Source organism: Aedes aegypti, chromosome 3, assembly GCF_002204515.2.
Source record: "Aedes aegypti strain LVP_AGWG chromosome 3, AaegL5.0 Primary Assembly, whole genome shotgun sequence".
NCBI lineage: Eukaryota > Metazoa > Arthropoda > Insecta > Diptera > Culicidae > Aedes > Aedes aegypti.
Genome location: NC_035109.1, coordinates 133,942,421 through 134,014,509, shown reverse-complemented (window position 1 = coordinate 134,014,509; position 72,089 = coordinate 133,942,421). Strand labels below are relative to the sequence as shown.

The following is a 72,089-nucleotide window of genomic DNA, read 5'->3' as shown; positions in this document are numbered from 1 at the left end:
TGTATCCACAGGAACCACGAGCGCAAAGCAACAACAACCCGTTGATACGAGTTGGAAATAAGAAAAAACAGGGGAAACTGAAAACGGAGCCCAAGGAGAGCGCTAAACCGAAAACAGCGAATCGTAGGAATTTAGGCGAAGCCCTCGTTATCGAAACGGAGGAAGCGAAATACGCCGAGGTTCTGAAGGCGATGCGAAGCACAAAGAAGTTATCGCAATTGGGCGCAGACGTGCGGAGCATAAGGCGAACTAGGATTGGCGAAAAGAAGGACGCTAAGAAAAAGGGTGCAGTCTATAAGCAACTGGCACAAGAAGTGCTTGGCGACGAGGTTGATGTAAGATACCTTACTGCTATAGGGACGACAGGACGATACCCAATCCTAGAAGTAGTCTCTAGCTCAAATGAAGGTTTTGCTCAAATGACGGTGTGATAGTTGGCGACTTTAATGCATGGGCAGTGGAGTGGGGTAGCCGCTGCTCCAATCAAGGCCAGCTATTGTTGGAATCCCTGGTCGCATTAAATGTAGAACTGGCAAATGTGGGTACAGTGAGTACCTTCCGCAGAAATGGAGCGGAATCGATTATCGACGTGACGTTTTGTAGTCCAAACCTTTTAGGTACCATGAACTGGCGCGTTGATGACGGTTATAATCATAGCGATCATCAATCGATTCACTATAGTATAATACCAGGCGAGCGGGAGGCAGCGCGATGTAACTCGACCCAAGCCCGGGGATGGAAAACAGCGCGCTTCGACGGCGAAGTATTCACTGAAGCCCTGAGGCGCGAACGGAAAACTCTGGATAGGTCGGTGAAGAGCTAGTTGCTGTGATATCACGAGCGTGAGATGCTTCCATGCCGAGAAATGCCCCTCCTAGAGAGAACAGGCCACCGGTGTACTGGTGGTGCGAATCAATTGCAAATCTTCGAGCAATCTGCATTCGGGCTAGACGAAGAATGCAACGCGCACGCACAGAAGCACAAAGAGAAGAACGCGGTACAGCATTCCGAGAGGCAAAGTTGGCTATCAAAAAGGAAATCAAGAGTCGAAAACAGGCATGTTTTGATAGTCTTTGCGAGAGTGCCAATTCTAGTCCATGGGGTGATGCCTACAGAGTGGTAATGGCTATGACCAAAGGTGCCATAGCGCCCCAAGATAAGTCGCCCGAGTTGCTGCGATCGATAATCGATGTACTCTTCCCGCAAAACCCATAAGCCCATGACCCCCAGCGCCGTATGCGGTAGATGAAGGAGAAGAAGTGGCGAGAGTGACGAATGAAGAGCTGGCAGAAGTCGTGAAATCATTCGCGTCAAACAAGGCACCGGGACCCGATGGTATCCCGAATGTTGCCTTAAAAGCGGCAGTGAACGCGGATCCAGACATGTTCAGAACCACGATGCAACGCTGCATTGATCGGATGTATGGAAGCGACAGAAATTGGTGCTACTATCAGAGGCGGGGAAACCACCAGGTGACTCGTCGGCGTATAGACCTGTCTGTCTACTAGATACGACGGGCAAGTTATTGGAGAGGTTGATTCTCAACAGGTTAGTATCGTATACGGAGAGTGCGGACGGCCTGTCCAACAACCATTTTGGATTCAGAAAAGGTAAATCTACTCTGGACGCCATCCAGTCGGTCGTTCAGACAGCTGAGGTGGCAATCGAGCATAAAAGGAGCGGCATCCGTTACTGCGCGGTTGTCACTCTGGATGTGAATAATGCGTTCAACAGCGCAAGCTGGGAAGCAAAAGCACACGCACTTCACCGCCTCAAGGTACCGGTGCAGTTGTGTAAGCTTCTAGAAAGCTATTTTGATGGTAGGATTCTACTGTATGACACAGAGGAGGGGTAGAAAAGCGTTAGAATTACCGCGGGAGTACCTCAAGGTTCAATCCTGGGCCCACTGTTATGGAATGCGATGTACGATGACGTACTGAGGCTGCCCCTTCCGACGGGTGTTAAGATTGTTGGCTTCGCCGACGATATCACCCTAGTGGTCTATGGTGAATCGATGGAGAAAGTAGAGTTGACAGCAGCGCACTTTATTTCCATAGTTGAGGAATGGATGAAGTCTAGGAAACTAGGACTGGCCCGTCACAAGACTGAGGTGGTGGTGGTCAACAATCGCAAGTACGAGCAACGGGCGCTTATCTCGGTAGGTGATTGCACCATAGAGTCCAAGCGATCCCTTAGGCATCTTGGGGTAATGATCGATGACAAGCTCAGCTTCGCTAGCCACGTTGAATATGCCTGCAAAAGGGCATCTACGGCTATAGCGGCGCTTTCGAGGATGATGTCTAACAGCTCTGCTGTAATTGTCAGCAAACGTAAGCTACTGGCAAGCGTGGCGCTATCCATACAAAGGTATGGAGGACCTATCTGGTCAAAAGCGCTTAGAACGAGCGGAAACCTAAAGCGGTTGGAAAGCACGTACAGGATAATGTGCTTAAGAGTAGCAAGTGCATACCGGACGGTATCTAAAGAGGCCATGTGCATCCGGCTATGATGCATCGGGCGCATCATCAAGGAAGATGTTCAATGCTTCAACCAAAGGGGTACCAGAGGAGTCCGCGACACTGGCAGCAGGAATGGGATAACTCCACTAAGGGTAGATGGACCCATCGGCTAATACCAAATGTGTCAGATTGGTATAGTAGAAACCATGGGGAAGTGAACTTCCACCTGACGCAGTTTCTGTCAGGACATGGTTGCTATAGACACTACCTGCATAGGTTCGGGCAGTCAGAATCTCCTGCGTGCCTCAATTGTGCTGGGGTGGAGGAAACAGCGGAGCATGTCGTGTTCGATTGTCCTCGTTTCATTGTTGTGAGAGGTCGCATGCTCACTACATGCGGAGGGGACACGTCCTCCGACAATATAATAGAGAAAATGTGTGCGGATGCCGAGTGCTGGAATGCAGTAACTACGGCTGTCACTCACATTATGTTAGAATTGCAGCGCCTATGGCGCGCCGACCAAGAGTTGGCTGCAGAGCATTAGCCCTGCGAGGCTGATCCCTTGTAACATTGTTTAAGTCGGCTAGGAGAAGCAGTTTGCCTAGGTTACTTCTGCTACACGTGATGTGCTATATGCACAAGCCCCTCCCCGAAGAAATACCGTAAGGTGGTTCCGGGGAGATAAGGGTCTGAGGCCAAGGGCAATGTCGATGCACCACTTGAGCAATTCTAAAAGAATTGCTCAAGCACAGTGCATAGGCTGGTTTTGGCGGGTCGTCGTTGGTGCGTCATCCCCGCATTCCCTGACTTACCTTCTCAGGGGATCTGTTTGCAGATTTCCCCCTTGTAAAAAAACAAAAAAAAAATGTTTCTTTGCCAAAGTTCGTATATCGTATGACAGGTACGATGATACTCTATGCCCAGGGAAGTCAAGGAAATTTCCATTACAAGAAGATTTTGGACCGACCGGGAATAGAACCAAGACACCTCAAGCATGGCTTTGCTTCGTAGCCGCGGACTCTAACCACTTGGCTACAGAAGGCCCAAGGAGTTCCTCCAGATATTATATCAGGAGTTCCCCGAAGAATTCCATAAGGATTTCTTTTAAAGATATCAAAAGGAGTTCCTCTAGGGATTTCATCTGGAGTTCCTTAAAGAATATCTTTAGGAATGCCGACAAAGGACTTCTCAAAGGTTCTTCCGGATTACATTAGGACTTTCTCCTGGGATTCCAGGAATCATACAGACGTATTAAAATTATATATATAAATGTTAGGATTTCAAATAGAGATTAGAATGAGATTGAGAATATTCAAATCAGATTATCCCATGAAGAACAAAAACTACATTCGTTTATTTGAAGAAGTTTTCGAGACTCCTGCGGCTCCTACCGCCTGAATTGTTGCTCCTTCTTTCGAAATTACTCATGCTTCACCAAAGCCTAGAATCTTCAAACGAGTATCTGTTTCAATTAAGCAGATAAAAATATATCCCACAATTAACCTACCAATAATCTGTCACTATGACACTGTTTCTAATCTAATGTACGCCATCTCAAAAGTAGCACTGATTGATCGAATTAGCTACAAAATAAACACAAATCCACTAAATTGTTGCTTTCAGCCATTCCCATCATAAACAACGCGCAGAGAAGGGTGCAGTCTCAGTAAGTAGCGCCATCAGCGAAACAGTATACTAAAATTCCACTGCCATTATTGGTCATGGCGCTTTCGCACTCCTCCTCCTCGCACGATGCCGGCTTATTGGTGCGCGGCAGAATCTGACCTAAATTTGCTACATTTAACTATCCATAAACATGTCTATCATTGAACCACCATCATCTGTATACTCCGTCTTCAATGTGAAATCCACTTGGCGCCACTGGCCGAAGGCGCCTTTTGCTGGTCCACACTCGCGCCCTTCTGCCTGCGCTGCAAATCTCCGAGGATCCGAGGGCTGGTAGCAGGGTAATGTGAATCTCTATTTTTAAAGGAACGTCTCTTAAGCCTCTTTATAAACCAATGTGGTCACTAAAGACACTATTTTTCTTCATCCTGCAACTAATATTTCTAGGTAAATTGGTTGTTTTTAAAATTATATATATCGAAATGAAAAAAATCCGAAAAAAAAACATTGTAAGTGGAATTCAGATTATTTCTCAACTCCGGTGAAAATTTCAAGTCAATCAGACCAATAGCAATTAGCATTTCAACCTCTAAGACTTCCTCAGAAGTGAGGGAGTTTTTTTTTCAGAGATCCTCGCAAGAGTTCATCAGTAATTTCTATAGAGGTTTCTCTGAGATTACTTTTTTTTAGTGAAATTTCTCAATTTTTTCAAGGATTTCTCCGAAAATGTCCTTGACAACTCATTATTAGATATATCTGGAAAAATTCCTAGATAAATGCTTCGAAAACTTCCTTGGAAAAGTTTAAAAAGGATTTTAGCAGGGCTTTCTGAAAAAAAAGAATGAATCTTTGGAGTAATTTCTAAAGGTATCCTTCAAAATATACAATATTTAAAATATTAGAAAAAACTAAACGACCATTCTGGAGGAAATTCTAAGAAATCAAAGACTAAAAAACTTCCTAAATGGAAATATTTGATGAAATCCTAGCCATATCGATTGAAGAATCACTTGATGATCCCCAGGATTTTGTTGAGAAATTTGTGGAAACATATCTTGAATAGTTCCTGAAGCAATCCATCGTGTAGTCTCTGGAGTAATTTCTGGGAAAATCCCTAAAAAAATCCAGGTTGAGTTCTTGAAATTATATTGAACTGTTTCAATGAGGAAATTTATTAGGAACCTTGTTAAAGAATCAATAAGTGTATTTTTTGGGCAAATGCCTGAATTAGTTTTTAATGAAATTTCTGAAGAAAATGCATGCAGTAATACAAGTGGTATCATTTATAATTTATGGGGGCCCAGATAGCCGTAGCGGTAAACGCGCAGCTATTCAGCAAGACCAAGCTGAGGGTCGTGGGCTCGAAGCCCACCGGTCGAGGATCTTTTCGGGTTGGAAATTTTCTCGACTTCCCAGGGCATAGAGTATCTTCGTACCTGCCACACGATATACGCATGCAAAAATGGTCATTGGCATAGTAAGCTCTCAGTTAATAACTGTGGAAGTGCTCATAAGAACACTAAGCTGGGAAGCAGGCTCTGTCCCAGTGGGGACGTAATGTCAGAAAGAAGAAGATCATTTATAATTGCAAAATATTGAAAATATTCATAGTAAAATGTTTGGCCATATTTTCTGAAAAAAAAATTATAAAACTGAAAACTCCTTATTCCTTGTTTGAATTATTTTTGTTTATTTTTTACTTCCTGTATGATGTTGATTACCGTTCGATCTCTTTTTTTTTCAAGCATAAAGTCTCTCAGGTTCCTATTGTAAAAGTCACTCAGTCGCCACCAGCCCTGGCAGGATCGACGACGCAGCGGCGGCGGTGAGTTACCTGATTACATATTGCATCCATATAGCTTTTCATGCCTTCTCATAAATGTGATTCAACCCTATAAACAATGTTTTCCGCACTCGTCTTAAGGAGGCACCTACTGACTGCTGATGCTGCCGGCACGACGAAGACGCGAACAGGGCTTCACGGGGCAATCGAATTGTTTAAAAGCTTTTGTATGTGCATAATTTATGATTTAATGCATCAAAAACGGCAAACAACGTAGACCAGGGGTGAGCAAGCTTTTCGAACCGCGGGCCAAATCACAGAGACAATATTGTGCGATGGGTCATTTTTTGTGTACAAGCAATTTCAAATTTTACTTTGAGTGAGTCGGAAGTTCATCAGCGAAAAATGGTGTATTTTGAAATATTGGAAAACTATAGGGTAGAAGCACCGATTTTGGCCATACGCCAGTTGTAGCCATAGTGGATTATACACCGTTTTACATAGCCAATCAGCATGAAACCTTTTGTGTGCAGTAGATCACATTCATATGATAGAGCTACATTCATTTACTTTTCCTAAATTGATTCAAAACATAAGAAAAACAATTAATTTTCCTTATAATTTCAACTCCCATACACCTAATTTGGCCAGGGCACTCCTAATTTGGCCACTCTCATGAGAAATCAATGCAATTGGCCAATTTAGGAACCGAAGTTAAATCTCTGGCCGAAACTGGTTCCATTGGCCTATATTGACCAACGGGATTTTCAATGCGAAAATATGGTTTTGGCTCAGTTTTGATATTTTACACATATAATATGGATTGAAAGCTTACATTTGACATATTTGTTGTATAAATATGGCTTCCCATTCAATTTTTTTTTGACATTTTCTCTAAGGCTGGCCAAAACCGGTGCTTTTACCCTAATTGCTGCTATGTGTCCAGCTTAGTATTCTGTAATAATTCCCTTCCAACCAATTTAAAATCAATTTATTCAGGATTTTGAAAGCATTCTCAGTCAAGAGGACGTCTTCGACAATTCTTGGAGGATTGTTCTAGAAGAAGTGAGAACTATTATCATGGAATTTAAAAATATGAAGGCCCCTGGCGATTATGGAAGTTTTTATATACTCTACAAGAAACATCTAGAACGTAGCTTATCCTTCTTGGTTGATAAATTTAACAAATATTCATTGTTGGCATAATTTCCTGACAAATGGAAAAATACCAAGTTCGTATCAATTTTAAAACCGGACAAAAATCCTACAGAAGCTTCCAGCTATTGCCCAGTCAGCTTGCTTTCCTCCCTCAGTAAACTTTTTGAACAAGTTACATATGTTAAACAGAATTATTCGTTCCAACAAATCAAAAGGCTATTCTACTGGTCTTGCTCTTCTAGACATAGAAAAAGCATTCTACAGTGTTTGGCATGAAGGCCTGAATGTAAAATTGTAAAACTTTAATTTTCCAACATACGTTGTTAGAATAATTCAAAGTTAACTGTCAAATCGTAGACTTCAGGTTAATTATCAGAACTCCAAGTCTGAATGACTTCCAGTAAGAGCTGGTGTTCCTGAATACAGCATTCTGGAATCAATATTATACAATATTTTCACATCTGACTTACCTGAGTTACCTCAGGGATGTCGAAAATCTTTGTTTCCGGATGACAATGGCCTCTCCACCAAAAGACGAAACCTGTATGCCATCTCTTCAAACTTATCGCTGGCCGCACAAAATGGAGCCACGGGCCGGATGTGGCCCGCGAGCTATACATGGAGAACTCCTGACGATTCCGCGGGATGGTTGCTTTATTGTATGGGCTGCATATCGGACCTCCTTCTAATGCTACCACCGTCTATAGTGCCGTCAATAGCTAAGCAAAGAAGGTCCTTCGATTTGCCACCCTTAGCAGCAGCGGCAGCGTCATCTAGGTAGGTGTTTTGTGGCCTGCTGACAAGCAAAGTTGCTACCGTCGGTTTTGAGGTCTGAAAAATTGCTTCTGATGCTCGTGATTTACCAATTATAAGGGGTGTATATTTTTCAAAGTTTGCGGTGGCTAGGTTGCACGGAGGGAAAAGATGGATTCAATGATGGTCAAGAGTGCCAGAGAATGACAGATGGTAAGAATTACGCCAGAAGCCGTATGCTTGTACAGTCGACTCTCCACATCACGATATCAAAGGGACCATCGGGAAGGGAATTTGCGGACCGATAAAACGGCGGTGGATGCATGGTGAAACGAGCACTTTCAGCAGTTGTTGAACGGTGAAAATGGAAGTATAGCGAGAAACATGATGAACATTTATTATGACGATCAAGCTGTGGATCCACCAACCATATGAGAGATCAAAGTGACTGTCAGCGAGTCGAAAAACTGTATACCTGCTGGGAAGGACGAGAACCCGGTCGAGCTTCTCAAGCACGGAAGTGAGTATCTTTACCAATTGATCCACATGGGAGGACGAAGAAATGCCCACCGGCTGGTTGGATGGCCTCATACATCCACTCTACAAAAAAGGGCCAAGACTGGAGTGTGCCAATTACAGAGGAATTACCTTGCTGAATTCGGCGTACAAAATATGATACTTATTTAAAGCATGGTGGGAGCTCCTGTTATGGAAAACCAATAGGACAGGAGTTGTCAACATATTTTTTCTTAGGGTCTTCTTGGTGGTTTTCCCGGACAAACTTCCCGTGGATACTTGAAGGTAAGGCGAACAAATACAATTAAAAATGGCGGAAAAGAAGTTTTTCTTTGCATAATAATTTTAGAAGTTCAGTTCATGTAAAAAAGACCATACCGTTCTGACTCTAAAGCCGGACACTTAAGCACTTGACTAACTTCAAACATCATTTTTATAATTGATGGTATCTATTTTCATAAGTGACTGTGACCTATTATCAACTTAAAAGTTTATTATTTGCCATAGTGTTGTAAAAATAGCGATTTTTTAATGCAAATATGAGTAAAATTTGCCTAAATAAGAGCTGTTTCTTGCTATGGATTCCGGACATTTACTTTTGTCGAAATATTTGCATATTTTGTACAAAAATCCACTCACCAATTTCAAATATCACGATTTTGAATAGTTTTCTATACGATTTCACTAAAGTCTCTTGTCGTGAAAATCGATGAAGCTGCCAAAGAGCTAAAGAAAGTTTTTAGAAAATTGCTTCACTCGCGCCTGGATTCACAATACAATTCACTACCTCTATCTTCATTCATGGTATCACCCTTGATTTAACTCTCTAGAAATAAAAATGTATCATATTCTCTTCTATTCAATGTTCCAAAATAGCTGTTCATTGATTTTTTGGGTACGACAGCTCCCAATCATCTGGATTAAGCTCTGTTTTCATTTAATATTTGCGTGCTTCCGGCTTTCGAAGCGGTCAAACAATTTGTTTCTTAATCCGGACACAAATAATTCATCACAAATAATCATTAATTAGAACATTTTTTAGTTATTTTCACTTCACAATAATAAAACAAAACAGTTGACTATTCTTTTAAAACGTATACTGGCACAATAACACTGTTTTCAATTGAAATTTATCGAATCTTTCTCAAACGGCAACTGCAAGATTCAATTCGACAATTTTATTTTTGGCAATTCCGGCAATTCGAAGCAAAACGGTACATGGATGTTTTACTTAAGGTGAAACTCCTTCAAGTCCACAAATTCCAATACACACAAAGTGTATCAACACATATTTACGAGTTTAATACAGGTTTTGTAGAAGTATAGAGCATTCGAACATGGTTGCCAATATGTTTTGTATATGGAAATATTAACGAATATTAGTAAAAATGTCTTGAAAAAGAAAATTTTATATCTTTGCACAATAAATCGTTCATTACTCACGTAAACACTATTAGCAAACATGATTAATGAATAAAAATTTTACCAAAAAGCCAAATAAATGTAGTGCACTCCACACTCCTTCAAACGAACATTTGTATTTCAAGGGTTTTCGATCGCCTGCGCTTAAATATCTATATGATTGTTCTCATTTGTTAAAGCCAGCTTGCATAAAATAGCTGCTCTTGCAACCTAGTGTTTTTGTAAATAACGTTATTCTCACTTTGACTTCAAATATTTCGTAGAGAAAAACAAACAGCGCTGGCAGCACTTATAACGAAAAAAGAATCACCGCGCACCAGAGAAATAGAAAAATACAAAAAGACAAATTTTGTGACTAGGTAATGGTTTTTGGCACTAATCTGCCTAGTTTTATGTATTTTTTCGAGGAAATCATCCTGTGCGAGTTGCTACGAATATGATGATTGCAAGTAAATTGTACTAGAAGAGCTATGGTGAGTGAATATACAAGTATTTTAGTGAAATTGTTCCTAGTTGCTGTGCCTCGAAGTGTAAACAACCGTGTGAAATCTTACCCTGCAAGTTAGAAATGACCACGGATTGGGAGATTAGGAGTGGAAATGATTTATTGAATACCAGTAATAGTTAAATAAATGTGTTCCGGCATTGGGTTAGTGATTTGGCAATAATTTATGGCAGGTAAGTCAAATAAATTAAGAAAAAATCAAAATCTGTGGCAATTGTGTTTGTATGTGTAAGGAGGCCATATCCACTGCCATGACAGGGATTCATTCCTATATGTCCTTAAAGTATAATAAGAAAATATAGTGAAACTAACTGGGCAACAAAGTAGCTTAGGTTTCTTCTCTTGTTCTATTCTATCTTCTTCTCCTCCTGGGGCTTCACTACTCTTCACTAGGGTTCGTGACACATCAGTGTCGATGAGACCTTTTGAAAGAGGTCCTGGGAGCTTAACAAAGCGACCGGAAAACCACAGAATTATCGATTCAACGGCACTTCCTGCTAGCACTGTTGTGCTACGACGGGGGAACTACCACGGTCAGTAGGGGAAGGGATGGTAATATGAACACCTTGAAGATATCATATGTATAGTTCTATCGCACAAGATCAAAAATAGGGATGTTATCTAAAACAGCAACACGAATTCCGAATAAAATTACTAAATTTTCACGTATTTCTATCACTAGCAAAAAACGCTGGAGATGTTCATTTTACCTGCACTATGTGGGTAAAATGAACAGCTGTTGGTGGTAAAATGAACATCATGCAAAAAAAGTGAGCAAAACTAATATTTTATAAAATTTTATTGCATTCCCGAAAATATATCTATGAATGCTTGTAATCCATTCCAAAATAAATCTAAAAGTTTCATATTTGACATCATATCACAACGATATGTACATTTACGTCAGCTCTAAATTTTAAACGTTGTTTTCTAAAATCCTAGTTTTAGTTGATTTTTTCACTTCAATTGACCTCCGGATCAACCCGAACACTCTGATTTATGGTCCAACTCGTCCGTGCGTGTTAAATTCATTGAAATTTATTTTTTCTCGAATAAAGGCACGGTGTTCATTTTACCTCCCCTGTTCATTTTACCACTTCACCTATGGTGTCGGAATAACTCGCGGTCGACACTATCTCGTCACTCCTCAGGACATTTCAAATTACAAGACAGCTTCACCTTAATCGGCGGTTTCTATTTATAGTTCCCAATGAGTAGTTTGTGGGCTTCGTGGCCATGCGGTTAGCGTTACCAATCATTTAGCCGCATCGAATCAAGGGGAGTGGGTTCGATTCCCGCTTCTGTCCGGAAAACTTTTCGTCAGGAAGGTTTTTCGACTGTGCCATTAGGCGTTGCATGCTAGTCCGTTGTCTAGTGTGGTGCTTCCTTCCAAGGACAAATCGTCCACTGGAAGCATTAACGTGTCGGTGTCTTTTTTAAAATGAATCAGCACATAAACCCGAACATCCCCATCATAATTAGTTGTCGACATTCATACATCCAAGATGATGATAATCAGGCACGATGAAAGACGAAGCTTGACGATTCAAATTTCCTGATCACTTGTTTTACGCATATAATAATTTTATATGAATATATATGAAAAATATATGTATAAAAAATAAATGACTGAATGGATGAATAAATAAATTTGAAAATATATGAATAAAAAAATAATAAATAAATAATTGAATAATCTACCATCGGAGTAAACAGAAACAAATATATAAAAGAGAGATATCAACCATTAGGCTATTAAATTCGAAATATACGTCACTCATACGGGGCCCAGATAGCCGTAGCGGTAAACGCGCAGCTGTTCAGCATGACCAAGCTGAGGGTCGTGGGTTCGAATCCCACCGGTCGAGGATCTTTTCGGGTTGGAAATTTTCTCGACTTCCCAGGGCATAGAGTATCTTCGTACCTGCCACACGATATACACATGCAAAAATGGTCATTGGCATAGTAAGCTCTCAGTTAATAACTGTGGAAGTGCTCATAAGAACACTAAGCTGAGAAGCAGGCTCTGTCCCAGTGGGGACGTAACGCCAGAAAGAAGAACGTCACTCAAATACTAATAAACGTGGAGACAGACATTTATTTTTACAGCTAGACTTTGGAAATATTCACAAAAAATATATGACATAAGTAACAATAATTCAGTGGTCTTAACCTTCAACTGGCCTTCCCTACAAATATTTCATTGTGACCTCAAAATGAGCGGTCACAAATACTGTCTTCATGTTTAATAGGCTGAGATCGCTCAAGCAGTCCTTCGTCGGCAAATACCAAGCTGATTTTCACGAGGGCCGCTCGACAACAGACTAGATGTTCACCTTGCGAATGATCTTAGATAAATTCCGGGAGTATAACTTGCAGAGTCACCATCATTTCAAGGCGGCGTACGATGCAGTGAAAAACAGCTGTTACAGAAACTATCTTAACATGGCTTTCCGGCGAACCTAATTAGGCTGATACGTGCTACACTGGGTGGTTCGAAATCGAGTACCGTAATCCGGGGTAACATTGATCGTTATGATCCTTCTCGTAAAAAGTTCGAATCATCATTTATGGATGAAATATTTTCTAAGCATAAATGGTGCTTCTTTTTCTTTCATTCATAAGCTAATGAAAATTGAGGTTTTTGTGTAAATTGCGTTTCGTTCATGCGTACATTTCTCAACTTTTTGAATCAATGATTTTTATCATTATGGATGACACTACCGAAGATTCATGTCTCACACGAGTTCTGCAAATGGTATGAGCAAGGAAAAAGCGATTGGTACTAAAAATGGCATCGCCGAAAACGATTCCATTGTCAAATCTTTCATAAGTTTCTTCAATTAAACAACATTGACGAGCTACTATTGAGAATGCAGAATGTCCATAGGTAATTGCCTACTTTTAGGAGTTTTGCGCGATTTGAAGTGATTTTATTTTTGAAATAGGTAACTCAAAACGTAATTTACTTTTGAGAGTTTGGTCTTCGATCAATGTAACCCCATATCAGCTAAATCAAAAAATCAATTAAGACATTTATTACATACTTAAATCTTTGAAACCCATAATACAGTACACAGTCACGAGCGGTGGGTGCCAGTACTCGTTTTAAAAATATAAAACTTGCGACATTTGCATTTTCAAATGAAAAATTAAAGATATATCCCAAAAACTGATCAATGTTACCCCGGATTACGGTATTCGGATTAGCTTCCCTAGGTTTCCATTTACGGTTGTTTCGGTTGGCCTATCTTCTTCTTATACTACTATCCCCATTCTAGCTAACATTTGCGGTTCTAATCTTCTTTATTAGGGGGACTGGGGATAATTTGTCCTTGTTAGGGAAACAGCGATTTTATGCTCTATTTTAATTATGGTCGAATAAACAAACATGTTTTCTATCAAATAATAGAAACAGTTGTCCATTTTAGCTTTTTAAATCAATTTAAAAATAAGCTCACTAGAGGTGATTATAGAACGAAGCCACATCTCAAATTTTCAAAAGCACAAGACTTGAGAACCAAACAGCGCTCCGCGTTGAAAATTTATCCCATTGGTCACAACCAGCAAGCAAGCAATTTATTTGATTTTCAACGCAAACTGCTGTCAGATTCTCCAGTCTTGTGCACTTGAAAAATCAAAGTTTGGCTTCGTTTTATAACCACCTTAATATGTATTGTTTTGCGGGGTAAAACGCCCCGCTTGAGTTCGTAGCTACTCGCGCTGTAAACGTACGCACATAAGCATGCTTGCGCATGTATTGCATACATCCAGGCGTTTATTCAGATGTTATTGTTCAATAATAGTATACATGCTGCTGCGAAAAATGGACATTTCTTCTTCTTCTTGACATTGACGTCCTCACTGGGACAGAGTCTGCTTCTCAGCTTTTCTTATGAGCACTTCAACAGTTATTAACAGAGAGCTTTCTTTGCCAAAGTGGCCATGTTCGCATTCGTATCTCGTGTGGTAGGTACGATGATACTCTATGCCCAGGGAAGTCAAGGAAATTTCCATTACGAAAAGATCCTGGACCAACCGAGAATTGAACCCAGATACCTTCAGCATGGCTTTGCTTTGTAGCCGCGGACTCTAACCACTCGGCTAAGGAAGGCCCCTGAACATTTGGTTCAAATTTGTGCATAACTTCAACGTGGCATTACGTTTTGTAGAACTTGAATTCAAACGGCTGTTTTGTTGTTATGGAATAGAGGTGGGCGTGTTGCCCAACGAGTTGATTAAAGTTTAAGTCCTTCAATAAGCTTTTTAAGGACAAATTCAACATATTTTTTTGCATTTCTACAAACCATGACAGTGCAAAAGTTGGCTCTCAGCGATATTTCAGAAATTTGATTATTTATCGACCTAAAAAATGACCTTGAAAATCGCACAAAATTAAAACGATAACAGCTAAAAACGTTTTTATAATTTTGTTTACGATTTTCCTGAAAAAATCACATAAAAATATATTAAGAGAAGCACAATGCGAAATCCGTCTTGAGAAAGAATTGTTTGGCATCGGTTTGTATCAGCATCATTCACTGCAATACTGGGAAATTCCAGGTTTTACCTGATCAAAGCTTAATACGATGGATACTAGCACATCACCCTAGTGGATACAGTATGCCAAACGTCCAGGCAGCTATCGATCATCAAACCATTGTGGAATTCTGAGAATGAAGCAGAAAATATTATGCTACAAATTAAAAATTTGTTGCCGACAAAATTGTCTTTACAAGGAATATCTGTAAATGCCTATTCGGGTTGGTTCTGAGTATGGTCGATGGAAAAGTACCTCAACAATATCTGCGAAACTAGTTCACAAGCGTGTAACCTTTGCGGTGCATCGGGAAAGGCATTCAGTGATCGCATCACTGTTCCGAATAGAGACGATCCGTAAAAGATTGAAATCACACCAATTCTACATGCCTATAAAGAAGCATGGAGATACTACTTAATGTTGCCTGTAGAATTCCACTTAGAAACTGGCGTTTTAACAAGGGAAACTAAATCTTTTCAGAAAGATTTGCCATCTGGAGGTAATGGCATCTTCTCTCTTTTATTAGCTTAAAAAAATCATACTTAACTTACCAGTGAGGCTAAGGCCTAGGTGAACTCTGCTGTACGTAGGAGACGTCCCCATTCGACTAGGTCCATGGCTGCCCGTCGCCAGCCACGCATTCTGCGAAGGGTCCACAGATCGTCCTCAACTTGATCGACCCATCTTGCTCGCTGCGCACCACGTCGTCTTGTGCCGGTGGATTGTTTTCGAGAACCATTTTCACCGGGTTGTTATCCGACATTCTGGTGACATGCCCGGTCCACCGCAGCCACCCAATGTTTGCGAGGTGAACAATGGTTGGTTCTCCCAGCAGCTGGTGCAATTCATGGTTCATTCGCCTTCTCCACGTTCCGTCTTCCATCTGCACTCCGCTGTAGATGGTCCGCAACACCTTCCGTTCGAAAACACCAAGGGCGCGTACTGGTCTAATCAGCGTCTTGTAGATAGTTGATTTCTTGCGATGGCGAACTTTGCTCGATCGGAGCGTTCTACGGAGTCCAAAGTAGGCACAATTTCCAGCAACGATGCGTTTCTGGATTTCTCTGCTGGTGTCGTTGTCGGCGGTCACCAGTGAGCCCAAGTACGCGGATTCTTCGACAAACTCGATTTCATCACTGTCAATATTAACTCGAGGTGGGGGGCGTGCCGTGTCTTCTCTTGAGCCCCTCGCTATCATGTACTTCGTCTTGGACACATTGATGTTCAGTCCGATTCGCCTAGCTTCGGCCCTAAGTCGAATGTACGTATCCGTCATCGTCTCAAAGTTGCGTGCAACAATATCAATGTCGTCGGACTTTCTGAAAATCGTGCCACTCGTGTCTATCCCTGCTCTTCTTATCACACCCTCTAACGCGATGTTGAACAGTACACATGAAAGGCCATCACCTTGCCGTAACCCTCTGCGAAATTTGAAGGGACTCGAGAGTGTGTCTGATACTCGGACTACACACATCACTCGCTTCATTGTCGCCTAGATCAATCTTATCAGTTTGTCCGGGAAACCGTATTCTTGCATAATCTGCCATAGCTGTTCTCGATCGATTGTATCATAGGCCGATTTAAAATCGATGAATAAATGATGTGTGGGTACATTGTATTCGCAGCATTTCTGCAACAACTGGCGGATGGCGAATATTTGGTCCGTTGTTGCTCGTTCGCCCATAAATCCTGCCTGATATTGCCCAACGAATTCTCTAGCAATTGGTGATAGACGGCGGCATAGAATTTGGGAGAGTACCTTGTAGGCGGCGTTTAAAATTGTGTTCGCACGATAATTGGCGCAATTCAACTTGACACACGACACCTTCCATCCATTCCTCCGGCAATACTTCCTCCTTCCAAATCTTGGAAATAACCCAGTGCAGCGCTCTTGCCAGTGAATCACCACCGTATTTTAGCAGCTCGCTCGGTAGTTGGTCCACTCCAGCGGCTTTGCTGTTTCAACCGTTCAGTCTCCGTTTTTACCTCTTGGAGATCTGGAGGCGGAAGTCTTTCGTCGTCCGCGCGTGCTCCCAAAGTTATTTCCGTGCCAACTTCGCTACTTGCCACATCACCATTAAGGTGCTCATCGTAGTGCTGCCGCCACTTTTCGACCACCTCATGTTTGTTTTGTTCGTGAGAATATTTCTTTCACAGTCTCTGCACATATCGGCTTGTGGCACAAAGCCTTTGCGCGAACGGTTAAGATTTTCCGAAAACTTCCGTGTGTCTTTAGCGCGGGACAGCTCTTCCATCGCTTCGCGATCTCGTTCTTCTTGATGGCGCGGAAGATCGAGTTTTGTCTGTTCCGTGCCTATTTGTACCGTGCCTCGTTCGCTCTCGTCCGATGTTGCAGCATTCTCGCCCATGCTGCTGCATTCTTCTCATTCTTCAACTTCTCGCATTCGCCGTCGTACCAGTCGTTTCTCTGATTCGGGGCCGCTGGACCTAGTGCTACTGTTGCGGTGCTACCTATGGCGGATCTTATGTGACACCTGCCATCTTCAAGAGTGGCGGCGCCAAGCTGCTCTTTCGTTGGTACAGTCACCCCACAGTTATGGATCACCTAAGGGTCATTTTTCAGAATAAAATACGATTAAACAACATGGTGAAGCTGTACAGAGCAAAATTACCTCCCTGGCACTGCGGAATATAGTTGTTTTTGAGAATACACCTCAAAATACCTGGTTATTTACGAAAAAATGTCTATTACGATAGAAATTGCAAACGATGTCCACCCCACAGATGTGGATCAGTGGGAGAGGAGGATCGTTATTGTGGATCAAATCGACTCATATTATGGATCAAAACACTATAACAGCAATTTATCTGCGAGGTAAACGAATGGTGTGCTAGTGAAAGCATACGTTTTGGCGTTTATTTCGGAATCATCTTATCTTTGATTCATAACTGTGGTATGGTTTTCAATGCCCCACAGTTATGAATCAACGCTTCTGGGAATACGATTGATATTTTATTTCGTACGGACGGGAAAAATATGCTTAAGCATGTTATAATTGATTGCGATGCTGTACAGATTATAACTCCCCAGAGATTGCCTTGGGAACCCCTGAAGAGCTAGTGGCTACCAACCACTCCCGGGTAACTAGCTCAGTAACATGAAACCCCTGAACTGTGTCGCAGGGTCGGCATGTTACTGGGTAATCGGAGGGGCTTCGCGAACAAAATATGAAAACTACGAATATTCACATTTTTAAACATTTATTTGTCCCTTGTGTGGCGTGTAGGTGTGGGTTTGAACATTTGTGTGGCGTGTAAGCGAGACTATTTTGGGATTTCTGGTACTCACTGCTGCAGCTTGGTACATCTCCTTCATCGCGTTGGCCCACACGGCTGCTCCTGCACTACCGTGTGGCCAGAAACTCGCAGCGAGGCTGCTCGGGGTTGGTGAGATGGCGGATCTTGCTTCCAGCAGGCGGAGCTGGTGATATTGCTGTGGGCAGGCGTCTTCCTTCTTTGACGTGATCGGCACGGCCCAGGACGAGACCGGATTGACCGTGCCGAGAAGGGAACCTCCTTTGTGATTAGGGCCGAAGGCCCGAGGTATTCGTCCGGGATCGGACGAAGGCAAGTCCTTTGCTGTTAGGCCCGGAAGCCATTTTGACTTCCGAGCCGCCGTGTGTTGACCGTTCTTAAAAACGGGTACGAGGTCCTGTTAAAGGAAAGGTTCACCGTCAGGGTGGCCAAAAGGTAAATCCTAGACCTATTTACCTGAACGGAGGCAGGCTAGCATCCCAAATCCATCCCCTACTAAAGAGGGGGGGGGGGGTCGAATTGCACTGCACTAAACCACTTCACGATCTGAACACACGGACGCCTGATATTACTCTGACCAATCTTCCAATTTTAGAAGATGGCAGCGCCCAGCAATTTGATCTCATTGCGGGTTTTCTTTATGCATCCTTTTTTTGCGAGATCTGCAAAACCCCTTCAACAATGTCTGTGGATTTGCTTACAGCGGTACGGAGATTTCTCGCTTCTGTGTAACCTACTGTATTTACATCTAAAAACGTGAATTTTCACAACAATACAAACTCATACGCACATGAAAATCTAAAAACTGGAACCAACCGGTTACAAGATTTTTGGTTCACGTAGGTAAAATGTATTCTGCGTAATTGCAACTCTATTTGATGTGATGTTCCCGTTTTAATCCAACTCAGATCCATATCTGGGTGTGTTAATTGTAAAAGTTTCGTAAATAGTGAACTACAAACTAGCATTATACCACTTACCTCTAAACACATACCTCATTGTATTCCACACAAACACTCGTTAGCGAACTCAGTTAATATGTACCCTCAACCTTCAACAATACAGCACTCTATAGTAGTCGAATAAAGCATTTCAAATATAACGCACGTGTTCTTTCTAGCGTCGTGTCGGTCGGTCATTCCGAATTTGCCCAAGTGCCAAATAGTGTCCCATTCGTTCGTTTCTTTCACCGTCGTTTTTCCCTCCCTAAAGCCCTCCCTAAGCTCCCTAAGCTGCATCATATCACAAGCCGTGATCCGAGCCATTTCGTCGCGAGTGATCATTAAAATCGCAAACAGTGTGCTATCCATAACTGTGGGGTGACTGTAAGGCCACTTCCAACTGCTGCGCGTATTCTTGGGCTACTTCCGAATCCCGTAGCCGCTCGATGTTAAGCCGCAGCGTTTGGCTTCGACGCGAGTTGGTCACAGTCGAAAGTTTTGAGCGCATACATACAGCAACTAAGTAGTGATCCGAATCTATATTCGCACTGCGGTGATTGGTGATGTCACATTGGTGATGTCAGAGAACAATTTTCCGTCGATTGAAACGTGGTCGATTTGGTTCTCGGTTAGGTTATCGGGTGATCTCCAGGTGGTCTTATGGATATCTTTGCGGGGAAGAAGATGCTTCGGACTACCATACCATGAGAGGCTGCAAAGTTGACGCATCGTTGGCCGTTGTCGTTAGACACGGCGTGCAGACTGTTCCGCCATAGTTCGTCATAGATTATCCTGTCGCAACCTGCCAAACCAAGTGACTTGCAGTTCCATGTTCCAAGTTTCCAATCGTAATCCTTATTGCGTCGCGTGGGTCTTTGTCGATTGTTCCGGGTCGTATTATCTTCTATGTTATTCGCAATAAGGTTTTTTACGGGTGGCTCATTGGGCCTACGTAAACACTCATGTCTCGCCGGAGTGCCATCGTGCCAGCTCTGTTTAACGTCCCAACTAACACTTGGACGATTGCGCTGATGGGGCTACCACCTTGGATTTAGCTGTGCGTGATTCAGCATTTCTTGCTCAGCCGCTGGATACCAGAACAGACGCTGTTTGAGCCGCACCCCCTGGTGAACAGACGCTCGAGACGTACCTCCTCAATCTAGCTGATGTCAGAAGCACAACAGTGCCCAGGCTGCACTACCAGTTAAGTACCGTAAAACGGGGTATCTTTGATAATGCGGGTAACTTTGATAGTGCGTAGCCCACCACATACTAAACGAAATATCATAATTTTTGTTAATCGGTTAAGCAAAACGAATGCAAAACTGAAGAATATTAGTATGACACTCCATATAAAAGCTGTTTTCATTTGAATCGAGACCATTTGAGGCTTTTTACACGAATATTAAAAATTGACACAATTTTAGCATTTTTGAAACGCTTACAAACAATCTGTTCTACGATCATTATTTGATGTACTTTTGAATAGTTGGCCACTTATATTTGGCAGCCTAGTTATCATAGAACTTGAATACGGTCTCAAATCTCTTAGCGAAAAGCATTTTCACAAACTGGGACCATTTTTGTAATCTAAGTCAGAAATTTCCATATAACGTTAAACGCCTATAGGTATGCAATGCCCTACAAATGTTCGTAATTCATTCAATTTTGTTCGATGCATACTCCATTATCAAAGTTACCCCAAAACAGAAAACCGACTTTCGATTATATGAAAAATTATATATCCATTCAAAATAAACCTTTTGGCAATCTATCAACAGCAATCGATAGGTAGGATGCCAGTACTTGTTTTAAAAATATAAATTATAATTCTTTGAAACGGCATGCATAAATATTCAAGTTTTCTTCGAAAAAACTATCAAAGTTACCCCGTTTTACGGTACGCAACCCTTAGCAGACGGTCTTTGTCATTGTTTGACCTGTGGAAGCGTGAGGTAGGAACTTATGAGGACCAGAGCTGTATTAAACGCTCCTTCCTAGTTGTCGACTCACCGTTTTGTAGCCCATTGCAGCGGGTGGTTCTGTACGTCCATGAATTTTAGACGCTGGAACAGATCAACCAGTCAACCAGAGTCGACAATACTCGACGGTAAACTGGACAATGGTATCTGGCGGCATTGCATGAATCACGAGTTATACCAAGACTTTTGAGAACAATAAATATTGTTGAACATAACACGGCAGGCTGCGATAGGCTGGGAATGTAGCTCACATGTCGAAGGAAATTCAAGCCTAATTAATAATCAGTAGAGTATCAGAGAGAGAACCTCACCTCCATGACAGAGGGCTTTTCTACAGTTGAAGAGGATTGAAGGTCACTTCACTTAACATTCAGAGCGACTGGAAAAAAGACTGGCACCGATCCGGGTCCAGTGGAGACAGAAGGCTTCTTCATTCGGTGTAGACTCGACACAATAGCAACATATTGTTACCCATCAAGTGCACAAGTATGAATAAATAATACACAGCTCACACTATTAGAGGTCATCTAGCCACAATTATTGGTCACACTATTCCACAAGCAATTTAAATGAAAATGACCCGTAATAGTGTGAACCATGTAAGTATAGTAACCTATTAAAATTCATTGGGCACATTTTCAAATGCCATAAAAAAATCTTACGAGTTTTCTCAGTGTATTGATGTTAATGACTGGCCACAACCTGGGAGGGAGGCACCGATACTACACACGAAATATGACACAAAGTTATTTCGAACTGCAAGAAAACTCCAGCTTTCCAACGACAATCAAGGCAGACTTGATGAAAATCGCTAGTTTTCTTTTGTTGTGTTCCTTCGATCGTTCATGGAAAAAGGGCCAAAGTTTTCTCTGCATTTCATTTTCGTTTTTATTGGAAGATGTAAAATGATACGTATTTGAATACTTTATATTCAATCAGAATAAAAGGTGCTATTGTGACATTACTTTTGAATAAGCATAAATAGCTTTTCAATCGATTTTTTGTCACATTTGATAAAATGCAGAAATGTGTTTTAATCGATTACGCGCTTTTATCATGTTTGTCCATTGTTTTAGATCTGGGCTCACAGTGACAGTTCGTGACAGCAGAATCTCGGCTCACCTTAACGTACATAAATTTCGTATCGGGTTCTCCCTCCCAGGCCACAACTAATCAAAATCTAAGACTAATATGCGCTCAACGAGTATCCCGCTACCTAACTCCCAGCTGTGTCCTATCCACAAAGGGCAGCATAAAGAACCATCGATTTGCGTGCCCATTTCCACGCAACAAACTGACTCTCAATCCATTTTACCATCTGAGGGATTCCACGGAGTCATGCAAGTCGATTCTGATCGACCATTTCAAAAATATCTGAAACTTTGCACAGTTTTTCAGTTCCATCTAAATCGTCATTTTCCGATATCAAATCTTCAAGTTGAGTCACGACTAACTTTTCAAAAGGGTGTATGTGAAAATGGTTCGAAAATATTCAAAAAGCTGCACAGCAAAAATGGTTCGTTCGATTGTTAGACAACTAAAGAAACAAAGTTAGACAACTAAATAAAGATTCCAAAAAAAATACACACAGTAAAAAAAAATTTTTTTTGCATTAAAAAACATCATTTTTGTCACAAAAACTCAAATATCTCAAAACCCTATCGGAATACCAACGTAATTTTTTGAGGGAAAACGGTCCATTATATTAGCTATCTACCATAAAAATTTGGTGATGGTAAGCCAATAAACAAAAAAGTTATGACATTTCAAATATTTCACAAATTTGACACTTAGTGAAGTTTTTTTTTTTCATTGTTAATTTTTTTTAGGACCGCAGTTTGTTGCTGAATTTTTTGTTAAGGGTACCACATGAGGTTAACAAGTTGTTTTCATGATATTTTATTTAATTATTCATAACTATTATAGCATCTATTAGAAAGTTAGACGCGATCCAGTGTTGTGATCTAAAGTCTTGATAGTGTCATATTTTTTATTGTACGTAACTGAAGAAAATTCTCTCAATAGTGTTGAAACCTTTTGATAAAAGAAACCTATAAGAAATCTAATATTGAAGACAAAAGCTACAAAAAAAGTTTTCTATACAGGTATACGACTAGTTTACCTGCAAAAAGTTTACAAAAACCGTAAGAATTTTTCGAGCCTATGTCAATTTAAATCAAAGTACGGAATTGATGCAGAATGGCATTTCTTTGCTACGTCACATGGCAAAGGTCCTTGTGATGCTATTGGAGGAACCATAAAGCGCATGGCCACAAGAGCAAGTTTAGCCAAAGAACGTGAGCATCCAATTAAAACTGCAAAAGAACTATTTGATTGGGCGAATCGCAGAAAAGAAGAAGATTTAACAAAATTATCATTTTGTTTTACTACTACTGAAGAGTACGAATTAACGGCATCAGAGCTCAGCGAGCAATATAATAACGCGAAAACGATCCAAGGAACCCAAAAATTTCAATGTTTCATTCCATTGTCAGAAAATAAAATTAAAGCAAAACTATACTCGAACTGTACTGATAATGATGCAAAAGTGTTCGATATTGTAAAAAAATTGAATAACAATAAATAAATAAATAAGTATTAATAAAATGATTTCATGATCTCATAACGCATACCCAAATCCAAAACTTTCAAAGTTTATATATAACATTTAGAAACTCATCGATCATACTCTAAAAAAAAATATCCTGGTAAAAAAAAAAATATTTTCGTGTAATCTGTTAATTCATTTTAATTTATACATATATACATATACATATAATATTTATACATATACATAATATTTAAACATATAATATACATAATACTAATGAATACATGAAAACGACTTGTTTAATTCACGCAAGGCCCTTAACAATAAAATCAGCAACAAACTGCGGTTCCCGTAATAATTTACACCGAAAAAAAAATTTTTTTTTCTACTAAATGTGAAAATTGTGACATGTTTGAAATGTCATTACTTTTTTGTTTATTGGTTTACCATCACCAAATTTTTATGGTAGATAGCTAATATAATGGACCGTTTTCCCTCAAAAAATTACGTTGGTATTCCGATAGGGTTTTGAGATATTTGAGTTTTTGTGTCAAAAATTATGTTTTTTAATGCAAAAAAAAATTTTTTTTACTGTGTGTATTTTTTTTTGGAATCTTTATTTAGTTGTCTAACTTTGTGTCTTTAGTTGTCTAACAATCGAACGAACCGTTTTTGCTGTGCAGCTTTTTGAATATTTTTGAACCATTTTCACATACACCCTTTTGAAAAGTTAGTCGTGACTCAACTTGAAGATTTGATATCGGAAAATGACGATTTAGATGGAACTGGAAAACTGTGCAAAGTTTCAGCTCAATAGAAAAAAATGAATTAAAAAATTTACCAAATTTTGGTGCTGTTGCTTGGAATCACTCATCTTGGAACGCCGCAGTAGCACAGTGGCAATCAATTGCGTGGTTGAGCTTTATTAAACGCGAATTAAATTAAATGCACAGCTAAAAGCTTTTAATTTGAGGGATTCAATGAAATCTTACGCGCCGCGGACGTTTTGATTGTTCTGACGTTTGATTGCGTTGCGAAGACTGTTGGCAGTGGTTCATAACGCTTGTAGGGAGACGAAGCGAGGCGCCTCATCATCTTCTGCATCACAGTGTACCAAACAGAGTTGTGCGGAATTGTGTGGAAGCACATTGCCCAGGAGGCCCTGTCAAGTCATGCTGCATCTGCTCGGGGGCCGTCCGGGCCCAACACAGAGCCGGCATTTGTTTGGATTGAGTTATTATGTGGTTAAATGAGTTTGAGGCGAGGAAATTTGATTTGTTGCTTTTGAACAAACGCAGCAGAGCGACGGACGTTGTCTTGCCATTTGAATGCCACGAATGTGACAGACAGGCCGAGGAAGGATGTCCAATTGATTAAATTATAAATTTATTTTCTCCGCCGACGGGGCTGACAAAGTCCTGATGACGAGCGTACGATATGACAAGTTGATGAACTTCCCTCTGCCACAATGTGGATGGCCAGTCAGTGATCAGTCGTCGATCAGTTTCGGGAAGATTGATTTAACGCGTTACAACACACGCATAACGATGTCGTTCGTCGTCAGATTTTAATCGACCTAATTGGCCCAACCGCAGGTCGTGTGAAAATGCCACCGCGGGTCCCGATGAGGGGAAAATATCGATCATCGGGGGCCCTTCTTGGGCCTTGGCGGATGACGATCAACGATCAACGGATGTTCCTCTCGTGCAGGTGTTTTTCGACCGAAATCGTGATACTCGGTCACTGTTTTGACGAGTTGACACACTGCACGTCTTGCACGGATGCTGTAGTTGGTTATAAAAGCATAAAAAAGTTCAATTAAACGGGATAATCAATTTAATGGTTATAATTACTGAGAAAAATTCCAGTCACATCCCCTCGTAATCAAACTGATCGATATATTATGCATTGTTTCGTAACTACCAGCTCAATCTCACAACATCCGTCAAAGATTTTTGAAAAAAACTGGTCATTTTGGTAACTACACTCGAAGCTCGTTATAACGACAACTTTTTTAACGACAAAAGATCTATATAGCGACATTTTTCGGTCCCTTGAAAAATAGTCCAACGTTATATCTATTCTCTATTACGACTTTTCTCGATTGTGACGGTCCCTTGCGATGTCGTTATAACGCGCTTCGACTGTTTTGGTTTTATTTTTAAGGGGGGGGGGGGGTTGGTCTGTAGCCGTTTGATTTCACTTATTTTTGTCTACTTGATCTGTTTATGTACATATAAGGTTTTCATGAAATAAAATAACATTGAATATAGTTCAATTTTTTAATTTTCATCACGAAATTTGAATGAATTTATTATGTTACAAACCAATATTTGATTTTCTTTGCTTAACGACATCCAGAACTTCGTCCGCATAGATATTGAAGTCCTCGTGTATGTACAGCATAGCGATCCCATTCAGTCGTTCCCCAAAGGTGCACGGGTAAAAATGTGGCACTCAAAACAAGGAAAAAGGTCATTTTGGGAGGAATGTGTATTTTCATGTTATGAAAATACACCTTGACCAAAAGTCATGAAATCATGATTCTTTTTACCGTAACGCCAGCTATACGTTACGTTTCCAAAGCGTAAATTCACAAATTCACGCTTTTTCAAAGCGTATGCTGGAACCATGAACAAAATTCATGAAAACATAAACACTATTCATGGATTTAGATACCTGTCATTTATGATTCCAGTTTTGGCGATGAAAAGTGGAAATTTGAGTCATGAAATCATGAACTAACTTCAGGAAAACATATAAACGTCAATTATGATCCCAGTATATTTGTCACAGGTAAGCAAATAACATGAAGATGGATTTTGTTCCGGTAGTTTCGGAATAAACTGTGAGAAGAGTCAACTTAACGAGTGCATCTTGGGCAGGAACGCGAACATCCGGTGGTTAGGTTTGCACGCAAAATGACATTTCAAATCAATAGAATTGGCACATCGTCCCTGGGCTGCAAAATGCTGGTGGATTGTATTGGCGATGGAAAAATCCCAAACGACTCTGCGGGCATGGAAAGTGGTAAAGATCATCCGGCTGCCGAAGGTTTGTGTGAGCTGCTCTATTGTAAGATGTGGAGAATGCATCACATCCGAACATTTAAAACCGCCGACAAATTTGTCAAGCAAAACCTTCGTCAATCATTGCCCGGTACGGAATAATCCGTGTGAAAGCTGGCAAGTATATTTTCGCACATCTAATACCACCAGCAGTTTAATTGGGTCATCGGGAATGTCATCGATATGATGACAAATCTCCGACGAGCATGGTATTCAAATTAACCTCTTCCACAAACAAAACTTATTTATAATTTCACTTAAAAAACACTACCGATCGCAAAAGACGTGTTGACTTAAATAAAAAAAGGGATAGTTGGATTTATGTAATGTCCTGAGCACACAAATTCTTGATTAATAGCCATGGTTTCATGACTTGTAGTCATGATATTAGAAACATAAAATTTTATGATTTCATGACTTTTTGTTCATGATTCCGGCAACGGATTTTTTCCGTGAACCTTCTGTTTTACCTATTCCATTAATGTTCGCTAGCTCTTCTACAGATTTATTAAATTCTGTTATATTTCCCAGTTTTAGCAGTGATTTTCAAGGTAGTCATCGGCGATGCAAATGCGCTGATAGGGAAAGTATACTTCGACCCGTTATTGGAACGGACAGCCACCATCATTGGTAACGGATAATGGTCTGCGGCTGTGTAACCTTCGCTGCTGCTAGAGGGATGGTAATTAGCAATACCGACTTCGCACGAAAAAATATCCGCAAACACACCTGGCAACACCCGAGTAACGATTCCTGCTCCCAAATAGACCACGTCCTAGTTGATGGGCGACATTTCTCAGATGTCATGGACCTTCCAAGGCCATTATTTCGATGTAGCTAAAATTCGGGCGCGGTTATCCAGCGTAACGAGTTCCAGAACGCTGCGCTTCAATATCCAACGCTTGTCGACTAATGGGATAGCTGAACAGTACCGCCAGCAGCTAGACGAGCAGTTGAGAAGGATCAAAGTTTCTGGAGATGTCGACAGCCTATGAAACCTTATCCACGAAGCTGTGACAACAACGGCGCAGGAAGTGATTGGCACCTAGGACAGGACGTGACAGCTCAACTAAGACTGCCCCGTTGTTTTTCAGTCGTTAACCTTAACGATACAAAAGCCAGTGCTGCCAGTATTCTTTTTAAGTAAATCTTGTGAACAAATTCAGATATCAAGACTCATAATTTGGTTGTTTCTAACATGCTTTATTCGTTTAGTGCAATTGAGGGTAATATATCTTTCAAAATTCAGGTTTATATTCAAAACAGGCAATATTTTTTAGAGAAAATTGACATAATTTCCATTGTTTTGCTCTCAAATTAGTATTTTTTTTTATTTATTTTAGTATTGTAAGATCACGTCTGGTACACTTAACATCGAATATAAACAGATTTGAAACAAAAAGATTTTGTGATAAATTTCCAAACTTTTGATGAAAACTCTAATTTATGAACTAGCAACACGGCCGGACTAGAAACAAAGTGCCCTGTTGCAATCAAACTCAGTGATGTGAATGTAGGCCTTTGCCAAAGACGACCAATGAAAAGTGGCCTTTTTTGATAGGCAATTGGTTTTATTTTTGTACTTTGACCTGACACGTCTTGTCTTAGATTGGCACCTGAGACGAGACTCGTTTGCATCACACCGAATCATAAATAGCCTTTTGAGTGAAATTCCATGCGAGCAAATGTAGCAGACATTAGAAATAACTAATCTTGTGTTTTGATTTCTCAGCAACTTTGGAAAGAACTGTTCCGCCGATTGAGGTTTTTAATAACAGTTTGTGAATACAATACTTTTCGCTTTTGCAGCCATAAAAACGCCTGGCTGCATTTGACGTTTCGTGACAGCGGAATCTGGGCTGCATATGACGTTGATATTTTTCCTCTTCGCGAGTCTCTTTCAGATTGGCACTGGCTAACGACGAAGACGAAACGACTGCTTCGATGAAGAGGAGTTGTAGGGAGCACTTTCAGCAATTGTTGAAATGGTGAAAATGGAAATGAAGCGAAAAACAGGATGAACATTGATGATGGCGACCAAGCGGTGAACCAACCGACCATAGGAGAGGTTAAAAAGGCTTTCAGTGAGCTGAAGAACTGTAAGGCCGCTGGGAAGGACGGCATCCAGGCAGAGCTCGGTGGATACCAAGCTGGTTTTCGTGAGAACCGCTTGACAACGAAGCAGAATGATTCTAGATAAATTGACTTGCAGACTCACCATCTGTTTATTGATTTCAAGGCGGCATGTGATTCTGTGATAAAAGAAGAGCTGTGGCAGATAATACCTGAACATGGTTTTCCGGCAAAACTAATAAGGCTGATAGGTGCTACTCTGGATGGTTCGAAATCAAGTGTTCGGATTGCAGAAGAAATGTCAACCTCGTTTGTGCCCAGACAACCAGAGGTCGCATAATAGTTCACGTAATAACTCATTTATTCATACAAATTACATCAAACCCGCAACACACGGTGGATGAATTGATGGGTTTCCTCGCCTGAAACGCTTTTTTCTGAGTTCATTTGTGCATTTTGTTTCGTCCCGTACACTCGTACAAAGTAAGTCTAATCAATCCGTGGCAGCTGTCAAATCAACATTTGTTATCATAAGTTGAGTCGCATAGAATAACAGTTTAGTTCGGTGGAACATTTATACACTCGCATTGTATGCTATTATTCATCACATAGTATATGCACGTATATCGCCTCCACTTTTGTACGTAGAAGGCCTTTTCGCGACATCTTATAAGTAAAATTTTGCACATTCAAAGCCTCCTGGTGATTTCGTTATACGTACATTTTGGTGGTCTGGGTGGCGTTAAGGGGATTGAAACAAGGACACGCACTTTCGAATTTACTGTTCAACATTGCACTCGAGGGTGCTTTTAGGAGATCTGGCGTGCAGAGCTACGGCACTATCATCACACGGCCACACCTGCGGGGTGCGGTCTCGAACATTTTGGTCTTTCAATTTGAGCACAAATTTTTCTACCAGTGCTAACCGTTGTTTGTTTGCTTGTCTCGCAGGAAACCTTTTTCAAGGTGCACACTTGAAATACTTCACACAAAGCTTTCACAGTTTGATGCAGGCAATAAGTCCAATAAATCAGCTGAATCGGATAGTTTCTAACCGTATTTTAGTTTAATATATAATTCACAAAAATCTGAAGAAAACATACGCATCAACAAGACCAAGTAGAACGTTCCTTCCATACTTTTACGGACTACGTAATCAGCTTAGGTCCCGCAACAAGCCTTCTTCCTTGCTCTTGATTTCCCATCTTTCTCCCCCTTTTAACGACCAACTACAAAAGAGAAGCGATTTTACCCACACACAAACCGAGCGTCCGTACTCTGCGTGATGAAGAGTTTACACCAGAGGGATGGCATCATAGTTTTTCACTATGGTATTTGACAGGTCTTATTGTGCCTTCTTATCGGGAGCATAAATTTATACTCCAGTTGAAATTTTCACGCACACTCATGTATTTGTTGAATGTTTACCTTCCGTATGAGTGAAAATGGTACAAAATGCGCCAAACAAGACAAAAACTGCGCAAAGCTGGTATGTGAGAATGTGCATTGAAAGTCTTCGGTTTTTTTTACCACTGGTTTAATCCGCGTTCGCAATGGCATTTAGCCATCTATCCCGCGCATCGATATTGGTTGGAAACTTGTGATGCGAAATGTTATCATCGTGATAATTGTTTTTCTGATTATGAGAATCGACACCGAAAGAAGGAAACAACACTTCATTGTGGTTTTTATGATAATATAAATGAAACTTACTTTTATTTTAAACCGTGAGCTACGCTATGGAAATAATAACGAACAATATGCGTAGATTTTGTGTGCCTAGGTTCATTTTCCCACATTCACACCAGCTACATTGCTTATAGCATAATAGTATTGGTGAGCGCTGCTTGCGTTCGATAAGAGTCAACAAAATATGGCCATCATATCGGCCCCCTGGTTTACACGCTTGTGTTTGCTTATTTCAGCCAGTTGACACCCCTATCTGATTCAATGGGCTCGCTTTGCGGCTAGCATTGAGCGGTTCCTAACAATGCTCGGTTCCCTTTGACAGTACAAAAAAAAGGAAAGAAAAAAAAATCGGTGTTTGTAAACAATTCTGGTACCACCAGCAGTCGAAGTATATATGTTTGTTTTCTCTACTATAAAACGTGAAATATTACTGTGAGTCAATAATTAAAACTTTGGGTGAGTTGGAATCTCGTTTAATTCAATAAAAGTGTACTGTTCGTCATTCAGCATTGAAAATGGATCGTATTTTGCTCTTCTAGATTGGCTAGGAACAGGATGAATTTGAGAAGCGAACAGACAACCTGCTCCGCTTCGCTTCCAGAGCATGTTCCGGAGCTAGAACCGCCGCTACCTGCCCACCACTGAACATCAAAAACAGTCCCCACACAACAAAAACACTGCCATCGTCTGAAAAACAAGAACTGCGAAGAGCCGCGAATCCTACGGAGCGACAATCAAGCTTTGGCCTACATCATGCTGCTTCATTGGACCAGGTCTGAAGCAGCTTGGATTGCTCCGATTGCCAGCAAAGTTGAGAATAATGCTCAGTCGTAGCAACTGAACTCCCAGGATTTTCTCGATTGCGCATGAAGTGATTAGCTGCCGTCTGATTGTCTGCAAAAGTTTTATTACTGTAAGGTACAGTGGGCCAACTGGAAAGGAAGGTGTCACAAGTGGGTAAGTGCTCTGATTTACAAAGGCAATCTCTTTATTGTAATAGTTTGATAAAAGTAATTCTCGCGGACTAGTATCACTTAGGATAGATGTACCAATAGTGGAGGTACTAAGCACGATTGAACTTCATTTAACCGCCTGAATTCAAAAAGCGTAATTAATGTACATGTTAATGTTGTAACGGGAAGTAACGACCATTGACTTAATGAGAAAAAATATTTCATCGCAGTCAGTGGTAAATAATACCTCCACTATTGGTACACTGTTCCTTTAGTTGTGGTATATTTTTAATTTGTGTTCCTATAGTTGCGGTATCCGTTGTTTTTTTATGGGATCCTCCACTATAGGAACACTTTACCGCAACTATTGGTACAAATAAGAAAAGTTTTAGTAATTTTAGTGATATTTCATCAGTTTTAAAGCAATTTGAACGCTCTTTTAACTATTCCGGGTATCAACAAGCGAATACGTCGATTGGCAGTGTCGGTTCTGTGGCTATTGTAATAAAATCAGTGAAAACGACACTACCGCAACTATAGGAATACCCACAACTAAGGGAACGCTTACCCTAGTCGAAACTTCAGTGAACGATTTTGTTATCATTGATTTTCTCTTCTGATTATTGCGCGAAATTCACTGCCTATAAAAGCATAACTGTCCCATATGGTAAACACAGATAATTAATTTTCCTACTATTTAGGCAGCAATGAAGTGATCAGCTTTTGTAGTTGCTATTCTGGTTAAAAGTGAACTGCAACTAGTTCATATTTTTCAGTAACATTTTTTAACAAATCGGGTTTAGTTTTATTTAAGAAGTAAACTACCGTGAATCGCAAGTCAGTCTCATCTGCATCTACGTCAAAAATGAGTTCAGTTTTCAACAAATCTGCCAATGCTCTTTCAGCTGCACTAATGAAACTATATGATTTGTTCTGAAAAATTAGAAAAAAAACGGCAAGTCAAATAGTCCCATAATTAAAAGTAACCGCATATCAGTCCCACTACATATTTCCCCACCGTGTAATATAAAAATGAACCGTGTTTTCATCATCTTTATATTTTTCTCGGAAAGATATCGTAGTGAGAAGCAAATTGGGAAAGTTCCAACATGTTCCAATACTCTGGAATCTTTTGAATATTCGTATGGAAAACGAGTTTGAAAACTTCACAGCCCATTTTCTCAATGCCTACTTTTACAGAGAGAACTGACTTGCGATCAGTGCTGGGAATGGTAATAGTAGTAGGCTTGAATTTCGAGAAAGTCACGTGGCTCTCTGACTACAGTAGTTCAAAAACGTTGAATCTCATCAAGTAGCCTATGTTGGGTACATGAATTTTCTAAATCGTTAGTGTCACTGAAGGTTCTAAATGCGGGAAATGCAGCGGGAAGTAGAACATTTTTCTACAGTAATTTTGGGTTGCCCTTAGCAACGGGTGTTTTGCTATTTTCAAGGCTTTTTGCCTACAGCAGCGATGGGCGTGAGTTTCACTGGCTTCGCTGACTGTGATTGGCTTTGTTTGGCTACTGTAGAGTGAATTTCAGATTTTTTCCCAACCCTGCTTGCGATTCACGGCAGTAAAGTACATATAAAAACATGAACGTTCCGATAAAACAGATGTTGGTTTGAATATCCATATGGGACAGTTATACTTTTATGGGCAGTTCAGTTCATCGTTAGTTTTTTTTTCAATGCAGTAAAGATAAGACAATGAGAAGTTTTTATTGAACTAAAATAACAATCGAAAACATTGGATTGGCCAAGATATTTGAAAAATAAACAATATAAAAGAATAAATCGATCATTGCAGACACGTCGTTATCATATTTAACGCGATAATTAAAATAAAGAGCTAAAATAAAAAAAAAAACTCTAAAAGGCACAGTTTTAATATTTCAATTACGGAGATTGCACAATTTACGATATAAGTTGAATTTAAGTGTTTTTTCTGCAACAAATCCAGAATGATCAATAAAGTTTTTTAGAAAATTTGTGTGTTTTTTACTCTGGTCAGAATGCTCCTCCTTTCCTATCGTTCTAATTTCCCTCGAACAAAATTAATTTCGTGAGCCTTTGTCGGTTAGAAGGTTTGAAAGCTTTCATGGTTTTGCTGTACAGTTTGAACTTAATATTAAGGTAGATCGTGATCGTTTGTCTGATCATATTCAGCTTGTGATCGTTTGAGCTTCCATGGTCAACAAATGTTTCGAATATATTTTCGAATTCTCCTTGGGCACGAATCAATGAGGTTGATACGAGGAAATCGTAATATTTTCCAATGTTCACATCACGTTTATCGCCAACAAGAAGCTGTGGGAGACAAAAATTGAAAAGAAATAAATGATAATAAAATAAAATAGGATGATCAGAGCTATCATTCATCTGATTCCTAAATATAATTCATATGCCAATCAGATATATGAGAAGTAAAAGACGATTGATGCTTTTTTAGAATTTGAATGTCTTACCTTAAATTCGTATTCAGTCATTTTACATATAGTGACTAGAGAATTATCAGCATTCCTGCTGGCAATGGAAGAGCAATTTTGGCACGTAAGTGCTTCAACCAGCTTTCGTTGTACCTCTGCAATGTGTTTGGTTATAGCTGCATGTAGTCCGGCATCCAAAACAAACATGTTGTAGTCAGTAAGGTTCTCATCGATGCTACGAGCTGTAATGGCTATTTCGTGATTCTGCTGCTCAGATTGTTGGTCTCGCTGGTCATAAGACGAATCGTTTTGGTTCTGCTGGTTTTTGATTGAAGTGGTTAGTGGCTGCATATTTCCAAAATTTTGGCAGTTACTGCTGGTGGGATTTCTAATTTCGTTGTTAACAATTAGACGCTTGTAACTAGCTTTGAACTGTACGCTGTTGGGGTTATCGTTGGAGCCATTCTTGGATCTTATTGCACCAAAAAAGTTCTCCAGATGATCCTGACTGAATCGGTACGTGAAAATTTTGTCTAGCTCTCCATTTCCTTCGACATAAGTTTCGAAAATGCCCTTGAAGCTTTCCAGCGCGACTAAAAATCCAAGAAACCCTGTCTTGCATCGCGCGTCGAGGATATTAGTACCATTTTGCAGGTGGATGCCTCTAATAAATTGATCAATGTAATCGAATGCTTCATAGTATAGATCAAAGTTATCTTTAGAAAGGGGCTTTTTAAAATCTTGAGCATCCTCGCTCATACTGTTGGTTACGTCAAATAAATCGTTGAACAAGCTCACAAATTCTACGGTGGCAGAACATTCCATGAAGTCAGGATCGATGGTTTTAAGTAGGTCTAGTGCAGTGGCTACACTATTACTCAAAAGTTGTACTGCCAAAACCACTTTCATCTTAGAGTTTTCAAAGTATATATGCTGATCAGTGAGTTTCAGTGCAAGTTTTTGACCGATTACATTTTGGAATTGGTTCAACTTCTCTATATATTTCCACTCGGCATTGCCATTAGGAGTGACCAGAATTTTTTGAGATTGCCAAGTATTGCGTACTAGCTTAAGCATATGTACTGGGTCCATTAGTACATATACTTCGTGACCTGATACTGGATGCTTAAAGCTTGTTATGAGCGGAACAGAACTACCCCTAATGGAACAGCTAAGTGCATTAGCAGTAGCTATATTTGTAGCAGTTCCATCAAAGGTAAACGCTATTATCTTCACTCCTGCATCGTGGAGACTCGTTAGGATGGTTCTGGTGACATTCTTTTTCTCATCGGCAGACATACCGTTGATGAGAAAATATGCCACTGGTATTTTCCAGGATTCTTGTATACCAGTCACCATAAAGACAAGCGCTTCCTTGGCGACTGCGGTCTGTTCGATTGACGGCTTCTGAGTTCCACGATTGGTATGATGATGAACGACTCCTTCAAGTTGTTTTGCGTGTTCGTTCCACACAACTTGTTGGCGGATTGCCATCTCATCCATGATTAGGCAACCAAGTAATCGTTTTCCAGCATGCTCCATCTCAGCCGATTTATCTTTTAAAATCTCCAATGCTTCCTTATTAATTCCTGGCTCACCATTCACGCTCTCATACCACCTGATGATAGTTCTGGGATGCGGTAACGTGTTGTTGAAAACACGCCGTACGTACGAATACGCCTTTGGCGAGTAAAAATGGAGTGTAGTAGCAAATTTACGGAGTTCGCTACTGCAAGGTTGCTTGATGGTGCGTGTTGTAAGTTCATGGAACAAGGTACTGTGCAAAGCATATTTCTAACAAAAAATATTTCAAAGATTTATTGATTTTATTGATGTACACATTAACATTTACAGTAGTGTCGACATCGAAGTTTAAAAATTCTGTTACTTCGCCATTTCCTGAACGAATATTTTTCTTTAGGAAAAATCACAAATGACTTATACGTTTGATGAACATTTTGATTTTGGTTATGGTTACAAAATTAGATCCACATTTGTTAGGAGACCCAGGGTATTTCATTATAAAAAAGATATAATATTCCTAAATTCTCATCAAAAACTGAAAAATCAATCTAAAATTTATCTACCTGGCACAAAGTATCACCTGTTTGCGTTTGGAGAATAACGCATATAAATGATAAATCTGTAAAGACAGCTCTCTGGTCATTAATGTGGTAGTGCTTGTAAGATACCAAGCTGGGAAACTGGTTTGGAAGTAACGTCTGAAAAAGATAAGTATGATGTTCATGAGATTCAAGCTGTCAACGGCACAAGAGGTTCCGAAAGTGTCCATTTAGAGCCCCTATCGGAACCTGTCACCCGGGGGGAAGGTGGGTGTCAAAAATGGCCATTTTTACGTTATGAAATTAGTGAATGAACCCAAAGCATAATGTTCTGGAAATGTCCCTAGATAGAGAATTTTGAAACTTTGATGTCACCACCCAGTACTACAAAGGTTAATAAGGCTGAAGTTACCTGTAGTACAGAATTTCCGGTATCAGAGAGAAAGCGTTTGGAGTTAAGTTTATTAATCATTTGCTGCATGTTCTCTAACTTGTCCCTAAGTCGTTTAATCTGTCCTCTCTGTAATTTAACAGTTTTTTGGGAACTGGCCAGCTTCGCTTGTACTTTCGAGAGAAGAATAAATGCTTCTTCGGGAGTAATTTCTTTGTTGACGACATCTCCTGCATATCTCAACATTCTAATAAGATTTATGAGATAATTATTGTACCAAATGTAGGTAATGATAATTTGTACAGATTTCAATATATACCTTCTGCGCTTCGGAGCAGGGGGGGAAATTTCTGCTGTATTTTCCGTAGTAAAAGGGATATAATTTTCAACCTCATTGAATCCGGAATCTTCAAGAGGGCTGGGAATTATTATTGTTAGTAGTGAACTGTATTATTTTTTAACTTATGTTACACGAACCTTTCTGCCCTTTCTGAGTCTCTGAAACGTTGAAAAATTGTTGGAACAGCAGTTTTAACCAAAAACCGTTTACCATTCTTCAAAACGTAATCTTGCGAACAAAAATGTTTAGAGCAAACTCGAACTGTTTTGAAGTTAATTTCATCTGTTCTTAATTCTCTGTTCTCGGCGGCCGCAATTGCCTGAAGCCACTTCACTCGTCGAACAGGATCATCCGGAATTCGGTGAGCCGAGAACTTCTCCGGCGGATCTTCGTTTTCATAAATGTAGCCATGGAAATCCGTATTGCAGAACGTAACCAAGCATTTCATTGTAAAGATTTGAATATAGTGAAATATGTCATATGATAATGATTAGCACTCGTTCAAATCAAATATATAGCACTTCAGTTGATAAAACTGTTATCCGGACAATTCGAACACACTTTCAAAACAAACAGTATAGCATAACCAGCATAACAGGTTGACACTTGAGATGTCGGCTGCAAAAACATGGCGTCATGACAGGGGGCTGGCTTATTTTCATTCCCACAGTTGTGAAGAGTTGTTTTGACAACCTCAGTACTCCAAAGAGAAAGAGATTGTTTTTCCTCTTTCTCATCGCTGCCCAGGACGGAAGAAGTTAGGCGGTTGCCATTGTTAGACATTTGTTAGATATGTTGCCCACCTAAAAAAATCGAAGAGCATAAATCATGAACCCGAATTTATGCTGCATGTTCGATTTTTTCGCACATTGTTGACGGTTGAGAAAACAGTGCGGACAAAACCTGCAGCTATCTTTGCCGCATCAGTTTGTAAAAAAAAGTCGCGTGCGTCGGTCGGAGAAATAAAAGTTCCGCGTCGTTTTGTCAGCTGCCATCACCGGAACCATTGTTGGCGTTAATTTTAAGTGGAAAAGTGTTGCGTCTTCGTTTGCGTTTGCGTCTTGCGTTTCGTCTTCCGTCCTATTGCCTCCACACGGCCGTGATAATTCCCGGATCTCGTCGTCGCCGCTGCTGTTGCTGCTGCCCGTTGTACAATTCCGTAAGAAAGAAGAAATCCAAAAAAGATCTCCTCACTATGCCGGGTCGTGTTCCGGGCAGGGTTATCGTTGGAATTGGTTTCAGGTGTTTTCCTTACCGTTCACACCATGCTGCCAGGATGGCCCGTTATTGTGAACGACAGGAGGCAAACACATGCAACCAATTCAAAACATAACCTAACCGGGACACGGCCCGGCCTAATGAGAATACTCCTTGAACCAGTGTTTTACACCTGTGTATCTAGATACGGATCTCGAGACATTTTATAAGAGATTTTACCTTTTCGTTTAACAACCTGTGCAATGAAGTGCTTTTTTATTGAATGGGAATACCAAGTTTGGAAAGGTAGATTAAAGTTAGAGCAGCGCCAGCATGGACATCCGGCAACTATTTTTGGTTACGTACACTAATCACCAAGTGTTTTGATATTTTTGTCCGTTTTGGATTATTCCGCCGCAATGTTTTAAGGTCAACGATTGTTTTAAGTATTTACAATAAATGTTTCGTCAAATTGGGAACAATATTTTGTATTTCCCTTTCGAAAATGTTAGGTTAGGGTCCTTAAACCGTGTTTGTGGTGCAATTTTAATAATTTGAATCATTATTCACTATTAATTATCATATTGAAAGCAAAGACTACTCAATTATCGTCGATGTTGAGTAGTTTGATTAAATGGATTGTTGAATACAAGAATAACACACATAACACATTCAAAAACCATTGGTTTTGACGATATTTGTTATTTTTTTTGTATTGACATGATCTTAAAATTTTGTCTGTAACTGTGTAGTGTATACATTGTCATTTTCTTAGCGCAAACATTAAAGATGTTTTCAAAAATATCTAAGATCTTGTAGCTTAAAGAGAAACAAGAATATCATAGATGTTGGTGACCCCTAAGTGCTTGTGTTATTAGTGTAAGGCCCTTCCTCGCTGGATGTAAAAAATCTGCCTGCAAAACAAGGAGTTAAGTGTGTGCCGCAAAAATATCGGAATCTAAGTAAACCTACTTGATTATATCACCGAATTTTCAACATTAAATTTAAATTTTCATTAAAATTCACTGAATTTTCAAAAACAAAAAAAAAAATTATGAATTTTTGTGAAATTTCAGCAAACAATTGTGAAATTCTTTCAACTGCTTTGCTGTTGAAGTTTCGAAGAAATTTCACAGAATTAAGTGAATTAATATTATCTACTGTATATTGTGTAACCTTCCGCTAGCAAGTAGTGCATTAGTGTGAGTATTGAGTTTTGGGAGCAATTGCCAGTTTGGAAGTGTAACGGGAAGCTATCTAACTTCAACCGGAAGCAGAAGAATAATTTCTGATTTATCAGAAGAAGAAATTCGTTAGTTTTTCGAAGAGATTTTAACAGTGTTTGTGATACAAAACTATCACTCATTCTTCCAAAAGTTTCCTTTCACACAAATTGTAATTAGGTGAAGTTTGCTCTGCAATGTTCAGCAATGTTTGATGAAAACCAGCAATTTTTTTGATAAAAAAAAAATTAGCATAGCAAAACCTAACAATAATTCCGCTATCAAGAAGTGCACAAGCGTGAGTATTGAGTTTTGGGAGCAGCTGCCAATTTAGATGAAGTTATCCAGCGTCAACCGGAACCAAAGCATGTTTTCTGATTTACCGAAAGAAGAAATTCGTTAGTGCTTCGAAGAGATTTTAACAATGTTTGTGATTCAAAACTAATGCTCATTCATCCAATAGTTTCCTTTCAAACGAAAATTATTTTAGTGAAGTTTGCTCTGCCGAATGAAGCAGCAATTTTAAATGAAAACCAGCAATTTATTGGCAAAAACAATCAGCATAGCAAAATTCAGCAAAAAAAGAAGAAAGTTGGGGTGTAGGTTGGCAGGTAAATAAAGTTTAACGTGATAGAATAAAGTTTAACGTGATTTATCTAAGAAAAAACTCAAAAGTTTCACCAGCATTAACTCGCCAACAACGCCGGTATCGTAGGTTAAACTCAAAAAGGTAAGCAAATTTAGATCTAAGTAAAAATGTAAAATAAAAAAAATGGCATTTTATTCAAGGTTCTTGATTTTTTTTTTCAGAAAAAAATTTAGCTGGACGATTTTGAAAACTATTCAAATTTAACTCACAAAATATAAAAATTGAGACCTCCGTATTGATCATGTACCTCATTCAATTGAATTCTTAAAAGCTACGAAATAAAAAATATATATATGTATATAAATATATATATATATATATATATATATATATATATATATATATATATATATATATATATATATATATATATATATATATATATATATATATATATATATATATATATATATATAACATCTTTCGATGCAAGGTTTTAGCTAAGCGTTAAAACTTCCATTCTGTAGCATTTAATTCATTGTATTTGCTGGATATTATGTAAAATATGATGAAATTGTTAATGGCGCTTACGCCAACTATGCATTTAGGTGCAATCTAGTACTTGACCTACTGAACAACTTTGCTGAAGACACCGCCACTCTAACTTGTAATGTTTCTAAGATACAAATGCTCAAAACATTTGCACAACAGCGTCACCAAGCGGCTTTTTATGATCAAAATAGATTACTTTCAAATAGTACTCAACCTACAGAACAACTTTGCTGAAGGCATCCCCACTCTAATTTGTAAGGTTCCTGAGATACAGAAGCTCAAAATATTTGGTCACTATCTCCACCAAGTGCTTCAAATAGTACTTAGCCCAAAACACTACCTCTCTATTTTGTAAGATGAGACTTATCTAGACCCTTAAAGCAGAGGTTCCCAAACTTTTGCAGAGTACGACCAACAATCAAATTTTTCTTTTCATGGAAGAATAGAGATGTTTAAAATAGGTTAAGCTTTTTCAGGCTCATTTTGGGATTTTCAAAGGGCATTTTAAGCATTTATGTGGTACTAGGTTGTTTGACGGTCATGTCGGCTTAAGCTTGACCAAAAAATGCATTTTTTAGGACAAAGTGGATCATAATGCATAAAAAAGAGTCATTTAATTAATGAAAATGTATCTGAAGCCCGTGTTTCAGACAAAAGTTGAAGATCTTCTACCGTGAAAAAAGTAAAAATCGATATACTTACAATTTAGGGGAATTTGTTGTATATTCGGTTCTTTTCGTTTTGTAATTTTTTTGCGACTCAATGGGCTAAAAATTTGCATCAACATTTTTCATACTAATACGCATCTTGTGTTAAAATTAGAGGCTAATCGGCCGACAAAGCTCCTTTATGGTGAAGTATAACAAAACTGCCGAGAATACAGAAGATACTCTATAACTAGATTTTTTTCGCGACCCGCTAGAGACCTGTCTACGACCCCCCTGAGGGCGACCCACAGTTTGGGAAACTATGTCTTAAAAAAATACACCGTCTTTGGACCAGTTTGAATGCCACGTATTGTATTTAAATTTTCGGATCAAACATGAAAACATTATATTATATTTTTTCTAATATTTAATACTACATAGCCATTTATACCAAACGAAATCATTTTTAAACACCAGTATGTAATACTTCTATAAAACCTGTTATTTCATCGAGCACTATGCGTTGTACTTTGGTCACCTCATTTGCGTCAATTGACATCATTACATCACAAAATATAAGCTCATCGCGACAATAGTAAACTCCATTGGCAATTGATTCCATAGGTTCAACGTATAGAGAGTTCAATTCCATTACAGCATTACAGTCGAGAATCATATGTTTACCTACTCGTTTGATGTTTTGCACTTTGAAAATTTGATTATCTTTACATATGAAGTTATCTCTTCCATCTATCGAAATTATAGTATTCTGTCTGTTTGTGATCACAGAGTAGGATGACCCTCGTTGCCGTAGCAATGCTTTTTTCGTAACGTCATACTTCAAGTGCTCACCAAATCTATTTCTAAACTGTTGTAAGGGATATGATGATTTTTTTACATAGCGTAACAAAGTTTGCATATAATTTTCAAACGGAAAGGCAGAAAACGAGTCCAAACAGCCGTGTAGGAGACAATCATCGGGCAGATGTGTGAAAATTATAAACAAACAGATGTTCTCCATACAACGTCATGAACTCATGGCCGAAAGCTTCTAGTAAATTCTTCGCTTTATCATTTTCCGTTTGATACTTAACAGGATGACATAATATGCGAATGGCTGCATGAAGTTTTAAGAAATGATTATAATACGCATCGCTCATCACGTTTAAAAATATAAACGGTCCCAAATACAACAATAATAATCGTAGTTCTGTTGCCTTGAACCACTTCAAATCAGTCAGAGGTCGTGGAGTCCGAGAAAAATCGCTGCATACTTGGCGTTTTACAGCTTCGATGCGCGAATCGATGATACATTTCTGAGCCGGTGTCAAACTATAACTCTTACCTGAAGTTTCCACCCACAAATTCAGAAGAGATTTCATGCCGCCCAAACATACATTGTGCATGTAGTCGATTGGTACACAGGAAACACACCCAATTCCTATCGTTGCCAACGGAGGTAATCGATCTGACAGATGATGGGGGTCCGACAAATTTAAAAATGAATCGTCAGTCCTCAATTCAAAACCGATATTGGGGAACACTGTTCTGTGCCCAATGCTGCGCCCACGTGTTGTGCATTTCGGACAACCATACAGCCCATTATGTGCCTGCAATTGAAAAGAATATTTTGCGTTAATTTAAGCGTATATATACTATACGTAGGGGATTAACACTAGTTTTCAAAGTTGAAAAAATCCCAGCAAAATTCGACAAAACTTTCACAAGTTTTGCAATTTTGGACACACATTACAGCTAATTATGCTATACGTGAGAGAAGAGAATCTTTCAATGTTACTTATTCACTTTTAAAAAATTACGTGAGAAAGAAAAAAGCTGACGTACTTTAATATCCATTACAAATGCCTTTGCTGGAGCGTCCATGATAAATGCATCTACTGAAAACATCACTCGCAGATTGTTAATTTCCATTCCGACCTTCAATACGTGATCCAATTCCTCAACAAACTCGTGCATATATTCATGGATGCTGCTGGGCTTACTAGTACCGCAGAATACAGCCACGGGAAGAACATCTCGAAACCCGATTATTTTCACGAGTATAGGCCAGAAGCTACTCTTTGAGCTTTTCGTCAATGGTAGTCCATCTATTCCAAATTGAAGACGATAGTGGATTTCACAGTTAGGTTTTACATTATTTTTTATCATGATTTGTTCCACTGCGCGCTTTAAGCCCAAATAGCAAAACTCTCCTTCTCCCATCCTCGTTATCGGCATATCACATAGTTTTGCATCGGCTTTCAGAGTTTTGTTAGTTTTGGGAAGATGAGGAAAGTGATGTTTTTTCAAATAGGATAGAAGATCATCCATAGCATTATCACTTATGTGGTTGTCAGTTGACCATTGGGCTAATTTAACTTTTATATCGACGAAGATTTCTTCATCATCTACCAATGGTGCTTCTTCATCATCCGACAACGAATTTTCATCATCGGATTCAAAACGATTAACATCCTCATATTCATCTTTTTCGACAGCTGCTATTGAATCACTTTCGTCGTCTTCTACAGCAATTTCATCTTCTCTTCCAAGAGCTTCCATCGGCGGCTCTGTGTTATTTTCCGTTTGAACATTATCACGGCTACTGCTTGTCGTCAGCTGCTGCTGTTCCGATGAGGAGATTCCAAATGCCGCGAACAATCTGGCGGCCTCTGCTTTATCTTTTCGATAATTTGTTGACCTGGACATCTTAAAAAAAAAAGTTTTTCGCTTTCACAATAAAGAAATACACAACTGAAACAACATAATCTGATAGACTACAACGCGATAAAGACTTTTTTTTTTTGCTATGATTTTACGTTTTATTATTTTGTACCTTCCAATGAGAGTACACGGTTAAAAAAGTTGGCACTTAGAAAGTTTAACTATCACAGCTTCCAGATAAAGGACTTGAAAAATAAAACTAATTTATTTAATACCTCAATTTTATCACGCTAAAAAAAAATTAGTCGTGATATGAAGGAGAAACCAATGTATATGCACTAACTGTTGAAAGGGGAAAAGAAACACAAACACACTTTTTCTTTTCCTAGCACGTTGGCTGCTGACTGATGATGACCAACAGTTCAGCTACTCTTTTATTCAACCACTGGGTATATACAATTCATTATGTCTAACGTACATCTCATTTTCTTTACCTATATATAGTACCCGCAGCATATTCATATTGAATGGTGTGATACCTCCAACACTAAGCACAAATCAATGAAAGCGTAATCCATACAAAATGCATTTTTTTGTGGGTAAACTCGATGAAAGCCATCATTATTGTGTTGCACAGTGAAACCAACAGAAATGGGTAATAAATCAATCATGTTGAACTCAGCGTTCATATGTATAATATTTTGAGATAGATACATTAAGTGTAAATTTAATTGTGAAAAAAATGTCCACATCCTTCATGTAGGATTCGAACCCAAAATCTTTTGTTCAGTTTAATGTTCCTGGAATACCGGATTCTTGAAAGGGTTTAGAAAACCGTATCAAGGACACAACCAGAATAGGGAAGGGACGTATGTTCGACCGCATGCACAATGCGCTACACATTTTACGTTTTTCTTTTTTCAAGCATGTTCAACTACAGTTATTTGAACAAAGATTGCCCGGAAGAAAAAATGGAGCCTCAAAAAAGCAAAAAAACAAAAATCAGTAAGCTACTGTTGGTGGATGCTGCTACGTTGGACCAAATGCGGCTGAGGTTTGACCAAATCAAGCAGAAAAACGCGTTACCAGGTAAGTAACGGATACATTATTTTTTCTTATCATATCAAAGGGTGTTATAATTTTCTCCAAAAGTAAATATCATAGAATATCACTGTAATCGAAAAACTTTCAAAACTCGAATTGTTATTTCTAGTAGAAGTTTTTTGATCTTTGATGACATCACCTTCTAATATTCACATTCATCATTAAAGTTCATCGGTGATTAAGTTTATTGGAGGGAATAATCATGGCTGTGTCTCCATTAACTTCCATTATATCTGTTTTAATATAGCGCAGTAACCATTGCACACTGGGCCAGTAGATGACTTTAACCAGACAAAACCTTTAGCGCTTTGAGAATGCATTTTAGTGTTCTGGCGTCTTTGAAGACTTGATGTGTTTATTTTTTATGCTTTAAAACTTGACGTTGAGAAATAGTTACTATATTCACTAGTTAATAATTAACAGTTATTGTGTTTTTTGGTTCACCTCCTAGCGACTTAATGTATACTGCAAAATTGGAGAACATAAAAAAATGCGACTTTATGCGTAAAACACAAAAGTTTCGCGAATTATGTTGAGAAAGATATGGCAAAAAAAAGTAATATTGGGCCTAATTTAACGTTTTTTTTAACTTTTTTTTAATAAGTCGCATTTTGCCTTTTGAACGCTCCTTCGCGATTTGGTGTCTGCCAAGAAATTGTAGATCATGTAAAACTTCAGCTATATGCTGAACACAGCAACATTTCAGGACTTATATTAAGAAAAATATAGCAATAATAGTAAAATTTAACGTAATTTTACGTTTGTTATCTATTTTCTTTAAAATAAGTCATATTTTGCATTTTGAACACTTCTTCGCGATTTGCTGCCTGAAGAATAGTTGGAAAACATACAAAAATGCAACTTTATTCTTGAAGAATCCAAAATTCTACGACTTATAATAAAAAATATGTATGGCAGAAAATAAAATATTTTCTTTATTTTACGTTTGGTAAAAAAAATTCTTTTGGGTCATTTATTTAAGCTGATTTATCAAAAAAAAAAAAAAAAGGATAAAAAAACTGACTAAATGTGAAAGATAACAATCGTTTTCCATTTCAAATAACATACATATAACAAAAAAAAATGAAAAATTATGCTTGATCTTATGTTGATTCAACTATTTTGCACAAAATTCGTGCTTTCTGTATGGATTTTTTTTAATCGGTCGGTTACAGAGGAAAAAGAGCACTTCATGTTCAAACTAACAAAAAGGTTACCATCGGAGAAAACAAATATCATCTCCTGACGTACCATATGGACTTTTCATTATTAAAAAAGGAAGCTTGAGGGTAATGAACTTGGCAAAATAGGACTTAACATTAACAACGCGTTTCCAAATTGCATAGCGAAAATACAATTTTTCCATACAGGTTTTCCCGCCTACTAAGATTACAATTTAATGCAAGAATAGCGTTAATACTGTTAGTTTCTTTTACTTTAATGATTTTTACTTTGTGTACAATTCATAAATTTTGCCATATTTTTAATAGTATAAGACAAAGAATTTTTGTGTGTTTGGCATAAAGTTGTATTTTTTCAATTGTGCGGAATACATAAAATAGCTGAGGAGTGCTCAAAAGGCAAAATAAGAAAACAGTTTAAAACAAACTAGGCTGAACTTTAGCCTAATTTCACTATTTTTGCCATATTTTTTTTAATATATGTCGCAGAACTTTGGTGTCTTTAGCATATAGTCGCATTTTTTTATGCTCCATAACTTTGCGGAAGACAACAAATCGCTAGGAAGTGAAACCAAAAAACATAATAATTGATTACTATTAACTAGTGAACATAGTAACTATTTCTCAACGTCAAGTTTTAGAGCATCGAAAATAAACACAAATCTTTGAAAACGCTAAAAAAAAATGCAACCCCAAAGTGCTAGAGGTTTTGTCTGGCTAAAGTCGGATCCTGACCCAGTGTGCATTGTTTCCTTTTGTTGACTCGATCTTTTCAATCTGGAATTCGTCTGTGCTGAAATCTTCATATAAAATAAAATATTTTAAAGCGTTTTTTTTTGTAAATACTCAAAAAAATAAGTTTTAATTTGACATTTTGTTAAAAAAAATACATAATTAAAAGACTTAGTTTAAGTTTCATCCATTTCTTTCGCTCTCTTCTAATAAAAAAATAGGTACCCGTAAAGTAAAACAATTGGTACTTCAGTTCTTAATTTTTTGATATAAGATTAAATTGAAATCATTAATTGAAACACAGGAGTAGTCTATATTTACATAAATTCTACTTGTGGAGACAATTGCATAACATTCTGAGAAACCTTTAAGGTAATAAAAAACAATTCTCATTTTTAATTGTATTTTAGAAGGAACGAGCAGCAAAATACCAATTGCTATGGCAAGTATTGTGCCACCTGGCATAACCATAAAAAAGGAGACAGAAAGCACAAGAAGTATTCCTCCAATTCAAATTCCTCCACAAATGAATTCTACCTCCATCAACTCAGATTTCGAAGGTATATTGATTGAACATATGGTTTTCTATAGATTATAAACCAATTAATATTTTTAGGACAAACATCCCCGCCATCTAAAATTCCACGACTGGCAACATTACTACACTCTATCGCCCCACTAACTCCACGGCCGGTAACGGTAACCACCATAGCAGGTAAACAAAAAAACACATTTCTAAAACATTAGAACGGATCTTGTTTATTAAGGTGACGAGAGTACGTGTTATTTTCTTTACCTTTCGTCTCTTTCTAACAATTTGCCTAGTGATTTTGATAGTAAATTTGATTAGCCAAAATACTCTTATGCCTCTTATATATTGAGCAGAATAAGAATAGTTACGAAGAGTTACCCTACTAAAATTAAATATTTACAGGTTTCGTTTACTGAGATTTTAAATTTTCAATCAATACCGTAAAACCTCATCATAATACTCCCATTTTGAAAATCTTCAAAAACGCATTTTAATAAGATGTTGATGTTTTTAGGACAAATCTCACCACCAACCAATATTTCACGACCAGTAACTTCTAATCACATCGCTCTACCGAAAACAACTCCGCGGCCGGTGCCATTGCACTATGGTCCAGGAATCAGTTTTACGCGGAAAGATGCATTCTGAGCTTTAGAATGAAACATTAGACAAAAACGGTCTTCTACAAAGTTGTTTGTATTAGTTGAGCCCTTTGTTTGGTTTTATTGAAAATTAGGGTGGACCACATTTTCATAGAAATGATTAAACTAACTTTCTTATTTGTAGAAATTATATTATACATGCTTCAGCAAAGTTGCAGACCATTCAATTTCAAGCAACTTTGCCAAAAAAAGTTTTTTTGTATCTCTTAAATTGACCGATTTAGAGCTTTTTTCCTACGGTGACATAGGGTGGTCCGAACAAAACTGGTTTTCTGGCTCAAGAGTTTTCAATTCAAGTTTCTCATCAAAGTAGTTTATGAAACACTTTTAGAGCTTTAAAAAATGCGTAATTTGGTGAGTGAAGAAATTCGCTATCTCCTTCCGTTTAGGAGTTATTATTGTTTTTCTTCCAAAAACATGCCTACTTTGATTGTGAATATCTCTGATTGGGGCAAACATAAAAAATATCTTTTGACGGCGTTCAAAAGAAAAAATAAAACTGTATATTATATCAAAAAATTACAGATGTGTTATTTTTGTAACTCTAAAAAAACGTCTTGAAAGTCAAACATTTTTTATCACAAAAACTTTAATAACTTTTGAACTAAAATAGATATTAATAATCTTTTTGCATGAAAATTTGCGTTTTGTTAAGTTCTAAAAGTCGTTCATAGACGAGAAAATAATATTAAAACAACTAGAGTTAAAAAACTTATTTTTGTTGGACCACCCTGCGATGATTAGGAAAAAATGCTCTAGATTGGTCAAATTTTGAGCTACAGGAAAACTTTTTTTGGCAAAGTTGATCAAAATTTCAAGTTATACCGCTTTGTCTAAGAGCATATACCAATATTTTTGCAAATAAAAAAGTTGATTATATGATATGTGTGATATTGTGGACCACCCTAGTTTCAAATGGCACAGTATGAAAGCTTACATTTTTAGAAACAATTTTGTAGAAGATCATTTTTGTCTAAAATTTCATTTTCATGCTCAAAATGTAAAATAATATAGAAATACATACCATTAAAATCTTCAAAATAGTTTTAGAGCTCTATCTTTCTTATTTCAGATTTCTCGTCAAAGCGGTTTATGAGTGACTTTAAGAACTTAACAAAACGCAAATTTTCATGCAAAAATATTGATGATATCTGTTTTAGTTCAAAAGTTATTAAAGTTTTTCTGCTTAAAAACCTTTGTTTTTCAAAGCATTTTATTAGAGTTACACAAATAACACATCTGTAATTTTTTGATATAATATACAATTTTATTTTGTCTTTTGAATGCCGTCAAAAGATATTTTTTATGTTTGCCCCAATCAGAGATATTCACAATCAAAGTAGGCATGTTTTTGAGAGAAAAACAACAATAACTCCTAAACGAAAGGAGATAGCGAGTTTCTTCACTCACCAAATTACGCATTTTTTAAAGCTCTAAAAGTGTTTCATAGACTGATTTGATGAGAAATTTGAATTGAAAACTCTAGAGCCAGAAAACCAGTTTTGTTCGGACCACCCTATGTCACTGCAGGAAAAAAGTTCTAAATCGGTCAATTCAAGAGATACAAAAAAACTTTTTTTGGCAAAGTTGCTTGAAATTGAATGGTCTATAACTTTGCTGAAGCATGTATAATATAATTTCTACAAATAAGAAAGTTAGTTACACAATTTCTATGAAAATGTGGTCCACCCTAATTTTCAATAACACCAAACAAAGGGCTTAACTAATACAAACAACTTTGTAGAAGACCGTTTTTGTCTAATGTTTCATTCTAAAGCTCAAAATGCATCTTTCCGCGTAAAACTGATTCCTGGACCACTGTGCATTGGTGAACACAGGTAAGATTAACTAAAAAAGATCAACACATTTTTATTTTTTCAATATTTTTGTTTTATTTTTTGATTTTTTTTATTCAAGATGACCATGATGTTGAAGACCTGACGGCCTTAATGATTAAAATGAGCGTGCTCGGTGAGTATTTGATTTATCTTACAGAAAAATAAGGTTGCATTTTGTCCACATTTCTAGACTAACATTTGAAAAAGGCAGAATTGCCGTATAAACTTTTGGCATCTCACGCAAATTGTGGACGTATCCCCATCAAATCATAAAAACTTATATCTGTAGCAGATAGAAGAGACACCTTTCGGCTACAGGTATTAGTTTTTATGGATTTATGTCCATGAGTTTAGGAATTGCGTTCGAAGAAAATGTTTTCGATGTCAATTACGCCCTTTTCAAATGTTAGTCTAGATTTGTTAATTTCAATAATAATGTTTAGTAGATTCGTAAACTTAACTCTTGTTTTACACTGAATAGACTTTTCCCGTGAAAAAAATATTATTGGCTTAATCGCTTCCTTCGGTCTTATAAAAAAACTTTTCCCAACGAACTTATATTTTTGGCGCCTCTAAATATTGGAAAGTAATGAAAAATATTCGAATGAGCATTTTATTTCAATACCACCTTTCTCACAAGTTTTATCTATGCTCAGTGGTGAAAATCAATTCAACAGCTGATCAACTGATTCGTTGTACAAATGCACATTTAACTAACCTTGTGAGAAAGGTGGTAGTGGAGTAAAATGCTCATTCGACAAGCCATTCAAATGTTTTTCACAAGTTTTTCTTTATTTTTCAATAGTTAGGGACGTGATAAAAATATAGGCTTTCTGGGAATAATTTCTCTATAAGACTAAAGGAAACGAGTAAACCAATAATAATTTTGCACGGTAAACGTCTATTGGTTGTGTATTGTATTTCGTTGCGTTTTTTTGTGAATAAAATACAGTTTACTTGCTAAGAAATGTAGATATGAAATTCTTCTGCGTTTTGTAATAGTAATATCATTTTAGAAAAAAAAATTGACAAAAACAATGAGGCGACGACAAGAAAATTGGATGCCCTAAACACAAAAATGGCTTCACTCCAAAGAATAATGGGCACAATGTCCGATGCCATTGATGCCATCAGACAATCATCCATCAATGAAGTAAGAGAAGAGACAGCTATACATTTCCCAATCAAAAATGACGAGGAATTGAAAAATTTGGAAGTCTTACTAGTAGAAGAACAATTTGAAAAAGCGTTTCGCTCGAAATTAAAAAAAGAAAAAACAAAAGATGCTTATCATTTTATGCGAAACGCTGTTGGACAAATTTTTTACAAAACTACAAGACATACTTGGAGCGGACGCGTGGGCCACAATAGTGGCCACGAGGAGGATGCTTGCAAGGCCTCTAATCTGAACGTTGTGCGCATTTTGCTTGGTATGTTTTTAAGTTGAGGGTTTTTTTTTATTACCGAACAAATTTTGCTTTTGTGTCTTAGATTGTCATGAAATTTTATCCATAAGCAATGTAATCAAAACACATTGTCAAATATTCAAAAATATTTTTTTTTCTGAAAAAAAAAAGTTGAAATTTGTTGATTTTTCCGGACATCTATTTTCATAGCTTGAGAATGACGAACCGTAGGAACAATGATTAAAATATGTTTTTTTTTTCCGAATTTTTGAAAATAAATTTCCGTTATATTTACATGAACTTTACCAGTGGAGAAAGTTTCATGAAAATCTGAGACCTTCTGGCCCAAATCCATTCGGTAATAAAAAAAGCGAAAATTATAGATAATTATTGTTTATTTTTTGTTTTAATCTTCAGATGTTGCAATGGAAATTTTCCCTATCACCCGAGACACCGCGATCCAGGAATTTAAAAAGGCACTTCAGAACAAAAATGCCGCGGTTCATATGAACAAGGTTCGCGATGCCAAATTTGTCCATGAATAAATAACGGTAAGCAAATAAAATAAGTATTACAACAATTTTTGAAATGCTCCATTTTAATAAAATTTTCCCTTTTATCGTTACAGAGGGAAAACTACTGAACAAATCAGTTATGTGTAAATGAGATTAAAAGAGAAATATTTGTTGAGGACCATCCATAAACCACGTTGATTTATTTGTTAATTTTTTAAACTTTCTATGGACAATGGCCGTATTCCACTTATTTCAGGCGGAATAAATTAAATAGGATTTGTTTCTGACATGTCGAACTTGAACTCTAATTTTCTAAAATTCATTTTTTTTATTATTTTCGGTGTTTTCACATGTTGGGGTTTATGAAATGTCAAACGCAAAAGTGATCCATAATTGTTAAGAGACAATAAAATAATTTCATAAGCGATGGACAAAACGATGTGATATTAGTATTGTTTTTATTATAGAGTTTTATTATTATTATTATTATTATTATTATTATTATTATTATTATAGAGTTTTGGCACTTCTCAGCAAAAAATGCTGGAAACTTTCACCTACCCCGGGCAATCTGTATGCCAAAGGGGATTAGGCTCTGTGGATCTCATTGGTCGGTTTAACTTATCCTAATGAGTCTGCTGGATGAGCTTCTCAGTTGTGGTGGTTCAGGAACCGTCTAACTATGCTGCAGGTTCCAAGAATCACCGCTTTTTGGATGCTGTGTAGGTCCTTCTTCAATTCCAGCTCGTCTAGGGACCTTAGGAGAGATTTCGGGACAATTCCGGTCGCTGAGAGGACTACCGGAACTATACGGACGTCCTCTAGGTGCCACATCTGCTTCAACTCCTCCGCCAAGTCGTGGTACTTCGCTATCTTGTTAGAGAACGTTGATTGGACATTGTGGTACAGCGGTACAGCGATGTCGATGAGTGTAACTCGTTTCATCCTTTTGTCGTAGACTACAATGTCGGGGCGGTTGGCACGGATAAGGACGTCCGTTATGATCTCGCGATCCCAGTACAGCTTTATGCAACTATTTTCCAGAACCGGGTCAGGCAGGTACTTGTAGTAGGGCACAAATCGATCCACCAAGTTGTGCTTAAGGGCAAGCTGTTGATGCACAATCTTGGCAACTTCGTTGTGACGATCGAGGTAGGCTGATCCAGCTAGTACTGAACAGCCGGCAACGACATGCTCGATAGTTTCCCCTACTGAATTGCACTTCCTACAGCGCACAGTGGGACGAAACTGAAAATTGACGGTCAAAACCTCTTAGAGGCGTTTTAGCCCATAGGTGTCTTCGGGACATTGTTTTGAATTAGCATCCCGAGTAATAATAAAAAATAATATTTATATTAGACTAAATAAGGCACCCGAGCAATAATATTTTTTTTGAAAATAAATTTTTTGGGCGGTCATACTTCAGCAAAGTTTTAGTTCTTTTAATTTTCAACAGGTTTGCTGAACATACTTGATTTTTTTGACTTCGTTTTCACGGTTGAATTTTTAAATTTAACCTATTTTACCATAAAAATCAGTTTTTTGACCATTTCTATGCTCAATGTGCAATTTACGAACATGACATGTTCTACAACATTTTATATATTACAAAAATACACAAATTTGCTGAATATACCAAAGCTGTGAAATCTTCACATTTCAAGATATAATGAAATTATGTTAAAATTTATATAATTTTCGACCATTTTTCTAAGCAAGTTTCTTCTGAATCGGCACTTTTCGGCAGCCATATTTAGTATACTTTGATGCCTTATTATATCAGTTAAAGCCCCATGGCAACAGAATGATCGGGTCTCACAGGGCTTATTGATTTCAACCATTTTTTGAGAAGCATGGAATTTTATTTTGTCATCAGATAGTTTTTGACCTTTTGTACGCTCATAGTGCAATCAATAAACTTGGGATTTCTTATATCACAAATCTCAACAACTATGTCGAAGACATCAATATAAGCTGACAAGCTATCAAAAACAATGTTTTATTAAAATAAATACTATTTTTGAGAATTTACTTGGTAGGTTTCTCATGTATCAGCAATTTCGGACAAAAGTTTACTTCGGCCGGCACAACGAAATGGTTGAAAATGGTAATGGTTGAAAAATGAGAGGAATTGTGTTTAACAGGTGAAATTATGTTTTGCTCTCAATATTTTTTGCTTTTTATCATAAAATACATATGATCGGTGTTCAGACAGACTGGACCAGATGATATTTTGGTGTCATAGAGATATGTTGGTAACACGATTTTTGATTTTTCTGATGGTATTTTGATACAGACGTATCATCAAAAAGATAAGTTCCATCATCATAACAAATAATGCAAATGTTTTGATATTTTGAATGCCTGGCGTTTTCCTAAAATCAATAAAAACACTTGGTTTAGTCTGTTTGAACACCGACCATATTATTATTTGTTCTTAAGTTTTTCACGCATTGTGACCGAAGCCAAATTATCGTCGACAACTACGATTTGATGCTAAAATTGAGCAGTTTTAGTATGTTAAAGGTGTTTTCTAATATGTTATTTTATGATATAACTAATACAGAGTATTGCACTGTGAGTATACAAAAGGTCAAAAAACTATTTAAGATCAAAATTCCAAGCTCGTCAAAAAAATGGTTGAAATCAATAAGCCCTGTGAGACCCGATCATTCTGTTGCCATGGGGCTTTAACTGATATAATAAGGCATCAAAGTATACTAAATATGGCTGCTGAAAAGTGCCGATTCAGAAGAAACTTGCTTAGAAAAATGGTCGAAAATTATATAAATTTTAACATAATTTCATTATATCTTGAAATGTGAAGATTTCACAGCTTTGGTATATTCAGCAAATTTGTGTATTTTTGTAATATATAAAATGTTGTAGAACATGTCATGTTCGTAAATTGCACATTGAGCATAGAAATGGTCAAAAACTGATTTTTATGGTAAAATAGGTTAAATTTAAAAATTCAACCGTGAAAACGAAGTCAAAAAAATCAAGTATGTTCAGCAAACCTGTTGAAAATAAAAAGAACTAAAACTTTGCTGAAGTATGACCGCCCAAAAAATTTATTTTCAAAAAAAATATTTTTGCTCGGGTGCCTTATTTAGTCTAATATAAATATTATTTTTTATTATTACTCGGGATGCTAATTCAAAACAATGTCCCGAAGACACCTATGGGCTAAAACGCCTCTAAGAGGTTTTGACCGTCAATTTTCAGTTTCGTCCCACTGTGCAGCGTTTACAGCACAGAATCCAGAACGGTCAGATTGTGAAACCTCGGTTGATTGCATTGTAATTTCCAGCGATGAATTTCCGGATACTTCTAGAGTTTCGTAGGAGTTCAGACTATCTTTTGGTTTTCGGAAAGATTTAACGATTCGCTTGTAAGGATCATCAGTGCGTATCTGAACTTCTTGGGAAAATGTCAGAGGAATGTTTTGGGATGGTACTGCAGATTTTCTCAGTATATTCGACCCTGTTGAATAAATAAGAAAAAATGTGTTCATACGCTATGTATATTGTGTATATTATGTATCTCGTATTAAAATTATTATGGCTCTTGGACAAAAATGACCGTCCATAAATGACGCCGTATATTTGAGATAATTTTCTACCCCCTTCTTCCATCGTAGCAATTCGTCACAAATATGTCAATCCCCCTATGAAAATGACATAACATCTACTTGATCCCTCCTTCTACTCTATCCAGAAAAATTTTGTTCAATATGTGATCAATGATCAAGTAAATTAATAAATAAATTCAGGCAAAAATCGTTACAATCTCCTATTGCCACGATATTATACATTTAGGTTAAGTTAGGTTAAGCAAATTGAAAACGTGTTTTTTTTTCTCTTATAAGCAGGTGAAATCAATCTGAAAAAAATCTGAACTGCTACGGCAAATGAAATGTAATATGTTGTTAACAAAATGTTAATAAAATTCTAAATTTGTTTTACCAAATTAGGATGATAGTGTTGTCTAATAACACAGAACACCTAGATAAAAGAAATGAATGCAATGTTTGGAATGATAGAATAAAAAAATGTGATCAATGATTGTTCCTGAAAAAAAAAAAAACAATTCATTTTTCACATGAAATCTTTTCGTAAATAGAAATGAGCGATAAATGAGAAGGATATTTTGAATTATTACGAAGTATTGTTTTCTGGTATCGCATAACTTTATTCACAAGTTAAGTGTATTGCCAATCACGTGAACGATCGTTACAAATAATTTTTGATTCCATTTTTGATGATAACTATTTTTTGTATAAGGCTGTATTTCATCACGCCAATATGTCATGGAATGGCCTATTTTCCAGCACTAAATTATTAAGTACGTTCTTTTTAACATCTATTTTTAGCAGTTATTCGAACTGCTCAACTGTTGGTCTGTGGTAAAGGTGTTTGTGGTCAATATTTTTCTAACTTGTCCAAGTTAATTGAGATTACAATACAATAATTGAACTGCAGATGGGATACACAGAAGGAAATATTGTTGTCTTCCTTATAATGGGAAACGATAATTACCAGTGTTATAGTCACTATCGTGAAAATGTTGACTGCAGACAAAAGAATTTTTTGTCGGTTTTTTTCCTGATTTTATGGCATGCACCCAAGCGGTCATCTTGATCCTCTCTTTCGGAAATTTATGAAGAAATACGCCTTTGCTCGTTTTTGTAGTGCAGCCGTAAACAGAACACATTCTGTTGCTTTTTGGCCGTAGATCTTCTTTCACATAGTCATGGTCCAGCAGACACTGTTCAGTGGGAATCTGTTTGATCTGTCTGCGATGAATTTCCACTATCTTCACGGGCCTTTTCAGTTTCTTAGTGGGAACAGCACTGTTCTTCAAGTATCGTGATGTAACTGAAAATATAAAAAAAAAACATATTTTTAAAAGCTTGCTATTTTATTGAAAATTATATATGGTTTAAGCTTAAGTTGTCCAAAACATTCTAATGCATGCATTTCAAAATTTTAAATGAATTCGTACGATAAATTGATTGTTTGGGAGACCATTTATGCGCTTAGACTTATGTCATTGAAAATGTTGGAAACAAAATCTTTAACACTTTTTTGAATGACATCCTGGAAAAATTCTATTGAAAGTTATGAATTGATCACACAATTCAATAATGTTTGTTGAACGCACTGTGCATCTAAGAATAATTAAAAATAAATTTCGGAAGGAGCTCTTGAATGAGTTCCTGAAATAATTTGTGAAGAAATTCTTGGAAGAACCCCCCAGAGGGTCGCTGGGTCTTTTCTAAGGAAATTTCATTTAGATGTACAGTTTTTGTTCAGAATAATAGTAGTGAAAGCCGATTTTCATACAAAATGCGCAACTTTGCTGTAGCTTTGTTTTCTTATGAGCAATCGGCATGAAATTTTGACCGAGAACTACAAATATCCTTAACTTCATCATCACATAATTATCACAGTGCCGGTCAAAAATTTAAGTACTAGATGAAATTGCTCAAAGTAGTATTAATTTTTCTTTTGAAAATTCATGTTCAGAAACAATTTTGTAAATAATTGGCTCGTTTACACATTTACAGCTTGGGTGGAAATTGTTGAAACTCATTGATTACTCATAATGCAGTAGATATTCAAATTATATAAACTACTATTATTTTGAACGATTTCACCTGGTGCTTAACTTTTTGACCGGTACTGTGAAAATTTTCAAATTTTGTGATAATGAAATTGAGGATATTTGTAGTTCTATGTCAAAATTTCAAGCCGAATACTCACATGAAAACAAAGTTACAGCATGCCAAAGTTGAGCATTTTGTATGAAAATCGGCTTTCACTACTATTATTTGAACAAAACTGTAGATCTCCGTTTTCCTAATTAATTTCAGTATTTCTGCAGAAAATATTTGACGCATTTCCAAAGGTACAAAAATTATTCCACCAGACATTCCTTCAAGGAGCATTTTAAGCATTGCTGGTGAAATTTATAGAAAAATTTCTGCCAAATCCGTTGAGAAATTTCTGAGGGAATGGGGACGGACCTGGTGTAGTGGTAAGAACACACGCCTCTCACGCCGAGGACCTGGGATCGAATCACATCCCCGAGATAGTCACTAAAAATTTCAGTGACGACTTTCTTCGGAAGGGAAGTAAAGCCGTTGGTCCCGAGATGAACTAGCCCAGGGCTAAAAATCTCGTTAATAAAGATAGAAAAAAAAAAAATCTGAGGGAATATCTGAAGGAATTTCTGGAGAAATTCGTACAAAAAATGCATGAAGGAATCGCTGAAAGAATTTTTAAAGAAATGTTTTGATTTCTTTAAAATTCTCTACAAATTGTGAAAATTTCATGGAGAATTTTTTGAGAAATCTATGTGAGAATTAGTTTAAAAATTCTTGGAGTAATTGCTACAGCAAACCCTGCAAGAATTTCTAGAGACATCACTGGAGTTTTTTTGTGGGAATCCCTAAAGCAACAGCTGCAGGATACAAAGGAAGAATGCCTAGAGGTACGCCTGATACAATGATTGAGGGAATGTCTGTAGAATTAAAAAAAAAAGTGGTCTCAGGAGGAATAATTGGGTGAATGTTTGGAGGAATATCTTGAGGTATTTTTCAAGGAGCTCTTGGAAGAAATCGTTTGGAAATCCATGGAGAAATTATTGGAGGAATTTTCAACGAATTCTTGGCTTAATTCCTGAAACAATCCTTGGAGAAATCCCTGAAGAAAATTCCTGGAGAATTCTTTGGAAGAATTTCTGTAGAAATTATGAAGGAATTCTGGAGAAGTACATACTAATATTGCTGGAAATCGATACATTTCTATACAAATCCTTACACCAATTCCTGATGTAAATTTTTAAAAGAATTTACATTTTTGATTTTGCATCATTGAAGCAAAATTTAAACCAATCCTAGGGGAAACCACTAGCGAAACCCTGTGAGAAGTTACCTGTATAAAATTTTTGTAGTAAATTCATGGAGGAATTTCTGAAGAAATGTTTTGCAAAATTCCTGAAGGAACTCTGGACAAACGAATAATAATATTGCCTTAAATTTCCATAAAAAATCTTGACACCAATTCATTACGTATGTTTCGATGGAATTTCTGAATTTTCTGTGACATGATTAGAAAAATTTCTACAAGAATTCTTGGGGGAATTTCTAAAGGAATCCCAGAAACAATGGTTGAAAGAAACCTAGGAGCAACGACTGGAGGAATTTTTAAAGTAATGTTTGGAGAAATTATCTGGGTGACTCTCCTGAGAAATTCCTACAGGAACCATGAATAAAATCTTTGGGAATTACCAGTGGCACTCCGAATGAACTCTGAAGTAATTCCTGGAAAATAACTGCAAAAAATTCTAGAGGAACTCTGAAGGAATCGGTAGAGGAACTCCGGAGGCGTTCCAGACAGAACTCCAAGGTAGTTGCTTAAGAAACTCCGATGAAATTCGTGGAGAAGCTATGGAGGATAGCCGAAAGATTTTCCGGTAGCGCTTCAAAGGAACTACCGATGAATTGCTGGATCAAATCCAGAGGAATAACGTGAGGAACTCTAGAAGAATTCTCGCGTAACATTACTAAAGGACCTATCTAACATTGAGAGGCTCTCTTTGTTTACTTTCTCTTTCATTAATAACTGAGTCACATTAATCTCTTCTGTTGCTTTTTTTGTATGAAACGCTAGTCAAGGAAATTCACTTTCGTTCTATAGTGAAAAACTTCCCAAAATCTTTAGTATTCCACTGTTATCATCAAAAGAGAACGAGAGAGGAGAGAATCTCTCATTTGTACATAGGTCCTTTAGTAATGTTCCGCGAGAATTCATGGAAGAACTTTGTAACGATTCCCAGTGGAACTTCCGAAGAATTGCTGGAGGAACTCTGGAGGAATTCCAGGAAAAACTCTGGTGAAATTCTAGGAGAAACTCTTGAGAAATTCACGGAGAAACTCTGGAGGATTTCTCGGAGAAAATCAAGGGGAATTCCCAGAGTAACTCTAGAAGAATTCCTAGAGGAACTCCGGAGGATTTCCGAGAAATTACTGAAGGAACTCTGAAGAATTCCTGGAGGAACTCCAAATGTTGGCGGATATCCGAAGGAATTCCCGGTGGAACTCCAAAGTCATTTCCGGAGAAAATCTGAAGGAATTTCTGGAGGAACTCCGAAGAAATTTCATGAGGATCTCTGAAGAAATTGTAGGACCTCCAAAAGAATTACTGGAGAAACACCGAAAGATATGCTAGAGGAACTGCGGAATATTTTCTAGAGAAACTTTGAAAAAATTCCTAAAGGAACTATGGAGAAAATTCCGGTGAAACTCTGGAGAAATTTCTGGAGGATCTCTAAAGGAATTCTTGGAAATACTCCGAGAAATTTCAGGGGGAACCAAAGAATATCTGGAGGATCCATGAAGGAATTCCCGGCAAATATTTTGAAAAAAATCTTGAAGAAATTTCTATAGACACGACAAAGGAATTCCTAGAGAAACTCCGAAAAAATTCCGAAAGAATTTCTGGAGAAATTAGGAAGCGAATCCTGGAGGAACTCTGAAGAGGAGGAATGCCTGGAGTAACGAAGTTACTCTGAAGGAATTCCCGGCGGAGCTCTGGAAGATTTCCAGGAATAAGTCTGAAGGAATGCCCGAACCAACTCTGAAGAAATTCTTGAAGGCACTCTAAAAGATTTCCTGGACGAACTCTTAAATAATTCCTGGAGGAATTCCGGATGAATTGCTGAAGGTACTCCGGAGAAATTTCTGAAGGAACTCCGGAGAGAATTTCAGAAAATTTTTTGGTTGAATTTCTGAAAGAACTGCGGAATAATTCCAAAAGGATCTATGAAGGAAATCCAAAGGAATTCCAGGTGGAGCTCTGGAGGAACTCCGGAGGATAGCTGGTTAACCCCTCTACCGGCAGCTTCATTTTTTACCGCTAAAAAATATTCAAATCGCGATAACTTTTTTGTTTCTCGATATTTTTGCACCATTTTTTCACAACATCTCAAAAAACTCTTCTAGTTTAAGAATCCGTGTCGATATTAATCATTGGTGATCTAGTTTTGAAGATATTCCGATATTCCTTGGGGGACCGACATTCTCCATACAAAATGTCTTTGGCGGCCATTTTGTTTTTGGTCAATTTATCAAAAAAATAAAATGTGTACTATACAATGCCAGGTAATACAGGGTGTCCGCAAATTATCCGAACAGCAAAATATTGGAAAGATGATCTCACATTGAAAACAATGAAAAATCAATGTCCATGTACCTTTTATAATACATCTATATGTTAACACAAAATACAACTTTAAAAAATTTCGAAATGATTGCTTGTTACTGAGATAGGCAAATTTGAATTTTTCGGAGACGTTTTTACTGAGGGCTGCTAGTCATACTGGGGATGTGTTATCCCTAAAACCTAAAAGAGATGAATCCAAATGTCCTATTATTATTTGAAGTAATCTACAGGTTAGTGGCTTCAAGTTACACTGGAAATAGAAAATTGTACGGTTCAAATCCAGTGAGTTCTATGGAAATTTCTCTTCCGTCATAAAGCTCGGAAAACAGCTCCCTTTAAGACACCTCAATACATTTGGGTTGGTTTTGCAATTATTTGAAATCGGAAATATGTCAAACTTATTTCTTAAGAATATAATAAGCCAATGTTTAAAACCATGCAAGAATATTGGATTTATTATGCTTGATTGTATAGAGCCAGGTCTTCAAAGTTTGTACGGATAATTTGCGGACACCCTGTAAGGAGCTACTCTGAAAAAATCATACAAATCGGTTCAGTATTCTTGGAGAAATCTAAAAATTACGATATGAGGTTTTTTAGAGTTTTCAAGATCTTTATTTGTCCAGCGTGGTACCAGAAACATAAATGCTCATTACTCAAAGACGGCTGCACCAAATTGCTTCATTTTTTCACAACATACTCGCATTAATATATAATTCCGTGGAGTGAATATCCGAATACGATAAAAAATTTGTAGCCTGAGATATTTACGTTGGTTATGGCTAAGCGTCCGTCCCCCAAGGAATATTGGAATATCTACGGATCCAGATGATCAATTAATAATATCGACACATATTTTTTAACTAGAAGAGTTTTTTGAGGGCTTGCGAAAAAATGGTGCAAAAATATCGAGAAACAAAAAAGTTATCGTGATTTGAATTTTTTTTAGCGGTGAAAAACGAAGCTGACGGTAGAGGGGTTAAAATCCAGAAAAAAATCTGGTTGAAATTCGGATGAACTTCTGGAGCAAATCAGGTAGAATTACCACTGAAACTACGAAGGAATTCTCGAAGGAACACTGAAGGAATTCCTGGAGGAACTCTGGATTAATTCCTAGAGAATCTTCAAATGAAATCCCGTAGAAACTACGGAGCAATTCCTGGAGGAACTCCGGAGGTGTTGCTGGAGTAACTCCGGATGGGTTTCTGGAAGAACACCGGAGGTGTTTTTAGAGGAACTACTACTAAGGAGGAAATTCAAAGGAATTCCCGATGGACCTCCGGAAAAACTTTTCAGGAATTACTGGATGAAATCCAGAGGAATCGCTAGAGGAACTCCAAACGATTTTCTGGAATAACTTTTGAAAAAAATCCGGTGAAAATCCGGAGGAAGCTTTGCTGGATGAAATCAGAAAATGCCGGAGGAAATCCGGAAGAATTTCGGAAGGACTTAAAAAAAATCCTGGAGGAACTTCGGAAGAATTTAACGAGAAACTCTGGAGGAAGTCTAAAGGAATTCCCGGAGAAACTTTTGAGACACTTCCTGAGGAGCTCTGGAGGAAATCTCAGAGGGAATGTAGGGCATTTCTCGAAGTAGCTCCAGAAAAATTCCTAGTGGAACTCCAGAGCATTTCCGAAGAATCTCTGGAGAATTCCTGCAAAGATTCCGAAAAAAAAACAATGGGGAACTATGGAGGAAACGCGAAGGAATTCCTAGTGGTGCTCCAAAAGAATTCCCGGAGGAATTCTTGTAAAAAAGGAGGAATTTCTCCGGAGGCATTTCTGGAGGAAATTCCTGAAGGAAATCCTCGGCCCGAAGGAAATCCTTGTGAAAACCTTAAGAGGAGTTCTTGGAAGAAATCCCCGGATTAATTCCTGTAGAGAATTCCCGCAAGAATTTCTGAAGAAAATCGTCAGAGCAATTCCTGGAGGAAATCCTCGAATGAATGCCTGGAGCATATCTCCGGAGAAATTCTATGAGGAAATCCCAGAGGATTTTCTAAAAAAAAATCCCACAACAAGTCCTGTGGGAAATCCACGGATGAATTCCTGGAGCGAATCCTTAGAGAATATCCCGAATGAATTTCTGGAACAAATCCTCGGAGGAATTTCTGAAGAAATATCGGGATAACTTTCTGGAGAAAATCCTGGAGGAAATACCCGGAGGAATTGCTATTGGGAAATTCCTGAGGAATCCGTTGAGAAAACCCCGGAGTTCTTCGGGGCTACCCCAGAAGACATCCTCGAAATTACCGGATGAATTTCTGGAGGAAATCTCCGGAGATATTCCTGGTGCAAATCCCCAAAAATTTTATGGAGGAAATTTACAGAAAAAATATCTGAAAAATTCTCCGATAGAATTTATGGAGAAAATCCACGGAGGAATTTCTTAATTAATTTCTGAACGAAATCCGCGGAGAAATTGTTGTTGAAAATCCCAATTATTGCTGGAGAAAATCCCCGGAGGAATTTTTGGAGGAAGTCCCTGAAGAAATTCCTGAAGAAAATCACCGGAGGATTTTTTCGGAAAAATTTCCAAAGGAATTTCTGGAGGAAAACTCCGGAACAATTTCTGGAGGAATTCCTGGAGGTGCTACTTGAAGAAATCTCCGGGGCAATTTCTGGAGGTGATCCCTCGAAGAATTTCTGAACGAAATCCCAGAGGAACTGCTGTTGGAAATCCTCTGAGACATTCCTGGAGGAAATCTCCGGAGGAATTCCTGAAACAAAGCGCCGAAGGAATTCCTGAAGAGAAAATCCCCGGAAGAGTTCTTGGGGGAATACCCGGAGGGATTCCTGAAGCAAATCGCCAGAGGAGTTTCTAGAGCAAATCCTTGGAGGAACTGCTACATATTATAAATCCCCATAGGGAGAAAATCTCCGAATATTCCAGAAGGGAATTTCCGGAGCAAATCCTGAGGGAAATCTCCGAAGATTGTTATTATTGACATCTGCAGAAGGATTCCTATACGAAATCCCCGGAATATATTGAAAAAATCTCCGGAGGAATTCCTAGAGGAATGCCCTGGAAGAGTTCTCTAGAGGAAGTTCTTGAGAAAATCCCCGGAGGAACAAATTTGAATTGCCGGTGGAGCTCAAAAACAATTTCCGGAGGATATTTGAAGGAATTCCCAAGGGAACTCCAAAGAAAATCTATGTGGAGTTCTGAAGAAATGCTTGCAGGACCTTCAAAAATTTGTGTGGAACTCCGAAGGATGTGCGGGATAGTTTTTTTTTTAATCCAGAAAAAAATCCTAAAGAAACTATGGAGAACATCCCGGAAGAACTCTGCAGAAATTTCTAGAGCATATTCAAAGGAATTCCTGGAGGAACTCGGCAAAAGTTTTGAAAGAATTCCTGGAGGAACTTTTAAAGGAACAACGAAGGAATTCCTGGAAAAAAATTATTACTGAAACTTCGAAGTAAATCTTGAAGGAATTCCGAAGAAATTCTTAGGGGTATGGTCGGAGTAACTCTGGAACAATTCCTGGCAGAGCTCTTGAGGATTTACCAGAGGAAGTCTGGAGGAACACCGTAGGAATTTGTGGAGGAATTACGGAGGAACTCTTCAGGGAAATCCGGGAAAAATCCTGGTAGAACCGTAGAGGAATTTCTGAAAAAAAAACTACGAAAAAAACCAAAAGCAACTGTGAAGGAAATCCAAAGCGTTTCCCTGTGAAGCTCTGGAGGAAATGCTAGACAAAAATCAGAATAATTTCTGAAAGAACTCCGAAGGAATTTCTGGAGCAACTCAGAAAGGATTATCGGTGAAGCTCCGACAGAACTCCCGGGAGGAACTCCGAAGGATTTTCCGGAGGAATATTGAAAGAATTCCTAGGGCGTTTCTGAAAGAAATCCGGAGGCGTTTCTGGAAGAATTCCGGGTTTATTGCTTGAGGATCTGCGGAGAAATTTCTGGAAAAACTATGGAAGATATTCGAAGGAATCCCCGATGGAAATCCGGGAAGTAATTCCCCTGGAAAGTTAGGAATTACTGGATGAAATCTAGAGCAAACGTTTGAGGAACTCTAGAGAAATTTCTAGTTAAAATCCAAAGATATTGTCAAAGGAAATCAGGAAGAATTTCTAGAAGAACTTAAAAAAATCCTAGAGGAACTTTGAAGGAATTACACGAAAAACTGTGGAGGAATATCTTGGAGGAACTTCCGGAGGAAATGTAGGGACTTTTTCGAAGAAAATCGTGAAGAATTCTTAGTAAGATTTCCATGGTATTACTAGAATTCTGAAAAATTCTTGGAGAAAATCTGAAAAAAAGGAGGAATCCTGGAGGAAATATGGTGGAGCTCTTAAAGAATTCCCGGAAGAAATCTTCCCGAACGCACTCCGAAATTCCAACAGTAACTCTGATTATATTCTTAGAGGACTTTCAAAGAAATTCCTGCACCGACTGCAAGTAATTGCCGAAGGATTTTTAGAGAATCTCCGGAGAAATTCCTGATGGAATCATGGAGAGAATCCTGGAACTCTGAAAATAATCTGGGAGGATCTCCGAAGAAATTCCTGAAAGAGCTTGGAGGAATTCCTGGAAAATCTCCGAAGGAATTGCTGTAATAAACTTCTGTGAAAATTTCTGGAGGCAATCCGTGGTGGAAATCCCATGAGAAAATCCTGGAAAAATATCTGGAGAAATTCCTGGTGGAAATCTTCAGAGGAATTCCTGAAGAATACCCCGGATGAATTCATGGAGCAATTCCTCGGTGAAATTCCTGGAGGGGATCCCGGAGATTTTTTGTAAGAAAACCTCAAAATTCCTGGTGGAAATCTCATGGGAAATCCCAGAAGGAAATCTCCGGAAGCATTTCTGGAGAAATTCCTGGTGAAAATCTCAAGAGGAAATCCTGCGTGAAATCCCCGGAGGAATTTTTGGGGCAAATGCCCAGAGGAACTCTTAGAGGGAATCCCGTAGGAATTGCTGTAAGAAAACTCCGCATAAATTTTATGTAAGAAATTCTAGTCGAAATCTCATGAGAAATTCCTGGATGAATTTCTGGAGAAAACCCTGGTGCAAATCTTAACAGGCAAGCTTGAAAGAATTCACCGCTGGAATTCCTGGAGCAAATTCCCGGAGGACTTTCTCGTTTTTTCAATGAAATCCTCAGAGGAATTTATATTGGAAATCCCCGGGGATTTTTTGGGGGAAATCCCCGGAGGAATTCTTGGAAAATATCTTCGAAAGAATTTCTGAAGAAAATCCCCGGAGAAATTCCCAAAGTAAATCCACGGGTGAATTCGCTGAAAAAATCCCCGGATTATTTTCTGGAGCCTCATAATGAAATCCCCGAAGGAATTCCTCGAAGAAATTCTTGGAGGAATTTCTGGACGAAACCCCTGATGCAAATCACCAGGGAAAGTCCCTGGAAATCCCCGTATGAATTCTTAGAAAAAATCATGCAGAAATATCTGAACGTAACCCCCTGAGGAATTCCTGGATAAAATCCCCGGAGAAATTGCTATTGGAAATCTCCTGAGAAAATCCTCGGAGGAGTTCTTGGGGGATATCGCTGGAGAAATTTCTGGAGAATGTCCCCGGATAAAAACCTTGAAGAGATTCTTGGAGGAACTTCTGGAGGAAATGTTCGCTGAAATTCTTGTCGCAAATCTTCAGAGAATTTTCTGCAAAAAATCTCCAGGTAAATTCTCTGAAATAATTTCTGGAGAAAATCCTCGGAGGAATTCCCAAAGGAATTTACAGACGAAATTCCCAGAAGAGTTCTTGGACAAAATCCTTCGAGGAATTGCTATTGGAAATCCACATGGAGGAAATCACCAGAAGAGTTCTTGGAAAAAATCTCCGAAGGAATTTCTGGAGAAAATCCCCGGAGCAAATTTCCGGAGGAATTCCTGGTGTAAATTCACAAATACTCCTGGTAAGATCTCCGAATAAATTCTCTGAATAAATCCCCGAAAACATTCTTGCTGTAAATCCCTATAAATATTCTCGGATGAATTCTCTGAAAAAAGTTCCCGAAGCGATTTCCGCAAAAAATGCCTGAAATTTCCGAAAGAATTCCTGTATAAATCCACAGAGAAATTCCTGGAAAAAATCCTCGGAGAAATTCCTGAAGGAAATCCTCAGAGGGATTTTTAGAGGAAATCTACGGAGGTATTCTTGGAGAAAATTCCCGACGGAATCCCTGAAGGAAATGCACGGAGGAGTGGAAATCCGAAAAGAATTTTCGAATGGAAATACTGAGAAGAATTCCTGGTGCAAATTGACGGAGGAATTTGGACGAAATTCACGAAGAAATATCTGAAGAAAGTACATAACCGAAGGGATTCCTGGAGCAAACCACCGGCGTAATTCTTGCAGCAAATCCCCGGACGAATGTCTGGAAGAAAACCCCAGAGGAAATCGAAGAAGGAATTCCTGGTAAAAATCCTTGTAGGCACATAGAAGGAACTTCGTTAGAATTCCTGGAAGAGCTCCTGGAGATTTATTTTGGCGGACTTCCCCGGAGGATTTTCTAGAGAAATAATCTGATGATTCCTAAAGAATTGTTTTTCGGCGTTCCTTCTTAAATCACTTTTTTTCACTTCGTAGACTATCAAGCTTTCCCCCCCCAGCTTGGCTGTTTCAGGGAGAAAAATCCAAACTAGTAAACAATCGTGTGTCAAATCAGATTTGGAACAGCTCAAATCTTGTTCCAAATCTGACCAAAAATGGACCAGGCAGTTATCCTGTTCCAAAAAAATAGACCAGAAAACTGATATAAAATAAAATTGGAATATAATTTGCAACACCGGTTAAAGCTCCAATTTTTAACATGGTCCAAAAAATTTGAACCAACCAGTGATTTGGACCACCGGTGAAGTTGCCCTAAGGTCTATAAAGTATTTATTTTTAAGCATCAAATCGCTACCAGTCCTGCTTTCAGCAATCTCTCACGGAAAACTTAAAATATATTTTTTTATGAATTGCTGGAGTAATTCTTAGGGTAATTTCTGGATGAATCTCTAGAAGATTTTTTGGAGGAACATCAAGAAGAATTGCTGGATGGATCGTCAGAATAGTTTTTGTAGGAATGTCTGCGGAATTCCCGGAGCAATCCCTATAATGTTTAATTGGCAGCAAAGTTCAATAACAATGTAAATAATTGTAGAAGTACTCATAAGAACACTAAACTGATAAATAGGCTCTGCCTCAGTGAGAAGGTAAAGTCAGAGAATAGAAAAATGTTCCCTATTTCAGTTTTAAGGTAAGACATTCATTAACCGAATAGAAGTGATGGAATGCATCATTCTACAGAAAGAACCACACTAGAAAACGGACCAGCTCGACACAGTCGGAAACATTTTTCATGTGGCTTGGTGCCTGACGACACTAACCGCACGGCCACAAAGCCCACCTGAGGTGTTGAGGTCGTTGGAGGCCGTTATCTCTTACAGAAAACCAGGCTACCCCTTAGTCAATCAATGTCAATTAATTTGACCTACCTGTTGTAAATGCATCGTCCTTGAAGTGCTTCTGGCAGATTTTCCACCCCGCTGTATTAGCCTCCGCACAGCCCAGTATGTTTGCCCATTTCAGCCAAGCTTTCGATGTCATGGAGGGAAACTTTTCCATATTCTTGATGTCTTTGGAGCGGCATCCCAAAACGCAGCAGCCTATTTTGTTTGATGCTTTCAACCTTTCCGCCGGCAAGTTGATGGAGGGGATTGCAGTGCTCTTCAGCTTCTTCCGGATATCTATTATTGTTCAAATAAATACATAAATTCAACAGTATGTTCACTGTGCTGCAGAAAACACTCACTTTCCACGAAGTCCGTTTCGATGAAATGGTGAGAGCAAATCCGCTCGGATCCAGTTCCAAAAACAGGCGCGACCTTCTTCCATTGCCGGAAGCGATTATTTCCGGAGTTGGGCACCCGGTACAGCTGGAACTTGTTCCCGCATCCCGGGATTACACAGCAGTTCTGTAGCGAAGAAAGTGTTGTTTACTTTCCTCAATATTTCATTTTTTCTGACATACGAATTGCAAATTGGATAGAATTACTTACCATTTTGTAAAACTTTCCGTTTACTACAAGTCTGCACAATTCTCCTTATACAAAAACATTGAAATTAAGTCAAATTTTAGTTTTTTAAAAGAATATCAAAATCCAGTTCGTGTTTGACAACTGTTTTGCTTTTCTATCACCGCTGCTACAGCAGCGCCGCTGGTGGACGGTGACAGCTTGGATTTCTTGGGATGCTGGGATGACAGCTGGGATATGCACAAGCAGCATAAAATCCATCTAACAGCCCATACATAATTTTGTCTAACGTTAGGCTAACGTTAGTCTAAATTTAGTCTAACTCCCCGGAGGAATTTTTGGAGGAAGTCCCTGAAGAAATTCCTGAAGAAAATCACCGGAGGATTTTTTCGGAAAAATTTCCAAAGGAATTTCTGGAGGAAAACTCCGGAACAATTTCTGGAGGAATTCCTGGAGGTGCTACTTGAAGAAATCTCCGGGGCAATTTCTGGAGGTGATCCCTCGAAGAATTTCTGAACGAAATCCCAGAGGAACTGCTGTTGGAAATCCTCTGAGACATTCCTGGAGGAAATCTCCGGAGGAATTCCTGAAACAAAGCGCCGAAGGAATTCCTGAAGAGAAAATCCCCGGAAGAGTTCTTGGGGGAATACCCGGAGGGATTCCTGAAGCAAATCGCCAGAGGAGTTTCTAGAGCAAATCCTTGGAGGAACTGCTACATATTATAAATCCCCATAGGGAGAAAATCTCCGAATATTCCAGAAGGGAATTTCCGGAGCAAATCCTGAGGGAAATCTCCGAAGATTGTTATTATTGACATCTGCAGAAGGATTCCTATACGAAATCCCCGGAATATATTGAAAAAATCTCCGGAGGAATTCCTAGAGGAATGCCCTGGAAGAGTTCTCTAGAGGAAGTTCTTGAGAAAATCCCCGGAGGAACAAATTTGAATTGCCGGTGGAGCTCAAAAACAATTTCCGGAGGATATTTGAAGGAATTCCCAAGGGAACTCCAAAGAAAATCTATGTGGAGTTCTGAAGAAATGCTTGCAGGACCTTCAAAAATTTGTGTGGAACTCCGAAGGATGTGCGGGATAGTTTTTTTTTTAATCCAGAAAAAAATCCTAAAGAAACTATGGAGAACATCCCGGAAGAACTCTGCAGAAATTTCTAGAGCATATTCAAAGGAATTCCTGGAGGAACTCGGCAAAAGTTTTGAAAGAATTCCTGGAGGAACTTTTAAAGGAACAACGAAGGAATTCCTGGAAAAAAATTATTACTGAAACTTCGAAGTAAATCTTGAAGGAATTCCGAAGAAATTCTTAGGGGTATGGTCGGAGTAACTCTGGAACAATTCCTGGCAGAGCTCTTGAGGATTTACCAGAGGAAGTCTGGAGGAACACCGTAGGAATTTGTGGAGGAATTACGGAGGAACTCTTCAGGGAAATCCGGGAAAAATCCTGGTAGAACCGTAGAGGAATTTCTGAAAAAAAAACTACGAAAAAAACCAAAAGCAACTGTGAAGGAAATCCAAAGCGTTTCCCTGTGAAGCTCTGGAGGAAATGCTAGACAAAAATCAGAATAATTTCTGAAAGAACTCCGAAGGAATTTCTGGAGCAACTCAGAAAGGATTATCGGTGAAGCTCCGACAGAACTCCCGGGAGGAACTCCGAAGGATTTTCCGGAGGAATATTGAAAGAATTCCTAGGGCGTTTCTGAAAGAAATCCGGAGGCGTTTCTGGAAGAATTCCGGGTTTATTGCTTGAGGATCTGCGGAGAAATTTCTGGAAAAACTATGGAAGATATTCGAAGGAATCCCCGATGGAAATCCGGGAAGTAATTCCCCTGGAAAGTTAGGAATTACTGGATGAAATCTAGAGCAAACGTTTGAGGAACTCTAGAGAAATTTCTAGTTAAAATCCAAAGATATTGTCAAAGGAAATCAGGAAGAATTTCTAGAAGAACTTAAAAAAATCCTAGAGGAACTTTGAAGGAATTACACGAAAAACTGTGGAGGAATATCTTGGAGGAACTTCCGGAGGAAATGTAGGGACTTTTTCGAAGAAAATCGTGAAGAATTCTTAGTAAGATTTCCATGGTATTACTAGAATTCTGAAAAATTCTTGGAGAAAATCTGAAAAAAAGGAGGAATCCTGGAGGAAATATGGTGGAGCTCTTAAAGAATTCCCGGAAGAAATCTTCCCGAACGCACTCCGAAATTCCAACAGTAACTCTGATTATATTCTTAGAGGACTTTCAAAGAAATTCCTGCACCGACTGCAAGTAATTGCCGAAGGATTTTTAGAGAATCTCCGGAGAAATTCCTGATGGAATCATGGAGAGAATCCTGGAACTCTGAAAATAATCTGGGAGGATCTCCGAAGAAATTCCTGAAAGAGCTTGGAGGAATTCCTGGAAAATCTCCGAAGGAATTGCTGTAATAAACTTCTGTGAAAATTTCTGGAGGCAATCCGTGGTGGAAATCCCATGAGAAAATCCTGGAAAAATATCTGGAGAAATTCCTGGTGGAAATCTTCAGAGGAATTCCTGAAGAATACCCCGGATGAATTCATGGAGCAATTCCTCGGTGAAATTCCTGGAGGGGATCCCGGAGATTTTTTGTAAGAAAACCTCAAAATTCCTGGTGGAAATCTCATGGGAAATCCCAGAAGGAAATCTCCGGAAGCATTTCTGGAGAAATTCCTGGTGAAAATCTCAAGAGGAAATCCTGCGTGAAATCCCCGGAGGAATTTTTGGGGCAAATGCCCAGAGGAACTCTTAGAGGGAATCCCGTAGGAATTGCTGTAAGAAAACTCCGCATAAATTTTATGTAAGAAATTCTAGTCGAAATCTCATGAGAAATTCCTGGATGAATTTCTGGAGAAAACCCTGGTGCAAATCTTAACAGGCAAGCTTGAAAGAATTCACCGCTGGAATTCCTGGAGCAAATTCCCGGAGGACTTTCTCGTTTTTTCAATGAAATCCTCAGAGGAATTTATATTGGAAATCCCCGGGGATTTTTTGGGGGAAATCCCCGGAGGAATTCTTGGAAAATATCTTCGAAAGAATTTCTGAAGAAAATCCCCGGAGAAATTCCCAAAGTAAATCCACGGGTGAATTCGCTGAAAAAATCCCCGGATTATTTTCTGGAGCCTCATAATGAAATCCCCGAAGGAATTCCTCGAAGAAATTCTTGGAGGAATTTCTGGACGAAACCCCTGATGCAAATCACCAGGGAAAGTCCCTGGAAATCCCCGTATGAATTCTTAGAAAAAATCATGCAGAAATATCTGAACGTAACCCCCTGAGGAATTCCTGGATAAAATCCCCGGAGAAATTGCTATTGGAAATCTCCTGAGAAAATCCTCGGAGGAGTTCTTGGGGGATATCGCTGGAGAAATTTCTGGAGAATGTCCCCGGATAAAAACCTTGAAGAGATTCTTGGAGGAACTTCTGGAGGAAATGTTCGCTGAAATTCTTGTCGCAAATCTTCAGAGAATTTTCTGCAAA

At 38.4% G+C, this 72,089-nt stretch overlaps 1 protein-coding gene and 1 long non-coding RNA gene across 5 annotated transcripts; one reads left to right on the top strand and one right to left on the bottom strand.

Moving 5' to 3' along the window:
* Positions 1-41,135: 41,135 nt before the first annotated feature.
* On the bottom strand, positions 41,136-68,895 carry LOC5574795. 4 transcript variants are annotated; one of them, XM_021851622.1, is made up of 5 exons: positions 68,608-68,895; positions 68,361-68,523; positions 68,044-68,295; positions 55,902-56,240; positions 41,136-42,336 (listed from the first exon to the last, which is right to left on the bottom strand). In XM_021851622.1, the coding sequence occupies exons 1-5, from the start codon at positions 68,608-68,610 to the stop codon at positions 42,329-42,331; spliced, it is 765 nt and encodes a 254-aa protein (XP_021707314.1). In that variant the 5' UTR covers positions 68,611-68,895; the 3' UTR covers positions 41,136-42,328. The 4 variants fall into 4 exon arrangements, with proteins under 4 accessions (XP_021707314.1, XP_021707315.1, XP_021707311.1 ...); XM_021851623.1 differs by lacking the exon at positions 55,902-56,240; XM_001655303.2 differs by lacking the exon at positions 41,136-42,336 and having other exon boundaries at positions 55,524-56,240; positions 68,608-68,894.
* LOC110678584 lies at positions 49,455-51,799 on the top strand. The gene is made up of 4 exons (XR_002501758.1): positions 49,455-49,572; positions 50,456-50,869; positions 51,263-51,396; positions 51,474-51,799. It is a non-coding gene; the product is annotated as an uncharacterized LOC110678584 (long non-coding RNA).
* Positions 68,896-72,089: the final 3,194 nt, after the last annotated feature.

What these genes read in the sequence shown, in the direction of transcription:
- LOC5574795 (XM_021851619.1), bottom strand. Translation starts at nt 43,057, where the DNA reads ATGGATGATCTTCTATCCTATTTGAAAAAACATCACTTTCCTCATCTT. An exon ending in CATTTGTAATGGATATTAAA is followed by an intron (nt 42,337 to 42,571) that starts GTACGTCAGCTT and finishes TTTCAATTGCAG; the next exon opens with GCACATAATGGGCTGTATGG.